This window comes from Sminthopsis crassicaudata, chromosome 4 (genome assembly GCF_048593235.1).
Source record: "Sminthopsis crassicaudata isolate SCR6 chromosome 4, ASM4859323v1, whole genome shotgun sequence".
NCBI lineage: Eukaryota > Metazoa > Chordata > Mammalia > Dasyuromorphia > Dasyuridae > Sminthopsis > Sminthopsis crassicaudata.
This window is the reverse complement of record NC_133620.1, coordinates 365,335,668-365,407,756: the sequence shown is the minus strand read 5'-3', so window position 1 is coordinate 365,407,756 and position 72,089 is coordinate 365,335,668. Positions and strand designations below refer to the sequence as shown.

Sequence of the window (72,089 nt, the reverse complement as noted above, 5' to 3'; positions counted from 1 at the left end):
GTAGAAGCCATACATCTTAACCTCCATCCAGCTTCCCACTATTATTTCCAAAGCAAGCTGCTGAAACAAAATGTGGTTGTGCAGATTGCTGAAAATTAATATGAATAGCTAACATTGCAATTTCAGATTCACAAAGCACTTTGCATACACATTCTATTTGATTCTCATAACTCTATAAGGTAGGCTCTAAAATATTATTCTCTTTTTCTAGACAAGGAAATCGAGTCTCAGAAAGGTTTCCTGGCTTGCCCATGACTATGCTCCTAGTTAAGCGTCAGATACAGGTCTTCCCTGATTCCTAGTCTACTTTTCTTTCTTTGATTCCACCTATCCGTAGAACACCTACTGTGGAAGAAGTACTTGTTTGACCATCAGAAGAGACCTATGGATGAGACTTAGCTTTTTTTTTTTTTTCCTGCTGAAGGCAATTGGGGTTAAGTGACTTGCCCAGGGTCACACAGCTAGGAAATGTTAAGTGTCTGAAGCCACATTTGAACTCAGGTCCTCCTGACTTCAGCTGCCCTGGGACTTAGCTTTTAAGTCTAATTGTGAATATAAGACATTAACCCATGAACATTTCCTTAAGAATGCAAGGCAATGAAAGAATGCCAGAAATGGGCATAGACAATAGGTATCAAGGGGGAAGACAAGGCTTTTGGGGGATCTCACAGGATGGGTAGATTTGGAAGAGGGAGAGATGGGATACCGCATTCCAGTTATGAGACCCAAGAAGAGAGAGGAAAATGTGTGTCTGAGGAAAAATGGGTTTCTTCTATGTTGGTAGGACTAGAAATGTGAGCAGGTCCATAGGACTTAGAGATCATCTAGTTTAACCCTCCATTTTCTAGATGAGAAAACTGAAGTCCAGAGAGGTGACTGACAGGAGATTAGCAACTGGAGGAGTTGGAGCCTATTAAATCATAGACTGTTTGAATTTTGAAACTAGGGGAAAAATATCTTAGAAATCTTTAATCTAATCTCCCCATTTTACAGAGGAGGAAACTGAGATCCTTATAGGAATTGGGTTACCAATGCTCTCCTGATTTCTTAAACTCCCAGATAGATATCAATTTCTTGACCGAAATTCTTGGTTTCCCCAGGAGACAGCCGGTCCAGTGAGATGCCTGAGCTGACATCCATGCACACCCTCTTTCTTCGGGAACACAACCGGTTGGCTGAATTTCTGAAGCGTTTGAATCCCCAGTGGAATGGGGAGAAGCTGTACCAGGAAGCTCGGAAGATTGTTGGGGCTCTTATCCAGGTAGGGATTTCTGGGACCGGCTAGAACCTAAAGGGACCTTGGTTCAAGCTTGAGCAAGCCGCTCCTCAGTGCTTCCCCATTTTACATTAGAAGCCATTCCTTGACAGATTCAGTTCAATATAACTCAACAAACATTTAAGTACCTACTGTATGTAGAACACTACTCTACTTACAGGTGTGGGGAGATGTGTGCTAAACACCTGTGAAGATGAAAGCTGAAGTAGCTAGCATTCCCTTTCTCAAGATGCTGGGTCAAGTACAACCCCAATAAAAATTCATATGTGATTAGTTCTTTAGAAGGGTGCTCAGAAGCTAACTGTACAAATATGTATGCATATATTATATTTAACATACACTTTAACATATTTAATATGTATGGGACTACCTGCCATCTAGGGGAGGGGGTGGGGGGGAAGGAGGGGAAAAGTTGGAACAGAAGGTTTTGCAAAGGTCAGTGCTGAAAAATCACCATGCATATGTTTTGTAAATAAAAAGCTATAATAATAATAATTAAAAAAAAGAAGAGGTGCTCAACATACTACTGGAGGCCTTTAGAGAAGTCAGGGGGATCAAGGAATGTTCCTCAGGATTCTGTTAACATTCTCCCGATTTCTTAAACCCCAAAAGATACTATTGAGAAAGTGCCTGTCCTGACAAGAATTCACTGAAACTCTAAGTCATCAGTATTGAAAAGTTATAAGCACCCTGAAGGACAGGAGATGTTGGAAGGGGAGACTGTAGGAGAAGAGTTGAGAGGGAAATAATTTGTTTATCTTTTAGATCATCACCTACCGAGACTACCTCCCCCTGGTGCTGGGGCCAGCGGCCCTGAAGAAATACCTGCCTACTTATCGGGGCTACAATGAGTCGGTGGATCCACGTATTGCTAATGTCTTCACCAATGCCTTCCGCTATGGCCACACCCTCATCCAGCCCTTTATGTTCCGCCTGAATGATCAGTACCGTCCTGCTGGGCCCAACCCTAGAGTCCCACTTAGTGAAGTCTTCTTTGCCAGCTGGAGGGTCGTGAAGGAAGGTAAGCAAGTTTCCTGGTCCCTCCACTACGGGAGGGAGGGAGGGTAAAGGACAATGGGATTATAAAATCTAGAAGGAAATTTAGAAGCCATTAATCCCATTCTTTCATTTTATGGATGAGGAAAATAAGATCTGGAAAAATTAGATATCCAAGGTGGATCACGTAGGAAATAGGATAGCATTAGGACCCAAGTTGGAAAAGGAAATAATAAGCCACTGAATTATCTTTGCCAAGAAAACCCCAAATAGGGTCATGAAGAGTCAAACATGACTGAAATATTGACCAAGTTTAGTGATTCCTACTGTTGTGCTTTTAAAAAAAAGCACCCGATATTCATTTGATAGGTAGGAGAAAGAGAAAAAAGATTCAGCAGGAATGAGACTGGGTCATATATCACAGATAGACTCAGTTAGATTTTGAGAGAGCCTCCAGCCCAACCTCCTCATTTTTCAGTGGTTGTTGAGCTGTTTCAGACAAGTGTGACTCATTATGACCCCATTTGGGATTTTCTTGGCAGAGACACTGAGAGGGTTTGCCATTTCCTTCTCCAGCTCATTTTTACAGATGAGGAAACTGAGGCAAACTGGGTAAAGTAACTTGCTTAGGGTCACACAGTAAGTGTCTGAGGTGGATTTGAATTTAGGAAGATGAGTCTTTTTGACTGCAGGCATGTGTTCTGTGCACTATGGTACCACTTAGCTGTTCCTGGTTGAACTAGAAGACTTTTAAAGTCCTCTTCAAATCTATGCTATTGTTTCCTAAGCTATGTTCTATAGAGTGCTGATGGTTCATTACGGTATAAATGGGGTTCTAGGAGAACATTTGGATGATGCTGATATTTTCTGCTCTAATAGAGTGTAAAAGGTACAATCTGGCCAATGAGGGTCCAGGTCTAAGGCGTTTTCACAGGCTGCTGTCTTATGCAATTACCCATGTGCATATTTGGTAAGCCTGTTACTGGAAGTGTGTGATAACATAGATTTCAGGGGCCTGCTTTAGAACATATGCCAATATTTTGTGACATGTTCCTGTCTGCTTATTACATGGTGAAGAAGAGTCTTTTGATTGCCTTTTGATTGACTTTTGAGCAGAGGGTTTATTGTTTTCTCTCTCTGGCTGCATCCCTGGAAAAAAGGACAAAATGTTGGAAACCTCCAGGTAGGAAGAGAAGCTCAGCCTTTTATCTCCCTGCCCAGACCACCTGCCTAACTGAAGGTTAACAACATTTCATCTTCCTCACTGAAACATAGCCGGGGAGAAACAACCGTATTTTCTTTTCTTTTCTTTTATATATATATAAATTTTTTATTTATAATTTTTGACAGTATATATGCATGAGTAATTTTTAAAATAACATTATCCCTTGTATTCATTTTTCCAAATTATCCCCTCCCTCCCCTTGATGACAGGCAATCCCATACATTTTATATATGTTACAGTATAACCTAGATACAATCTAGATGTGTAAATCCCATTTTCTTGTTGCACATTAAGTATTAGATTCCGAAGGTATAAGTAACCTGGATAGATAGACAGTAGTGCTAACAATTTACATTCACTTCCCAGTGTTCCTTCTCTAGGTGTAGTTGAAACAATCGTATTTTCAATGAATGACTTGTATATACATAGTTCCAACTCAGCAGCCAATCAGAAGGCTCCTCTTGACCACACAGTAACCAATTACAGAATGTCTGTTCATGCTCTCAAGTGGAGAGCCAAGTTCCCCTATTTTATGTCATTAAGAATTTTCAGAAGCAAATGGGGATGGAGCATGCTCCTGAGAACTGGACCTTCATTGACCAGATCCCCATAATAATATTGAATATGAACTTATGTGCTTATCACAAATACTTAGGATCACAGATTTAGAAAAGACTTAGGTGATGATTTAGTCCAATCTCTTCCAATAGCGGCTCCTTCCCCTTCATTTGTGCTCCTCAGGCAGAGATGGGATGACCATTTGTTAGGGATTTTTGTAGAGGGGTCTCTCAGTCAAGTAGAAGGCTTTGAGATCCCTTCTCCAAGCTTTTAAGTTTCTGTGAAACTGTTAGTAGTAGAGCTAGAATTTAAATCTAGGTCTTCTAGCTCCAAATCTAATGGTCTTTTAAAAACAATATCTTGGAGGCAGCTAGATGCCACAGTGGATAGTGTACTAGCCCTGGAGTCAGGAGGACCTGAGTTAAAATCTGGTCTCAGACACTTAATACTTCCTAGCTGTGTGACCCTGGGCAAGTCACTTAACCCTAGCCAAAAAAAAATAATCCCCAATATCTTGCCTTCTCTCTCTTTTTGAACCACATCATCAATTTCATTTCAACTCCTCTTGAGGGACTCCCTCTACCAATGCAGGTTAACTCCTACTTTTCAACTTTTATTAGTGTTGTTTGTTCAAATAGCCAGTATGTCAGAAGTGAAACATATCCTGATTTCCTGGCTCTGAGACCACTGTGCCATGCTTCTTATTACTTATGAAAATCAATGTGATTTTCTCTATTTTGCTCTGGAGTGTGACCAAATCTATCCAATCCAACCAATACTTATTGAGCATTCATTAATATGCAAGACACTGTGCTATGTACCAGGCATGCAAAGACAAAAGGAAAATCAGTCCTTGTCCTTGAAAAGCTTACATTCTTTTGGGGAAATAAAACATGCAACTAGAAATTAAAATACAAGATAATTTGGTGAGGGAGAAAGCACTAGATGAACAGATCAGTAAAATTAGTTTTTGTTGTTTTTTTCAAAGTAGCCTAGCAAAAGTTTCCTACATGAAACAGTATGTGAACTGAGCATTCCCTTTGAATATCAACATATGTCAAGTCTAAAACTATTCTCTAGTTTAATTAACTTGGAAAACACTATTTATAGACCTTTTTTTTCTAGGGTATCAGTGTGTTTTCATTCAGAAGGGAGCAGTGGATCTGGAGTCTTGGGTTTGAACCTCACTTTGTGTGACTACACACTCTGTGTGACTTTGGGGAAATCACTTAGCTTTTCTCAACTCTAAAATTAGTGAAAGATACTAGAGAATCTCTCAGATCCTTTTAAGGATTCTCTCTATGGTTCCAGTATTTTCCAATAAGCACATATTTATTAAAGATGTTCACTGATTGAAACTGTGTATGTGTTGGGGGGAAGGGGATATGTAGAATGGGAAATTAATTGCTTAAAAATATGAGACATGGTTCTGGTCCTTGGTCAAGGAGCTTAGAATCTAGTTGTTGAGATGGCACAGACCCTGGAAAAGATAGATAGTCAATGCTAAATTATGGTGGAGTCTTGCAAACAGTGAGGGAGTTGAAGGAGTTCAGCAGAGGACATGGTCACTTTGGGCTTGGGTGACATATTAGGAAAAAAAACTGGCGAGGTCCCCTTAGTAACTCCTCTGGAAGTTTTGGTGAATCTGGGATGTAGGGGATGTTAAATCATGATCTCTGTGATATGTTCTTTCACACTAGGAGTTAAGGTTATATCTCGATCTTGCAATTCCCAGGGGGCATTGATCCAATTCTCCGAGGCCTCATGGCCACCCCAGCCAAACTGAACAGACAGAATCAAATTGTGGTGGAAGAAATCCGGGATAAGTTATTTAAACAGGTCATGAGGATTGGCCTGGACTTACCTGCTCTCAACATGCAACGTAGCAGAGACCATGGCCTCCCAGGTGAGAGAACTTGCCCCATATCATTCCTTTAGTTACTATTCCATCTTCATCCCTATCCCTATTCCCATCTCATCCACATTCTTGTCTCCATCTCATTTTCATCTCCAAATTCATTTCTTTCCTCAGATCCATCCCTGTTCTCACATTGATTAAAATCTTCAACCCCACTTCTATCTCCATATCCACCCCTGCCACCAATGGCATCAGGAACACTGCTAATAAAATCTATGAAACGATTAATGTAAATTCAAAGCCCTCTTTTTGCTCCCTGTGGCACACCATCTCCCTCTGCCCTTCAGGTGCCTCCTTCTATCTCTTCCTCTCTCCTTATCAAAACTGGCTCTTGGGAAAGGGTCTAATATTAATCAATTATACCTCAGTCTAAATAAGTTTCTTTTACAGGACTATTTACTTGTTAAGCCTTCCTTAAAGGAATCTCAGACTTTAATCTCTGTTCCCTGGTACTTTAACAAGTACTAGGAATACATTTTGGGAGGCAGAAAAGGCTGAGCCTATTGCTCTTGCAATTACCTCCTACAGGTGATCCAAATGGTAAAGTCAAGTCCAAACTATACCATCTATTAATAGCCAACATTTATATATCACCTTAAAATTTGCGAAGCATTTTGTAACCTTTATCTCATTTTATCTGCAAAACAACTCGGGAGACAGGCACTGTTATTATAGTTGAGAAAACTAAAGCAGGAAGATACTAAGTGCCTAAAGTCACACATAGCTGGTTCACCTGTAATGAGGCCAGAATGGGAGTCACATTCTGAATTCTGGTCCAGATGTCTATCTACCATTTAGTTCTCTAGAAAAGAGAATTTCAGCACTTGTTCAGCCTTGGGTCTTAAGGCACAGACATACAATAATTGTTTTATTGTTTCAGTGATGTATGGCTCTTTGTGACACTATTTGGGCTTTTCTTGGCAAAAAATACTCGAGTGGTTTGCCATTTCCTTCTCTACCTCATTTTACAGATGAGGAAACTGAGACAAACAGGGTTAAGGGATTTGTCCAGAGTCTTACAGCCATTAAATTTCTGAGGCCAGATTTGAACTCAGGAAGATTAGCCCTGATTCCAAGCCCAGTGCTCTATCCCATTTAGCCATCGAGTTGCCCAATGATATGTGAAGGAGGAATGGAGGACCCTCAAATAGAGAGAGTAAGTCACACACATCATGGGTAAGTGTAGTTTAGGCTGTGATGCTAGAGTAAGGATAAATAGTACCCAAGTCCCCTAGCCTTTCCCCTTTCAGAAAGCCCAGGTGGCCCAGGGAGCCACACTAATTCTTCACCTGAGCAGATGCAGTGCCCAGACAAAGAACATCAAGTTCCCCTAAAAGAAAAAGAGCTTACTTCAAATGAAAGTAATCACTAAGGTCAGTCCTGAAAGACAAGAAATCCCCAAGGGGTAGTTTGAGAGGAAAAGAAAAAGGGGCAATCTCTCCAGTTTTCCTCTAGGACTCTGGATTGAATTTAAAGCTAGAAGGTTCTCAGAAGTTTTCCAGACCTACTACAGTTTTGCAAACTGTAGTTTTTTGTTGTCAGTTTTTACAAAATTCTCCACCTCTTCATTTTGCAAAAGAAGAAACCTGGGTGGCCATTCAGTCAATCCTACAGATACAGCATTTAAATCTTAAGTCATCTGACTCCAAGTCCAACATCAGTCTAAGTGTATTTATGTTAAACTCAAGAAAATTTATTATTAATGTTATTGTTTTTACCGATCATTTGAGGCTATCTTCTTTTTTTCTGATTCTATTCCATTCCCTCCACCCGCATCCCCCACCTCTGCTTTTCTGAGTCACCACTCTTCTGATTGGCTTCTTCCGCTTCCTCCAGAATATAGGTTGGGGGGTGTATAAAGATATGCTGTTAGTAGAGAAGACAGGCAGTAGTCATATCAAAACTCTAGATGGTTCTCTTAAAAAGGCCTTTATTCACTAATAGGCCTGTGCTCCCCAAGATGGGCCAAGGAAGCATTCTCTGGCTTAACTGCCACCAATCCATCTTTAGCTCTCTTGAAATATCTGTCCTTTCCCCCTCGAGTCTCCTAGCTCTATTGACCTTATAGAGAGTGAGCTAATGGGGAAAATATTACTATGTAATTAATTAAAGAAGAAATAGTAAACATTAAAGCAAAATCCATTTGGAGTTTGAGAATTTGGTTTCAAATTCTGACTCCTGACATTTCCTTTTTCTATGAATTTGGGCGAGTTATTTCTCTAAATCTCATTTTTCATTTTATATAATGAAATGACTGGATTTGATTATCCAAGTTCCTTTCCAACTCTCCATCCTATGGCCCAAACACTGAGAAGTGTTTCTGAGCATGGAGGATGCCTCTTTCCTCTGTATCTTCATGACAGAGAAAGCTGGGGTAATGAGAACATAACATGTCCTATTTGGTCTTTCTTGATAAGGGGTTAATCTGCTTAGGCACTGGAACAGTTCTCTTCCTAAGAACCTCTGGTAGTCCAAGTAGCTTGGCATGGGAGCCAGAGAGAGGTCGTGGAGTAAAGGAGAGCCAGGTTCCAGTGCTGCCTGGAATTTGTTAATTATGTGACTCTAGGCAACTCATTCTGACCTTCAATTTCCACATCTGAATTAGGATTAAAGAATACCTTTATTCCAATGAAAAGGTTTCACAAACCTGGACGTGCTTTACAAATGTGAGCTATTTAGCCCTTTTCGTAGTGGCAAGGAACTGGAAGCTGTGAGTGGATGTCCATCTATTGGAGAATGGCTGAATAAGTTATGGTATATGAATGTAATGGAATATTATTATTTTTTATATTTTTTACTAATTTTATAATTATAACTTATTTTGACAGTACATATGCATGGGTAATTTTTTACAACATTATCCCTTGCATTCCCTTCTGTTGCAAATTTTCCCCTTCTTCCCTCCACCCCCTCCCCTAGATAGCAAGCATTCCCATACATATTAAATATGTTATAGTATATCCTAGATACAATGTAATGGAATATTATTGTTGTGTAAGAAACAACCAACAGGATGATATCAGAGAAGTCTGGAGAGACCTACATGAACTGATGCTAAGTGAAGTGAATAGAACAAAGAGAATATTATACATAGCAACAAGAAGATTTTGTGATGGTTAATTCTGATGGATGTGACTTGTGATGGTGACATCCATCCTCATCCAGAGAGAGAACTAAAGACTGAATGTGGATCAAAGAATAGTATTCTCACTTTTGTTGTGTTGTTTGCTTGCTCGTTTTTTTCACTAATTTCCCCCCTTTTTCTTGTGCAGCATGATAAATATGGAAATATATTTAGAAGAATGGCAAATTTTAAAAAAATGTGAGCTATCACCACACACTGTTTGGATAGAAAATCCTACTATTTCATTAGCTATCTTTTCCATTGTGTTCTCTGTCCCCTCCCCTTCTCTCCCTATAACAGGGTACAATGCCTGGAGACGATTTTGTGGGCTCCCTCAACCCAAAACAGAAGGTGAGCTTACTACAGTGCTGAAGAACGCTGATCTGGCCAAGAAACTGATGACTCAGTATGGTATTCCAAACAACATTGACATCTGGATGGGGGGCGTGGCAGAACCTCTGGAGCCCAGGGGCAGGGTGGGGCCTCTCCTGGCCTGCCTCATCGGGACCCAGTTCAGAAAACTCCGAGATGGAGACCGGTGAGGAAACTGGATATGTAAGGGGAGACTTTGGTGGTTAGAACCCACGATAGTGCTGGGGCAGAATGGGGTCAAGAGACTTGGGCTTAAAGCTGGGAACTGTCACTGTCTTACAGTGCGATTGTGATCAGGTCACTGAATTCATCTCTCTGATCCTCAGTAACCCTTTCTCTGAAAAATGGGGGAAATCATCCAGGCTCTAACTATTCAGTTTGGTGCTGGGGTTAATGATTTCACAAGGATGGAAAAGTCTTGAGCTCCTTAAAAATTAAAGATTCTGTATTCCTGACTTTTAGAGCCAGACTTTGGTATAGTGCAGAGTGAAGTCCTAGAAAACTGGGTCTGAGGGTCAGCAGGGGTTAATGGATAAGATTTTACCCAAAATCTGCCTCATTAGTTACTAGCTGTGTGATCCTGTACACGTTATTTTACTTGTGGTTTACTGTTTCCTCATCTGTAAAATGAGGAAGTTGGATTTAAAGGTCTTTTAAGGTCCATTCCAGCTCTAAATATATGATCTCGTGACTTGCATATGGGGATCCTGCTGAACTGGGAATGAGGGAAGCTACTTTCCTCTCTGATAAAGAACCTGCTAGGTAGCATGTCTCAGACGGTGGCAAGGAGGATGCTTTCTAGAGACAGACTCATGTATTTTTGATTCTGCTTTGGTCTTTCCCGACTCAGAGATCAGGCTGAGGTCCTGTCTGAACTTGCTCTGACTCATCAGCCTGGTCTACCTAGACCAAACTGTCCCTGTAGGTAGGGGAATGGAGGGCTGAGATAGGGTGAGCCCTTGTTCAGGCCAGAGTGGGGTAAAGACTCTGGTTAGAGTTCCAGGCTCCTTCAGCACTGCGGTGCTTTCATCTTATCCCCGACAGGTTTTATTGGGAGAGTGCCGGGGTGTTCAGCTCACAGCAGCGCCAGGCACTGGCCACCATTAGCCTATCCCGCATCATCTGTGATAACACGGGCATCACCTCGGTGCCTAGGAACATCTTCAAGGCCAATAAATATCCTAAAGATTTTGTCAGCTGCAACATGATTCCTCGGATGAATCTGTCGCCATGGAGAAACAAGGCGGAGTAGTTGGGTAGGTAGATGCATCTGGGAGGAAGGGAGAGTTTAGACTTGGAGGAGATGCTTTCAGTGCCCTCCCAGTGCCCACCTTTTCCTGGAAGATACAAACCTGGTCTGGAAGGATGAAAGTGCTGGTGGCTTCCACATGGAGTTTGCGTGAAGGAACATTAGGGGTTTTAGTATTCTGCAAATAAATATTGTCTTTGCATATATTGGGCTCATCTCTGCCCTTTCCATCCGGCTTCTGTAATTATGGATTTGAAAAACATAACCCATTATCTATTTTGGCTGCTCAGAAACTAAGTTTTAGGTATGATTTTTGTTGTTATTTTTGCTTTATTCAGGTATGGTAGGTTCTGGGCTTTATTCTGACTAGATATGATGGGATAAGTTTCTGAGAGGAGGTGGATGTGCAGGGTCAGGTTTTCAAGTTCACTGGCTGCTTTCTCACCCAAATTTTTTTTTTATTATGAATAGAACAATTGTCAGCCAACACAAACATCTCAATGTACAAAGAATGAAAAAAAGAATACTCTATGAAAAGACATGCTTCTATTAATTAGAGTTTTGTTTTGTTTTTTCAAGTTTTACCCACTTCTCATATTTGTTTTTCTCATAGGAATCCGTCCTGAGTCTCCTCCCATTAGGGAATCAAGAAAATCTAAGAGGGAATCTCCTGACCTTAGCTGAAATTATCAGGCATCAGATCCCTATCAATCTAAGGCTCCAGGACCCAAGACCAGAGAAGAATTTGGCAGTGGCTTCCCTGGCCGTTAGGAAGGGAAGTTATTTTTCTCCTTTGACCTGAATGTCTAGGCTGAAATCGTTCCAGGTTTGCAGCCTGCTCAGGGGGCAATTCTTCCTCTTGAATCAAGAAGCAAGGGTCTCTGTCAGGAATGGGAACCTGGGCCAACTTCTCTCACGACTGAGATACACCATCTGTTTCTGCTGTCAATAAAATACTTCTGAGAGGAGGGCTACTGTGAACTTGTCTGTTAAAGGGGCTACAGGGGATAGGGCTGGAACCTCTGAAAAGAAAGTCCACTGGTTTTAGGAAGACCACAAACGGTCTAGAGGCTTACCCGAAGCATCAGAATGGGATAAGAGTATTGATAGACCCTATGTGGCCAAGAGCAAGAAGGGCTGGCTTGGCAACCTAAATAAGACTGGTTTGTAGAAGCCCTGTGGCCAGTTCAGGCAAAGGGGAAATTCTCTGCCAAGAATTGCTATTATCAAATAGCATGATATAGTAAAGAACATTGGACTAAACATGAGAAAATCTAGCTTCTTCTGACACAGCCTAGCTGTCCTCATTCTGGGAAAGTTACTTTACTTCTCTGTAGGCCACTTTCCTCACCAAATCTCAAATTCTATTATAAAGCAGAAATCAGAAAACCTATCTAGCACTAGTTAGAAAAGTAAATCAGTGGGACAAACTAGGGAACCAGATTTAGAAACAATCAAATACAAGTTTAATAAACTCAGGAACACATCACTGGGAGAATGACCTGCTGAGAAAACAGGTTTGTATAAATTAAATTTAGATAATCATTTTATACCATTTACAACAGTAGGTTCCAAATGGATACATGGCATATATCAATTAAGAAACATTCATTAAGCATTGTGATAGGAGCACCCAAACCTTAACTGCTTCAATACTTTCCATAATACTTAGGCTGTGGCTCAATATGTCTTCTTTTATATGTGCGTGGAGATATCTATCTATCTATCTATCTAATATATATATATATATATATATATATATAATATGGTTTCATTTTTCAAAACTACATAACTGCAAGGACTATCCTTATTATGAACCAAATTTCTAACATATATGCATATTTACATTTATACAAAACAATATTCATAAGAAAGACCTTTATTTCACTGTGGTATCTTTTTTATTTGCAAGCTTATTCCCTGCCCTATAGAATCATAGTCAGCATTTCATACTTAGAATTTTAAGAGGGTAGGGAAAAAGCATTAGGGCTTTTAAAAGGCTTTTGCTTCCTTATTCTAGAGAATAACCTAAAGCCATACTCTTGGTACTTATTGGAAAATTGGCATGTATCTTGTGTTACTTATTTCTTGCTTTTTGTTTTCATCCCTATGACTAGTAAAGAAAGTTTCTCCCATTTTTTCCAATAATTTTATATAAGTTAGGCGTCCACTTGATCCAGTTGGTCACATAGTACTTGAAATCATAGATAAGACAGAACCTTGATGACTCCCTTGTTAGCAAACCCAAGGTAAACCAAGAAGTATTTCACTATTTATTTCCAATCTCTTCCAATTACTGACCATATCTAAAGATCCAAAATTTAGATTTGAAAGTTGATTTAATAGACAACACTTTCTCCACCTATCCTTGAAAAAGAGGAAGCATCTCTAATATATATCAATCTGAGACTTTGCCTATATAAAAAGAGGACTTTGGGAAGACATCTTTTAGAATTGGCATACCACCAGCTCAATTTGAATATGAATTTGGAGGAATGCACATCTTAATCCCATTCCCTTAGGTAGACCCTAGTTGGATACAGAATTGTTTTAATCAAAATTTTTGTACATGTAAATCTTTTATGGAGGCTATTTTCCCTTTCCCTAGTGCAGATCCTGGATTACCATATCATTACTCATTTGAAGTCTTTGCCACCAGAGAAAGGAATTCAAATGGAAGATAAGCTGATTGTCTCACCCTAATTTTTAAGCTCTTTGAATTTAAGAAGCCATTCTTCTTATTGCTAAAATAAGAGTTCCTAATTTCAATGCCTGTGGTATAACAGACACTGCATTATGTTCTAGGGATAAAGAAACAAAGTCAAAATCATTCCTGTAATGGAGGTGCTTACAATCTGGGGAAGAAATCGGTACATAAATAGGTATTTATAAAAATGGTACAAGATCTATAGGGTGGGGACAAAGGAGAAGGCATTAGTGGGTAAGGGACAAGGAAAGGCTTTGTGTAGAAGATGAATTGAACTGAATCTTGTGAGAAATCAGAGACTTCCTTTACTAAAAAAAAATACCAAGCATTGCAGTCACAGAGATGGGAGGTGAAGTGTGCATAAGGAAAAGCAGGAAGAAAAGTTTGATTGGATCATAGTATTTGAGAAGGGAAATAATGTATAAAATCCAGCAAGATAAGTTGGATCTATGATGTGAAGGAATTTAAATGCCAGGCAGGAGTTTACATTTGATCCTAGAGGTAATCCATCCCCAATTAATTGAGTAGGTGAAAAAATAGTAGGGCAAGTAGGTGACATCGCAGTGCATAGAGAGCTAGACCTAGAGTTGGGAAGGCTCTACTTCTTGAGTTCAAATCTGACCATAGACACTTACTAGTTGTGTGTGACTCTGGGCAAGTAACTTTATTCTATTTGCCTCAGTTTCTTCATTTGTTAAATGAGCTGGAGAAGGAAATGACAAATCACTTTAGCATCTCTGCCAAGAAAATCCCAAATGGGTTGAAAAAAAGTCAGACTACTGAAAAATAACTAAACAAAAAGAATAGGGAGAGGTGGAAAATAGTTATGATGGGTTAAAGAAATTTCATAATTCTTGATCTGAGAATTGGAACAATCAGGGGTGGCAGAAAGAGTAAGAATGTGATTATTCCTTGTGTGCAGCTAGTTAGAGTGGAGGAGTAGGTCGTGGGAGTTGAGGAGATTAAGGAACTGTAAAGTTAGGATATTTGAGGAAACAGCAACAGCAAATATAAAAGGTCACATCACAAAAGAATTAGAAGAACATGGAAGGAACTATCTTTCATATCTATGGTTAGGTGAAGAATTCTTAACTAAGCAAGGAGAGAAGAGATCATGTAAAATAAAATAGACAATGTAAATTACATAAAAGCAAAAGACTTGGAGAACATTCAGCAACTGGCAAAAATATTTGTTTCAAATGTCTCTGATAAAAGTTTGGCATCCTAAGGTATCCTCTGATCTACAAGAATGAATGATAAAATTACACACACACACACACACACACACACACACACACACACACACACACACTTTTTTTCTTGGTAGATTTCAGGCAGTAGGTTGCTATATAAGCTTAGGATGTGCCTATAGTGTCAGAGGTAATTGTTGGTCAATTTTGCTTGTTTTTCTTTGTTTCAAGAGAAGGTTCAGTAGTATGGGAAGTATTTTGAGAAATGATTGTGTTGTAAAAAGGAAAAGTATCTTATTTTAAAAAATGACATTTTATTTTTTCCAACTAGATGTAAAAACAATTTTTAGCATTCATTTTTATAAGATTTCAGATTCTGAATTTTTCTTCCTTCTCTTCCTTTCTTCCTCAAATAGTAAACAATTTGATATCAGTCATATTGCACAATCATATAAAACATTTCCATAATAGTCACGATGGTGAGAGAAGAAACAGATCAAAAGAAAAAAAACTGGAAAAAATAAAGTAAGTCTAAAAATATGCTTTGATCTATATTTCAGAGTCCCTCAGTTCTTTATCTGAATATAAGTAGCATTTTCTATCATGAGTCCTTTGTAATTGTTTTAGATCACTGTGTTGCTGAGAAGAGCTAAGTCATTCATAGTTAATGATCACACAATATTGCTGTTACTGTGTATAATATTTTCCTTGTTCTGTTTATTTTCACTTTATAAAAATTCATACAAATCAGAAAAGTACCTTTTAAGGGAGAAACAAAACAAAGGAAAAAACTCAGTCTAGTACAGAGTAAGTACTTAAATGCTTGTTGACTGATTGACAGAATCACAAAACATGGATTTTATTCCTCCCTTTTAAAATTTTTGAACTTAATAGTATTTTAATTTTCTCTAATTACTTCTAAAGATACTTTTCAACATTCATTTTGGTAAGATTTTGAATTTCAAATTTTTTCCTATGAATATTTCCTGGGTTTGTTTTGGCAGGAAGGCTTTCAAATATTTTATATTCTGTACAGTTATTTTAAATGGATTTTTCTCTTTCTACCTCTTGCTGCTGGATTTTGTTGATAATATATAGAAGTGCTAATGATTTATGTAAGTTTTTTTATATCTTGCAACTTTGCTAAAATTGTTAATTGATTCAAATAGTTTTTAGTTGATTCTGTAAAATTCTCAAGTATACTATCATATCATCTGCAAAAAATGATAGCTTTGTTGCCTATTCTAATTCCTTCAATTTCTTCTCTTTTTGCTAAAGCTAACATTTCTAGTACAATTTTGAATAATAGTGGTAATAATGGCATCCTTGTTTCACCCCTGATTTTATTTACATTAAATATAATGCTTGCTGATAATTTTAGATATATGCTGCTTATATTTTTTATTAAAACTTTTTATTTACAAAATATATGCATGGGTAATTTTTCAATATTGACCCTTACAAAAATTTCTGTTCCAGATTTTTCCCTTCTTCTCTTCATTCCTTCCCTTAGATGGCAGGTTGTCCAATACATGTTAAATATGTTAAAATACATGTTAAATCCAATATATGTATACATATTTACACAGTGCTGCACAAGAAAAATTGGATCTAGAAAGAAAAAAACTGAGAAGGAAAACAAAATACAATCAAACATCAACAGAAAACATGAAAATGCTATGTTGTACCCCACATTCAGTTACCATAGGCCTCTCTCTGGATGTATATGGCTTTTTTCATCACTGAACAATTGAAACCGGTTTGAATCATCTCATTGTGGAAGAGAGCCACGTCCATCAAAATTGATTGTCATATAGTCTTGTTGTTGCTGTGTATAGTGATCTTCTGGTTCTGCTCATCTCATCCAGCATCAATTCATGTAAGTCTCTCCAGGACTTTCTGAAATCATCCTGCTCATCGTTTCTTACAGAACAATATTCCATAACATTCATATACCATAATGTATTCAGCCATTCTCTAATTGATGGGCATCCACTCAGTTTCTAGTTTCTAGCCAACTACAAAAAGGGCTGCCACAAACATTTTTGCATATGTGGGTCCCTTTCCCTCCTTTAAGATCTCTTTGGGATATAAGCCCAGTAGTAACACTGCTGGATCAAAAGGTATGCACAGTGAAATGGTCTATAACAGCAAAGTTTGATAACTTTTTGAGTGTAGCTCCAAATTGCTCTCCAGAATGGTTGGATCCATTCACAGTTCCACAACAAAGTATCAGTGCCCCAGTTTTCCTACATCTCCTCCAACATTTGTCATTATCTTTTCTTGTTATCTTAGCCAATCTGAGAAGTGTGTAGTGGTATCTCAGAGTTGTCTTAATTTGCATTTCTCTGATTAATAGTGATTTGGAGCACCTTTTCATATGACTAGAAATAGTTTCAATTTCTTCATCAGGAAATTGTTCATATTCTTTGACTATTTTATCATTGGATAAAATAAATTATAAATTTGAGTCAATTCTCTATATATTTTAGAAATGAGGACTTTATCAGAATCTTTGAATGAAAAAATGTTTTCCCAGTTTATTGTTTCCCTTCTAATCTTGGTCTGCATTAGTTTTGTTTGTACAAAAACTTTTAAACTTAATATAATCAAAATTATCTATTTTGTGATCAATATTGATCTCTAATTCTTCTTTGGTCACAAATTCGTTCCTCCTCCACAAATCTGAGAGGTAAACTATCCTATGTTCTTCTAATTTGTTTATAATATCATTCTTTATGTCTAGGCTATGAATTCATTTTGATCTTAACGTGGTATACGGTGTTAGATGTGGGTCAATGCCTGGTTTCTGCCATACTAGTTTCCAATTTTCCCAGCAGTTTTTGTCAAATAATAAGTACTTTCCCAAAAGCTGGGGTCTTTGGGTTTGTCAAATATAGATTCTTATAGTCATTGGCTATTTTGTCCTGTGAACCTAATCTATTCCACTAATCAACTACTCTGTTTCTTAGTCAGAACCAAATGATTTTGATGATGCTGCTTTATAATATAGTTTTAGATTTGGTACAGCTAGGCCACCTTTGTTTGCCTTTTTTTTTTTTTTTCAGTAATGCCCTTGAAATTCTTGACTTTTTGTTCTTCCAGATGGAATTTTATTGCTTTTTTTTTTTTTTTTTTTTTTTTTTTTTTTTTTTTAGATAAGCAAATAGTTTCTTGGGAGTTTGATTGGTATAGCACTAAATAAATAGATTAGTTTAAGTAGTATATCATCTTTATTACATTCACTCAATCTATCCAAGTGCTGCTTATAATTTTAAAATCTATAATTTAAAAAATAAATAAATAGTTAGCCATTTAGTTTTCATGCTCTCTAGTGTTTTTAATAAGCATGGGTGCTGTATTTTATCAAAAGCCTTTCCTGCACCTATAGACATAATCATATACTTTTTGTTAGTTTTTAATAAGCATGGGTGTTATATTTTATCAAAAGCTTTTTCTGCATCTACATCATGAGATAATCATATGATTTTTGTTACCTTTGTTATTGATATGCTGATAGGTTTTCTAATATTGAAGCACCTCTGCATTCTTAGCATAAATCCCACCTGGCCATAATGAATTATCTTGGTAATAAATTGATGTAATCTCTTTGCTAATATTTTGTTTAATTTTTTTTGCATCAATATTCATTAGAGAAATTGTTTTATAATTTTCTTTCTCTGCTTTAGCTCTTCCTGGTTTAGATATCAACACCTAGTTGTCATAAAAGGAACTTGGAAGGACATCTTTTCCTATTTTTCCAAATAATTTATATAGTATTGGAATTAATTGTTTATTAAATGTTTCGTAGAATTCACTTGTAACATGTGGCCCTGGAGAATTTTTCTTAGGGAGTTCATTGATGGCATGTTCAATTTCTTTTTCTAAAATAGAGTTATTTAAACATTTTATTTCCTTTTCTGTTAGTCTGGACAACATATATTTTCATAAGTATACCTCAATTTCACTCAGATTGTCAAACTAATTGGCATATAATTGGACAAAATAGATCCAAATTATTGCTTTAATTTCTTCTTCATTGGTGATGAATTAATTTTCCATTTTTGATATTGGTGATTTGGTTTTCTTCTTTCTTTTTTTAAAAAATCAAATTGACAAAAGATTTATCTATTTTGTTGTGCTTTTCCCATTAAAACAGCTCTTATTTTTATTTATTAGCTCAATAGTTTTCTTACTTTCAATTTTATAATTCTTCCCTTTGATTTTCGGAATTTATAATTGGGCATTTAATTGAGGATTTTTAATTTATCCTTTTCCTAGACTTTTTGATCTCCCTTTTATACTCATTTTACTCATGTAATCATTTAGAGATATAAATTTCTCCTAAGAACTACCTTGGCTAAATTCCATAGATTATGGCAGTTATCTCATTTTTGTAATTATCTTTGATGAAATGATTGTTTCTATGATTTGTTGTTTGACTTACTCATTCTTTAGGATTAGATTATTTAATTTCCAATTAAATTTTAGACTATATTTCCAAGACCTTTTATTACACATAGTTTTTATTGCATTATGATATTGCATTAGGATATTTTTGCCTTTCTGCATTTTATTGTGAGGTTTTTGTACCCTAATATATGATTAATTTTTGTGTAGGTGCCATATACTCCTGAGTAAAAGGTATTTTCCTTTCTATCAATATTCTATTGATATGCTATCAATTTTCTCGATGACTATTGTATCTAACATTTTTGTAAAATTCTATTCATTTCCTTACTTTTTTTCCTTGTTCATTTTGTAGTTAGATTTATCTAGTTCTGAAAGGAGGAGGTTGCAGTGTCCCATAGATAGGCTTTGTTGTCTATTTCTTCATGTAATTCACTTAACTGTTCCTCTCATAGTTTGTTCACTATACCACTTGATGGATCTATGTTTAATATTGATATTACTGTATTGTCTATGGTACTTTTAGAAAGATGTAGTTTCCTTTCTTATCTCTTTTAATCAGATTTATTTTTGCTTTTGTTTTGTCTGAGATCAGGATTGATACCTTGTTTGTTTTTGTTTGTTTGTTTTTACTTCATCTGAATCATAATATATTTTGCTCCAGCCTTTTACCTTTACTCTGTATGTATTTCTCAGTTTCAAATGTATTTCTTGTAAGCAACATATTGTAGGTTTCTGTTTTTTAATCCACTCTGCTATCTACTTCCATTTTATGGGAGAGTTCATCCCATTCCCATTCACAGTTATGATTATTAAATATTTATTTCCCTCCATCCTATTTTCTCTCCTATTTGTACTTAAAAAAACCTCTTTCACCTGTCTTTCCCCACATCTGTTTTGCGTCTGATCACCCCCTCCCTCAATCTGCTCTTCCTTCTATCACTCCCCCTCACATTTCTTTCCCTTTCTCTTCTTACTTCTCTTTAAGGAAAGATAAAGTTCTTTATCCAACTGAGTATGTATCTTATTCCCTCTCTGAACCAAATCCAATGAGATTGAAGAATGCCTATGCTGTGGTCTTTTGTGCTTTTTCATGTGATATAATTTACCCCATTTTGCCTCCCCTTTTCTCCCAGTACAAACCTTTTTTCATCCCTTAATTTTTTTCTTTGTATCATCACATCAAAGTCAACTTATAGCCACACCCTCTATGTGTACCTCTTCAAACTATCCCAATAAAGATATAATTCTCAAGAGTTACAGATATCATCTTCTCATATAGATATGTAATCTTTGAATAATGTTTTTTTCCTTTCCTCTTTACTTTTTTAGGCTTCTTTTGAATCTTGCATTTGAAGATCAAAATTTTTGTTCAGTTCTGGTCTTTTCATTGGGAAAGTTTGAAAGTCACCTATTTCATTGACTATCCATCTTTGACCCTGAAAGGGTATGCTTAATTTTTCCAAGTAATTGCTTTATGACCATTAACATAAAATCCTTTACTTTCTGGAATATCATATTCCAAATCTTTAAAGTAGAAGCTGCTAAATCCTGTTTTTACTGTGGCTCCTTGGGATTTGAATTATTTCCTTCTGGCTGCCTGCATTATTTTCTCTTTAATTTCATAATTCTGGAATTTCTCTACAATATTCCTTTGAGTTTTCATTTCGGAATCTCAGGAGATGATTGGTAGATTCTTTTAATGACTACTTTATCTTCTGGTTCTGGGATATCAGGGCAATTTTCCTTGATTTCTTGAAATGTGTTGTCTAGGCTCTGTTTTTGATTATGGTTTTCAATAATTCTTAATTCCTTTTTGTGGATCCTTTTTTCCCCTAGGTCAGGATTTTTTCCCTTTTTTCATTCTTTTGATTTTGTTTGACTGATTAGCTTCCACTTGCCCAATTCTAATTTTTAAGGAATTATTTTCTTCAAAAATTATTTTCTATTTTGCCAATTCTATTTTTGAAAGAAATTGTTTTCTTCAGTGAACTCCACTCCCCCCCCCCCACAACAATTTGGCCAATTCTCTTTTTTGAGGAATTGTTTTCTTCAGGCAATTTTAAATATTCCTTTTCTAAGCTATTAACTCCTCCTCCCATAATTCTCTGGAATAACTCTCATTTTCCCCCCAATTTTTCTTCTACCTCTCTTAATTGATTTTTAGAATTCTTTTTGAGCTCTTTGGGTTTGGGACCAATTCATATTTTTATTTAAGGCTTTGCATGTAGCCATTTTGCCATTGCTGTTCTCTTCTGAGTTTGCGTTTTGATCTTTCTTGCCACCATAGTAACTTTCTATGGTCAAAGTTCTTTTGGTTTTTTTCCTTGTTTTTAAAAGTTGAGCTCTTGTCCTAGAGCCCAGAAGCACTATCCCAAATTTCTTATGCTATGAGACGAGGTCTGGCCACTGGTTTTTCATGCTGGGGTCTGAGGTGGTCGTGGCTACAAACTACTGTCACGTGTTGTACCAGGGCTTCAAGCTGGCAATTTCCTTTCTGTTCTGGGGCTAGAAGCCTCATAGCTGTCCTGCTATGTCACTGGCCTGCTGAGCTAGGAACAAGGTACCTCAATTGCTTCTCTGTACTGTGGCTAATCACCTCCCATTGGCTTGTCCACACCACACTTGTGCTGAACCAAGCTCACATTTAACACAAATACAAACAACTAAGTTATCTTAAATTTATTCCTTAGATCTGGGTTTTCTTTTTTTTGGGGGGGTTTCTTAGCAAGGATACTGGAAGAACTTACTACTCCCTTCTCCAGCTCATTTTACAGATGAAAAAACTGAGGCAAGCAGAGTTTGACTTGCCCAGGGTTACCCAGCAACTGTATGAGGCCAAATGCAAACACAGACCCAAAGCTCTATCCACTGTACCATTTTTTTTTGGTGATCCTATATATTATTCTAGAAAGTTGTTCATAGGCTTCACTAGACGGTTAAAGGAGTCTATGCTATCCCAAAGCTTAAGACCCCCGCTATGCTAGGTTAACATCAAGAGCAACTTACCTCCTAAAGTACCACTCTGCCCAATTCTCTCTAGCCAGAGACCCTGAGCCCTCTGCCAGTAGGTAGAGCTCTGGATCAGGAAGACCTGAGTTCAAATTCCATTTGAAACATTCACTATCTAGGTGACTGTGGACAAGTCACTTAAACATCTTTCAGCCTCAGTTTCTTCATCTGTAAAAGGAGGAAATTAATTTTTTATCTGTAGGGTTATTGTGAGGCTCGAATGAGATAACACATACAAAATACATTGTGAAATTCCAAGTAGTATGCAAACACTGGCTATGGTTATAACCTATGTCCCTGGGTTCTTCTTTATAAAAGTAATCTTAATGCCTTTTGTTTGAACACCACTTTTTGTTGTTGTTGTTGTTGTTGTTATTGTTGTTTTAATAATTCTATCTCTTCCCCAAGCTCCTGAGCTGAACTTTCCCTAGTTAATGAGAAAAGAAATTTTAAAAAATATTGTTTTGGACAATATTTGTATGCAGCATTCTTCCCTGGAAATTCTCAGGTTCTTCTGAACACAAAATATTCCTGATCTGTGAGGATTTCACTCTTTATTAAGCTTATTCCAGAGAGTTTTTTCTTGCCTTTGGTTTGGCACTGTTGAAATCAGTTTCAATCAGTACTTTGATCAAGAAATACTTATTGAGCAACCACTATAAAAGGATGAATTTGAACCTCTTTCCTTGCCCTAGAAGAGTGCTTGGTCTTTCCAGGGAGATAAAAAAAATATATATAAAAAGAAAGATGCCCAAGCAAGTAAAGGAAAAGATGACTAAAAAAGAGGCTTTATTCAGTGAAGAGAATCCAGACTACTAACAGTGCAGGGAAAGCTTCATGAAGAAATGGTTGGTTGGAAATAGACTTGGGTTAGCTTGAAGGACAAACAGGATTTTGATAGATAGAAAAGGCAGGAGGAGGCATGGTGCTTGCTCTCAGGCTTGGGGACAGGAAATGTTAGGCACATTCTATCAAAAAGCATCAACAGGTTTAGCTGGATCAGAGGCACCATTTTGGGAATACTGGGAGAAAAGATTGGAAAGGTAGTTTAAGACTAGGGCAGGGCCTCAAATGCCACTCTAAAGGGTCAGATTTTACTTCCTGAAGTAGAGCCATGAAGGGGAGGGCACTTCTTACTGGCACTTGACAAACTTGAGAAGTTTGATGTTTTATTGTTGGTATTGCCTTAGTTTCTCTTAGAGATCCAGGGGGAAAGGTCCAGCTTCTCAATCTTTGAGCAGTTCACAAAGTCTTGAGGATATCTGTTGGCCTTGAATGCATTGATGGGGACTTGTGTGATGTGGGTGTTTTCACAGACAATTAAAGAAAAGGAGATTTTTTTCAGGGCCGCTTGCTGCTGTGGGGTGAACACTCCAGGTTTCTTCCAAAAGAACCTACAGGGGAGGAAAAACAGGTGTCCAAATAGCACTCCCCATGGACCCCAGGACCACCCGGAGAGCCTTTGAACAGCCAGGGATCTTATAATGGCTTAGATAAATTTGTTCCTGAGCAGGAATCCTCTCTATAACACAACTATGCAGGAGTCACTGAACTTTTTCTTTGAAGACCTTCAGAGAGGATGAATTCACTATTTGCCAAGGGAATCAAGTCAATATTTGCTTCTTTGCAACTTCTACCTATTTCTATTAAAAGTAGGGCGATCTCTCTTCCACATAAATAACCTTTGAAAGATTTGAAAGACTTGGATTGTGGTCCACAAGCCTGCCTGTTGTATATAATAATTGACTAAAATTCACTCAACCTCAGAAACGCCCACTAGCCAGTGGACCCATGTGCTTGGTGGGTAATAATTTGGAAGCCAGAAGGCTGCTGCATAAAGAAGAGATGTAAATAATGGGTCTTAAATAAAAGATTATGACAGATTCTTCCTTGACAAGGGGTGCATGTATTGTGTGTGTGAATGTGTATATCTTGAGGATAGGGCAGGGAGGGAGAGAGACAGTCTTTAATTTAGAAACCAGTCTGAGAATATCTTTCCCTTACTAGGTTCTCCCCTTTTTCCATCTTGTGGGGTGCAAAAATGTGTCATCAAGGAAAATAAAAATGAAAGGGAGAGAAGGACTTATAGTCACAGAAGCTGAAGCTGGAAGAAACCTCTGAATTCAAGACCCCATAATTAATAGAAGAGGAAAGTGTGATCTAGTGAAAGAAAGATTTGTCTAATGTGTGAGTTGATTACTAGAACCCAGATCTCAAGACTTTTAGTTCTGTTTTATTTCTGATATTCCATATTTTCCCTTGATAATATCAATATCACTTCTTCCATTCCTTCTATCTAATTTTTTTAGCTTGAGGACACTCACCTGTCTCCATCTCTGATCTTTCTGAATTGCTTCCCCAGGATACAGCTCAAGAGGGGTCCAACTCTGCCCCCTTGCACAAAGGGCTCAGCAATGGCTCCAATCCACACGTCAATGTTGTCTGGGGTCCCATATAGATCCATAAACTTTTGAGCCAGCTTCCTATTGTTCCCCAACACGACACTCAATTCTTCTACTGTCTTAGGCTGTGAGAGGCCACAGAAGCGTCTCCATGAATTGTACCCTGGGGATTGGATTAGGGGGAAGATAGAGAATTTATTAAGTGCCTATTATGTGCCAGGCTCTGTTGTTATTTGTCCTTCATTTTCTTTTTTTTCCCAATAGTATTTTATTTTTCTCCCAATTACATGCAAAGATAGTTTTCAACATTCATTTTGGTAAATTTTTGAGTTTCAAAATTTTTCCTCCCTCTCTCCCTTATCTTCCCCCAAGACTATAAGGTTATACATAAGCATATATACTATACATGTTATACATATACAACAATTTTAAACATTTCCATATCAATCATGCAATAAAAGAAAAACCTGAACTAAAGGAGAAAAAAACACAAGAAAAAAAAAGAAGGTGAGAATAGCATGGTTTGGTCTGCATTCAGTATCCAAAGTTCTCTCTCTGAATGAGGATGGCATTTTCCATCCCAAATCTATTGGAATTATCTTGGATCACTGTATTTCTGAGAAGGGCTAAGTTTGTCCTAATTGATCATCACACAATCTTGCTGAAAGTAATGTTTTAATTATTATTTTTGCTAACTAGCTCCTGTTGTTTCCAGTGATTAAAGCCTTTCAAGCTCAAAACCAAGGGAGTCATTCTAGATTCCTCACTGTTTCTCATCTATAGATACACCATCTGTAGTGAAGGACTATTGATTTTACTTTGCTTCTTTCATAAATGATCCTTTCTCTCTTCTGACAATGCTATCACTCATCTTAGTCCCTCATCATCTCACATCTGGATTACTGCATTATCCTGCTGATGGGTGCCTGACATATAGTAGGTGCTTTATAAATGTTTATTGATTGATTCCAAGTGCTATCAGCACTCTAACTTTGATACTCTGACAAAGAATCTTGAGTTACTTATCCTAATTATTGCTCTGCTCATGTTCCTCACCAAGATGCTATCCAAAATAAGAGTACTTTGTTGTTGGGACATGTCCAATTCTTCATGACTTCGTTTGGTATTTTCTTGGCAGAGATACTGCAGTGGTTTACCATTTTCTTCTTCATCCCATTTTACAGATGAGGAAACTGAGGCAGTTAGGGTTAAGTGACTTACCCAGAGTCACATAGTTAGTAAGTGTCTGAGGCCAGAGCAGCAGAAAAAAAGCTTTTTCTCCCTTCTCATCTTATTCCTGCTTTCCTTTTCTGAGCTCTTCCTCATCCCCCTTAATCATTTTAAATTTGGTTTCCCATTGGTATTCCCAGATAATAATAGTTATTTTTTTCTTGTTATATGCAGTTTATTAAAATATATATATAGACTGTTACAAGAAGCAGTCATGGTGTAGTAAATAGAAAGCTGGCCTCAAAGACAGGAATACCTGAGTTCAAGTTCAATTCTCACACATATTAGCTATGTGGTCTGGAGCACATCACTTAACTCCCAGTGTTTTAATCAATCTTTGACACTCTGGTGAAGAAATTCCCTCTGTTGCTAGTGATTGGTTCATTGTCTGCAACTCAGAAAGTTGACTAATACACTGGGGTTAAGTCCTTTAAGGTCTTAACTGATCCCTGTTTTGATAAAAGTTAGACATTAAAACATATACTGTGTACCAGAAAGGGGTGGAAGAGCATAGGATCTTAGAGCTTAAAGATGCCACAGTCATCTAATCTAATCTGGTCAGCAATATTGTTTTAATAATAACTTCAAAATTGCCTTCTCAATGATGATAATAGAGAGTGGGGAAAGAAGAAGGGAGAAAATCTGGAACTTAAAGTTTTAAAAACAAATGTTAAATTTTTTTATATATGACTGGGGAAAATAAAATATTAAATAGGAGTTAAAAATATAAACAATTTTGAGCAACTAAGTCATTTTGACTATTATAAATATCCAAATTAACTATAAAGGATATATGAAGGACCTATCTGCATCCAAAGAAAAAACTGACATATAGAAGTATTTATAAAATAATTATATGTATATACATATATATGTATATATGTGTGCATATATATATACATGTATGTGTATACACAGATACATATATATGTTTATTTGTGTCTAATGGTAGCCATCTCTGGGGAGAAAGAAAAAAAGGGAAGGGGATAGAAAATTAATAATAACTTGTATATTTAAAAGAAATGGCAATTATGCATAATTAATTCGTGGTTTCATGTTCAATAATTTTTTTTATTGTACTGTGTATTGGAAATACTTATTTTAGTCATAAACTTAAAAAAACACAATGTGAGGGGCAGCTAGGTGGCGCAGTGGATAGAGCGCCAGCCTTGAATTCAGGAGGACCTTAGTTCAAATCTGGTCTCAGACACTTAACACTTCCTAGCTGTGTGACCTTGGGCAAGTCACTTAACCCCAGCCTCAGGGGGGAAAAAAAAAAAGGAAAAAAACACAATGTGACCTCATTTTAAACTGATAGACTAGTCTAGAAATTTGTGAAATGGGGAAAGTGAACTGATCCCCAGTAACCTCCTGTGATTTTAAGATGGCCTGAATTCCCACTGATCTTGGTGTAAGGAATCTTCAGGAATCCTATATAAAAGCAGCGATTGTCTGATTATAGGCTCTACATCCAGCTCTCTCTCACCTGGCAGCCCGTGGTCCCGCCCTCTCTGCAAGTTGATAGAAGCCAAGTCAAACCCATGGATCTTCTGAGTTGGCTGGAAAAGCTTGTCTCGCAATTCACTGCTCATCATTTTGTTTTGCTTCAACATTTTGGAGGGCTTGACCAGCATTCCACGGACAAAGGGATCAATTCCACCTGTAATGATACAGCCAGAAACATGACACTCCCTGAACCCTAAGACACTAGAGGTACAAAGGAAAACAAACCAGAAAAAGTTTGTGGAGAAGGGAAGATCTTCATTATGTTTTGATGATCACACATTATGGAGTGAAAATGTGTATTTTGACCTCTGGTTTTTCTGACCACCAGATAGTTTAAGTTACCTCTTTCTCCATTACTAGCTGTCTTGAGTCATCTCCCAATCATTAGTAACATAGGTAGAAGAAGAACCCTTAACTGTGATCCTGGAGAAACATTTTGGACCTTGGGCAAAAGATTCTAGATATATTATCAGATGCAGAATGGCCTGGTGGAGAACATGCTAGCCTTAGAAATAGGAAGGCCTTGCCCCTAACACTTATTAGCTGTGAGATAATGACTAAGTCACTCTTTGGGCCTCAGTTATCTTGCCTGTAAAATGATAGGATTGGACTAAAGGGCCTTTAAAGTCTCTTGATACTTTACATCTGTGATCTCATGATCCCATGACTTCATCCTGGCAATAAGGGAAGAGGGGTGACTCTTGATAACACAACAAAGATCCAGAGTTCGATCTTAATGTTATTTTCCCAAGCCTTAGAATTATTGTCACAGAATCACTGAATATGAGATCCAAAGAGAGACCTTTTTTGTTGTTATTGTTCAATTGTTTCAGTCATGTCCAACTCTTCATGACCCCTTTAGTTGCCCCCAAGAGGGAACTTAGTCTTCCTCTAATCCAATGCCCTAATTTTACAGAGGAGGAACTTGAAAGAGAAAGTGCCTTTAAAAAGAACAAGGCAAATGCATGATTCATTATTTCCCTAAGGTGATTTGGCCATAAAATTGTAGGACTTTTAACTGATGAAGCTGTAAGTGCTGCTCTAAAGCAATAGATTGTTCCTAGAAGAAAGGAAGATTGGGGAAATTGGGAAGCAAAACAGTAATATCTATATAGTGCTTTAAGATTTACATACATGATCACATTCAATTCCCCACAACAATAGGTGAAGAAACTGAGGCTTAGAGTGCTAAAGGGACTTATTTTATAAAAGCATACAACTTGGAGAAATCTCCAAGGCAGAATTTGAAATCAAGTTTTCTTGCCTCCAGGTCCAGTATTCCATACTATACAAAGCAAACTTGTTAACATAGTGAAAATTGCCTCAAAATTCATTTTTTATGTGTAAATAAGTTCACATTGAATATCACTAGCATGAATTTTTATTATAGAAAGGTGTTATGTCATTTGGATTTTGTGCAATATAGTTTGTGAAGCATTAATGAAGTCATTGCCTGTAGGATCTTCCTATAGTACCAGAGAAATCTGGGACATGTAAATTTTGGAGTAATCAAGTCAGATACCCTTGAATCCTTTAGTGTTGGGAAGTCTGGTAAAAGTTAGAGCAAGTACTAGAAGAAAGCAGTGGAAGTAAAGGGAGTGCTGGAAAGACCTGGTAGACACTTACCATCTTTCACTATCCTCCAGTTATTGAAGAAGAGTGTATTCAGGGGAAGCTTTGCTTCAGAACCCGAGGGTTCATAATGTTCATCCAATCGGTAGATAATAGATGGAACCTCACCATGACCGAATCTAAAGGCTAAGGTGAAGACATTGGCAATGCGGGGATCCTCTGATTCATCATAACCTTGGTACTCTGGAAGCTTCTTCTCCAGCTCCTCTCCCAGCACTAAAGGCAGGTAATGGTCAAAAGTGATGATCTGGGAGAAAAGGGTCAAAGAAAACAGGTGACAAAGGGCTTTAGGTTTTAGAGAAGAAATCTTTGACTAAGCTAATTAAACAGTGTGTCTCTGAACAGAGAGTGTGTGGTTGATGATGATGAATAGAAAATTTCTGGGTTTTTTCTTTATTAAAGCTTTTTATTTTTCAAAACATATGCATGGATAATTCTTCAACAGTAACCCTTACAAAAATCTTATGTTCCAATCCTCCCCCTTCCCTCACAACCTTCCCTAAATGGCAAGTAGTCCAACATATGTTAAATATTTCTGTTTCTTTTTTTAAGACAAGACAAAAGGCTGCATTTTCCATAGGACCATAGAGAAGTAACATATGGAATAGATATTCCTGTTTTTAGGTCCTGCCTCTGTCACATATTAGTTGTATGCTTCTGAGTAGCTCATTTAACCCTTTGTTGCTCTAGCTCATAATTATTAGGGAAGGTGCAGACCTATATTGTTAGGAGGAATTTCCTAAACCAATGAAATCAGTAGTTGTCTCTAACTCTTTTCTATAGTTGGAGAATATTTGAGTTGGATCAGACCTCAGATAGCAATCCAGTTCAACAAGTTGAAAAAGAGTTCCCGCTCTCAAGGAGCTCACATTCCATTTGGTGGGAATGGGCAGTGATAGTAGTTGATATACATTTAAACAGAAAAGTCCATGCACAGTAATTTGAGAAAAGAAAGAACCCTAGTATATAACGAAGGCTTTCAGGAAGATTTAAGGATTCTGATCAATGCATTCACCAACTATGATTTCAGAGGACCAGTAATGAACTGTTACTCACCTCTTAGCAACTAAGGATTTCAGGAGTGTCTTCCAGTTCAAAATGGCATGTTTTTGGGGGGATATTTGTAATGCAACTATTAAACACTCGATTTTGTAGAGGACAAAGCAGAATCAGAGAGGTTAAGATTCTCACAGCTAGGAAGTAGAACTGGGAAAAACTTGAGTGATAGAACACAAAGATGATTCTGGGATGTTAGAAATAGAGTGTTTTATTGGAGTCTAGAAAGTTGAATGGTGAAAGAGGAGATGGGACAGTGGTAAAAGTAGAAATAAAAGGAATAAAGTAGGAGAGGGGAATATAGCAAAGGAAAATGGAGATAAAGAAAAGAGGAAGAAGGGATGCAGTGCTGAACTGAGAAGAGAAGTACATGTCCAGAAAGACTAGAGCAAAGGGGAACATAAACACACTAATGTATGGTCGACAAAATTGTGGATTGGTCCAATCATTCAGGAAAACAATTGGGAACAATGTCTGAAAAGTCAACAAATCATGTGTACTCTTTGACCCAATGATGTCACTAGTAGGTCTGTATTCCAAAGAGCTCAAAGAAAGAAGAAAAAGGACCAATATGTACAAAATTGTTTATAACAACTCTTTTTTGTGATGGTGAAGATCTAGAAAATAAGAGGATGCTTATCAGCTATTGAAAGGAATGGAATTGCTTTTGTGCTCTAAGAACTAGCAAAAGGAATGATTTCAGAGAAACCTGGGAAGGTTTATAAAAACTCTTGCAGAGGAAGTGAGCAGAACCAACAGAAAAATAGATAGGATAACAACAATATTGCAAAGATAAACAACTTTGAAAGACTTAAGAAGCCTGATCAATACAATCACCAACTGTGATTCCAGAGGACCAGTGATGAACCATACTACCCACATTTTGTCAGAGAGACAATGGATTCAACATTCAGAATAAGAATTATATTTACGACATTGACTATATATATTTATTCCAAAATTTTTGTTTTTTCTTTTCCTTTTTCCTCAATGGAAGATGGGGGATAGGAGAAAGAGAAAATAAATGTTTATGATTAAAAGTTAAATAAAATAAAATAATATTTAAAAAGACAGTAGCAGAGCAAATGTGAATATGCCTTCTTTCTTACCTGTGTGACTGCACCCACAATTTTCCGGGCTTCTTGATAGATTTTTTCTCCATCCCAATGAGGGTTGAGTTTCTTCAACTCTCTAGCCAAGCGGTTGTGCTCCCGTACAAAAAGGATATGGAAGATTGTCAGCAAAACATGTTCATTGGCCCGGGAATCACCTAGGGACACCAAATAAGCTTTTGCATTCCTCAGAGCAGTAAATGGTATAGGGAGAAGGGAAACAAAGGGAATCACTTTAGGATCTTGGATCCTCATCACATGTGACTTGCTTCCAGGTCATTTCAGTTCAATTCTATTTGTTTTATAGACTAAGTGTGTGAAACAGTAGGAAATATAAAGACAAAAAACACATTAACCCTTACAAAAACCTTATGTTCCAACCCCCCCTTCCCTTACAACTTCCCCTAAATGGCAAGTAGTCCAACATATGTTAAATATTTGTGTTTCTTTTTTTAAGACAAGACAAATGGCTGCATTTTCCATAGGACCATAGAGAAGTAATAGAATAAGAAAACATGGAATAGATATTCCCGTTTTTAAGTCTTGCCTCTATCAAATATTAGTTGTATACTTCTGAGTAGCTCATTTAACCCTTTGTTGCTCTAGCATCAGTTTCTGCCTTCAAGGAGATTATATTCTACTTAGGTGATGGTAATGGATATATAACATGCACACATAAATAACTACAAAATGAGAGGGAGACACATGCAAAGAAAGACAAAGAGAAAAAGAGGAAAATGAGAGAAAAAGAGGGAAGGAAAAAGGGAGGGAGAGGGAGAGAGACAGAGATAGATATAAAGAGAGAGACAGAGAGGAGAGAGAGAGAAACAGAGCAGAGACAAAGAAAGAGAAGCTGGGAGAGAAGGAGAGAGAAAGGAAGAGAGACAGAGACACAGAGAGAAAAAAAAGAGAGACAGAGACAAAGACAGAGCTAGAGAGAACGGGAGAGGGAGACAGAGAAGGGGGGAAATGGGGCAGAAGAAGAGAGACAGAGACAGAGAGTAAAGGAGAGAGACATATAGAGACAGACAGAAAGACACACATAGCAAGTCAGAGAGAAAGAGAGAGATAGGGGAAAGAGAGACAGACAGAGAGAGACACTTCTAGAGAAAGACAGAAACAGAGATAGAAAGACAGAGAGAAACAGAGAATGAGAAAGGAAGAGAGGAAGCGACAGAGACAGAGAGAAAGAGAGAGAGACACAGAGAAAGGCACACATGCACACAGTCAGAGAAAGAGAGAGAGAAAGGGAGAGTGAGAGAGAGAAAGAAAGAAAGAAAAAGAGAGAGGGGGAGAGAGAAGTAGAGACAGAGAGAGAGAGAGAGAAAAAAAAAACTATGGGAATAAGAAAAAGCCTCTAGTAGGGGTTCACACCTGAATTGTACTTTGAAAGAAGGAAATATGTATTTATTATGTGCCAGGTGCTATTACAAGTATCTCTTTTACCCAACATTTTCTAGTTGAGGAAACGAAGCAGACCAAGATTAAACAATTTGCCCAGGCTCACACAGCTAGTAAGTGTCTGAAGTTGATTCTTCTAGGACAGTAGGGGATTCTAAAAGTCAGAGGTGAAAAGGGGGAGACGATTCCAGATATAGGCACTACTTGTGCAGATATGATTTCTCACATATCTAATGTCTAATAGGCCAGTGTGAGTGGAAAGGAGAGTTACACGAGAGAATATCATGAAATAAGATTATGAAATATAAAGATTGTTAGCAGCCAGATAATGAAGGACTTTACATATCAAGATGTAGTTTTATTTTGTAGGATTTAGTAACTTATTCTAAAGGAAATTCTAAAAGACCATTTTTTGATCAGAGGAGTGATATGATCATATCTGTTTTAGAAATATTGCTTAGGCAGTTGTGAGGCGAGTAGACTGGAAAGGGGAGAAACTAAAAGCATAGGAACCTTTTAAAAGGCTATTACAATGGCCAGAAACTGGAAACTGAGTGGATGCCCATCAATTGGAGAATGGCTGAATAAACTGTGGTATATGAATGTTATGGAATATTATTGTTCTGTAAGAAATGACCAGCAGGATGATTTCAGAAAGGCCTGGAGAGACATGAACTGATGCTGAGTGAAATGAGCAGAACCAGGAGATCATTATATACTTTAACAACAGTACTGTATGAGGATGTATTCTGATGGAAGTGAATATCTTCAACAATGAGATGAACCAAATCAGTTCCAATAGAACAGTAATGAATTGAACCAGCTACACTCAGCGAAAGAATTCTAGGAGATGACTATGAACTACATAGAATTCCCAATCCCTCTGTTTTTGTCCACTTGCATTTTTTATTACCTTCACAGGCTAATTGCACATTATCTCAAAGTCCAATTCTTTTTGTACAGCAAAACAACTATTTGGACATGTATACATATATTGTACTTAATTTATACTTTGACATATTTAACATGCATTGGTTAATCTGCCATCTGGAGGGGGGGGAAGGAGGGGAAAAATTAGAACAAAAGGTTTGGCAATTGTTAATGTTGTAAAATTACCCATGCATATATCTGGTAAATAAAAACTATATATATATATATATATATATATATATATATATATATATATAAAAGGCTACAAGAGTGTAGCTTAGAGGCAATAAAGGTCTGAATTAATTTCTTTCTTATCTCATCTTCTTCTTTTCTAATTCTGGGACATCTTGTGTAGTAGGTATTCCAGATATCCTGCTAGGTAATCCACAGAAAGTCGCTCAGCCTGCCTCAATCAGGCCCTTATCTCATGGACACATCAAAACGCATTTCTGCTTTCTTTAGCTATGAGATCTATATTCTTCTAGAGTCCCTCATTGTGACTCTTCCCCAGTTTTTATCTGGGGCCCTGTGACTCTCAAGACAGGTGTTGACTTTATCTATCACTTATTGATAGCACTGAGAGTTAGTGATGTACATACATAAAGGTAGTGTGATATAATGGTTAGGGTATTAGACCTGGTATCATTAAGACCTCCTTCAGACACTTATTAACTATGAGACCTTAGGCAAAATACTTAATTTCTCTATACTTCAGTTTTCTCATTTGCAAATAGAGGGTTGGATTTAATAGTTCCAATTTCCTTGAAAGATCTGGTTCATAGATAGACCTTAATTTTCCTTCTTGCTCCAGTTCTGTGACTACTCCAAAGGCTAAATGGGCATTTGACCAGTGCCTGTGGGTTAATCTGTCCTATTTCCATTTTCCCTGGATATAAGTGAGAAGGTAACAGTAGGGGGCTTTTCTCCTCCTAAAAAGTGCCTTGTGGCATCATAAGAATTTTCTTGGTCTGTTTTCTGGATGGTAGACTGCCCCATTTCTTGTCCTTGCATTACCCCTTACAATGTCCTCCCCCTCCTTTCTCTTGGCCCTCATTCTCTGCTTCTCAGTAGGTGTAGCAGACCATATGTCCTAGATTTTCCAGGATAGTCCCAATTTCAAGAAAAGAAATACACTTATAGTGGAGTTTTGCAAGAAGTCTCTATCTTTTATCAGATAAGGGGCCCTAATTTTTGGTTTGGAAAATATGGGCACTATATCAACAAGACTTACCAGCCAAGAAGCAAGGGACCCCAGCAGTAACATTGATGAATTTACAGGGACTTGAGTTCTTGTTGTCAAAGGGCAGGAAAGCCAGTCCATTATCAGAGAACTCCTCATTGACTGCCATCAGACCCAGGGGGCTGCTTGTGTTCCGGAGTTTTTCCGCCAGGAGTGGTTCAGGTCCATAGACCATGCTAGCATCCAGGAAGGAAGTCAGGGCATTGATTTGCTCTCGAGTCAGTGATTTGAAGGGATGTGCAGGGCAGACAAAACCAGCCCGAAAGAAGGGCATACAGAGTCCTTGTTTATTCAACTTGGGATCGCCAGGTGGGAACTAATGCAAATAGCAGGAAATACCTCAGCAGCTTTGGCAAGACTGGGCCCACCCCACCCTGTCAGCAGCCCTCATCTCCAGAGTTAGACATGATAAAATCATGTGGATTTTGTATATATTGTATACAAGTTGTATGGTCACCTCCCTCTAAAGAAGGTTCCTTGAGCTTATAGGTCAATTTTGCTTTGTATTCACAGTGCATAGCACAGTACTTGTCATTGATTTATTGACTGATTTAGCTCATTTAGGAATTTTATCTTTAAGATCAAGTTTACTAAAATCTAATGACCACAATTTACACTAGTGGTCCCACATATACAATGGTGAAGTTGGTTGATGTGTTGATTAATTTTTTTTCTGAACTCTTTTTCTTTCTTTTTGTTCTTTATTCTAAAGGATGGCTCTTTGGGAGGTGAGGTCTTGAAACATAAAAGTGACATTAAAACAAAAGATATCTGTAAAATGTTCATAAATTACATCAGTATTCTAAAATCCAGGTATACAAATGCAGGGACAACTGATAATTCCTGTGGCACAGGGATTCCCATTTTTAATGTAAAGGAGTTATTTTTCATAGGGGAAAGGGAAAGTGTGGGTAAATATAAAGAACTTTGGTTTTCAAGGCAAAAGATTCCAAAATTCAAGTATTAGATCTTCTACTTATTAGCTGTGTGACTTTAGACAAATGATCAGTGTGAGATGGGTCACATAGGGTTACCCAACCCTTCCATTAACCTATAAAGTGAGAAGCTTGAACCCAGTGAGTGAATATCAAGCTATTTTTGTGGTTCTGTTATTCTTTCCCTGAACATTTGTGTTCACCGTGGGAGAGAGGTAAGAGGACAGAGGGATTGGACTAAAAGAGAAGCCCTGAAAAGGATGGGGGAATTTGGCAGAAACAAGGAAACAAGGAAAGGGGACACCATTCTCAGCTAAAATGCTTTCCCTGCTAGCAAACTCCACAGAGGTGGGAACTGGCAATCACGGTATTTCAGGATCAAAAGGAATTCAATAGTGCTCTAGTCCAAACTATACCTCCAAAGAAATTCCTATTACAACAACCTAGAGAAAGGGGTCATTCAATCTTTTCTTGAAGATGTCTAATGGAGACTCAGGGATGGGAAGAATATACTACCTCCCTTGCCCCTTTAGGGAGCAGCTTTACTTGTTACCATTTCTTTATATTGAACCTTCTTTTGCTTGATTTGGAGTAGCTAGTGGGTAGAGCACCAGGCCTGAAGTCAGGAAGGCCTGAGTGACCTCAGATATTTATTAAGTACATGAGGAAGTCATTTAACTCAGTGTGCCTCAGTTTCCTCATCAGTAAAATGAACTGGAGAAGGAAATGGCAAATCACTCCAGTGTCTTTGCCAGGAAAACTCAAAATGGAGTCATGAAGAAACAGATATGACTGAATAACAATAACAACAATTTTGCTTCTTTGTAACTTCTATCCATTGCTACACTATCCAAGTTGAACAAGGTTCTTCTTAAAATGACAGTCTTTCAAATAATAAGAGGTAGCATTTAAAAGACACTTTAAAGTTTGCAAAATACTTATGTTACCCTCACAACAGTCTTGGAAGGTAGATGCTATTATTATTCCCATTTTAAAGATAAGGAAACTAAGACAGAGAGAGGGTAAGACCCACAGGTCCCACAAGTAAGTATCTGGGGCACAATCTGAACACAGGCCTCCCTGCTGCTATCTAGTTGCTTTAAATACATGAAGGTAAAGGAGGAAAGGAAAAAAAAAACTAAGATCCTATTATATGCCAGATACTATAAAAATCTAAGCATGTTTTTAAACAAATATTATCTCATAAAAAAATAAAAAAAATATTATCTTGTTTGATCCTCACAACCACCTTGGGAAGTAGGTGCTGTTATGTCCATTTTATAATTGAGGAAAATGAAGCAAATAGGAATGAAGTGTCTTGCCTAGTTAGTAATTGTCTAAGATTGGATTTCAACTCAGGTCTTCTAGACTCCAAACCTAGAATTCTTCCCCATGAAGACAGCCCTTGGTTTCCTTTTGAGTCTGCTCTTCTAGAGTTCCTTCAGCTTATATGGCATAGCCCCACAGCCCTTTTCCATTCTGGTTGCCCAATTCCTAGCACCTTGCTGATGACCAGAGGCTGTGTTGTGGGTAATAACTTAGAATCAGGAAGACTTAGATTCAAGTCCTGCCTTAGATACTAGTGGTGTCTAGTCAAGATCTAATCACATGGCCCTGGTGAATCCCCATTCCCTCATTTAGGAAACAAAGTTAATAATAGCACCTGCTTCACAGAGGCATTATGATACTCAAATGAGAAATACATGTAGATTGGTAAGTTATAAAGGGTTCTATAAATGCAAGTCATCATCATCATCATCATTGTTATTATTATTATATCATCATTTTTATCAGTTTCCTTCCTATACCATAGTGCCTGGTACTCCTGTGGCAAAGTATAGCATTACTACCATTCCTTATTCTTGACATGGCTACAGAATTTGTTACTTTTATTGCATGTTTGTTCCTTCCCCACACCTGCTCTTCTCTTAATAAAGCCCACTAAGACTCTCTAGATGCTTACATGAATAAAATAGAGAAAAAGAAGATAAATGAATTGGGCATGCAATTAAAAAAACTAGGAAAGTAACAAATTAACGCCCCCAATTAAATACCAAATTAGAAATTCTGAAAATCAAAGCAGAGATTAATAGAATTGAAAGTATAAAACCCACTAGGAAAAGCTTAAATTTCTATTTGGATACTGATCTAGTCTTTGTCCATACTCTGCTAACCTAGTACTCTATGTTCCACTTTTCCTGGCTCTGAAACAATATTATCCAAGGTCATTTTATCATAAGAAAGGAAAAGCATTCAAAGTCAAAGCTAAGGGAAGGTAATCCCACAAAAAGCCTACCATGATGGGGAAACAGTTGTCTTCTTGGATGCAGTGTTCGTCACATTGCTCTTTGGTGTGCTCACTAACCATCAGCTCTGTATCTGGAGCAAAGTCCAAGTCATGGTCCACCCACTGTCCCCATTGCATGAGGATCAATGACCAGAATGGATCGGAATCATCATCCTCATTCAAATAGCTGGCTATCTGATTGGACACGTCTCGGACCTAGAAAGAGTTAAGATGGGAGGACATGATAGAAGTGAAGTGAATGAGCTGGTTTGGGGAGGAAGGAAAGGACTGTGGAGTGAGGCTGCTCTGGAACCAGGCATGTGGTGCACGATGTGCCAAAGATATGAACAGCTCTGGGTGAGGGGGGAAGGCTGCAACTGAGGGGGTACTAACTCCTCAGCAAGGCAGATGGACAGAACCTCTAGGAAAACAACATACAATAAATTCAGGGCTCAGGACCAGTGTGAGAGTGATCAGGATAGGAGGGAGAGACAATCTGCCATGTGGAACATAGGGCATTCTAGCTGTACCTTGCTGGGCAGCTTCCTCTACCTGACTTAGTTGGAGAAGAGCTTGCGGTCTTTGCTTCCACCTACTGGAGCTTTAGAAAAATTTACCAAGAATTAAGTTTAAATGGCAATCATTTTCTCCATCTCAACATCCTTTTCCAGCTCTTCCTCATCTATTCAGTTCTATCTCTTTTTCTTTTCTTCTTTCTCCATCTGTGAAAGTGAATTCTCCTCCTTACCAACGGGAGAAGGAAGCCGTTCCTTTTCTTCCCAGGAGTCCACCCGTAAGGCAGAGAAATTCCATCTTCATATTCTGCCGGCAGCCATCGGGCCAATGCTCTATTTGAGGAGCCTAGGGTTGAGTCCTTTCTGAGATGGAGGAAAGAACAGAGTTCTACCTTCATCCAGGTCCTAACAGCCTCAGATAGATCTGTTATGCAGTAGAGGGGGTTGGGGAGGTGGGGGGTGGCAATTTAAGGGGCATTTTAAAAATAGGATCTTGTTAGGAATAGCAATTCACAGTTATATATGGAACTTCTTGTGCCTGAAGCACAAGTTATTGTGGAAAGCAGGTGAAAGTAGTTCATCAGAGAGGATAAAATGGTGTAATGTTTCTGTATGACTAAAGGGCTGGCCTCTACCATGAAAGGAAGAGGCTGAGAGAGAGGGGGTAGCTATAAGGAGGGAGAATTGCTTCAGGAAGAGGATACAGAATATACTGGAGATAGGATAAGGGGCAGCAGAAGAGTTGAGGGCAAGATTCATGGAGCATAAACCAAGAGTAAAAGGAACCTTTGAGTCCACCGAGTTTGAACTCCTCCTTTTATAGTTCCAGAGAAATCAAATAGATTATCCAAGATCACACAAGTGGTAAGTGGTAAAGCAAAGATTCGAATGCATATTGTGGTAAGTGGTAAAGCAAAGATCTGAATTCAGGTTCTTTGTCTCCAAAACTGGCATTCTTTCCACTACACTATGCTGCCTGAACCTGCCAGTTTTCCTGACTGCAGGGAGAAGAAGTGATGTCTGAATTGTGAGCACAAGGGGTGGGCCAGGAAAGGCAGAAAGCGTGGGTCCCTAGATAGTTCTGTAGGTTTCCTCTATATTTTCTGCCCTGGAATACAGCTCTGATGGTCCTACTTAAGTTTTAGCAACGAGAACTCTAACTGAAGAGAACTGTTAACTGTGAGGATAACTCAGAATCCAAGTCCTAACTCTGTTTGCTAGTTGTGTGAAACGGGACCTCTTTTTATCTAAAGAGAAACACCTATTAATTGTCCAGCACATAATATATAATATTGCCTAATATAATAACATCTCACTTTGGAGGAAACAGAATGGTACATAGAGTCATAGTCACTATTACCTGTGTAACTTTACGCAAGTTAATTAAGCTATCAGGATCTTAGCTTTCTCATCAATTAAAAAAAAAAAAAAGAGTTGGATTTTATGACTTCTAAGGCATCTGCCAACTCTAGATATATGAGCCTATGGTTGGCCACAGGTGAATTTTTTTCAGCTGGAGGAACACATGTTGAGTTTCTACAAAGATGTGATGGTGTGGCAATATATTCTGGTAGCAGATGCACCCACAATAAAAGCAGGTTTTTTTTGTTTTGTTTTGTTTTTGTTTTTGTTTTTTGAGGCATTTGGGGTTAAGTTATGCTCAGGATCATACAGCTAGTATCTGAGGATGTATTTGAACTTAGTTCTTCTTGATTCCAAAACCAATGTTCTATCAGTGTCCCTCTACTCTTCCTTCCTTCCTTCCTCCCTTCCTTCCTCCTCTTCTTTCTTTCTTTCTTCTTTCTTTTCTTCTTTCTTCCTTTCTTCCTTTCTTCCTTCCTTCCTTTCTCTTTCTTTCTTTCTTCCTTCCTTCCTTCCTTCCTTCCTTCCTTCCTTCCTTCCTTCCTTCCTTCCTTCCTTCCTTCCTTCCTTCCTTTCTTTCTTTCTTTCTTTCTTTCTTCTTCTTTCTTTCTTTCTTTCTTCTTTCTTTCTTCTTTCTTTCTTTCTTTCTTTCTTTCTTTCCTTTCTTTCTTTCTTTTCTTTCTTCTTTCTTCTTCTCTTTTCTCTTTCTTTCTTTCTTTCTTTTCTTTCTTTCTTTCTTTCTTTCTTTCTTTCTTTCTTTCTTTCTTTCCTTCCTTCCTTCCTTCCTTCCTTCCTTCTTCCTTTCTTTCCTTCCTTCCTTCCTTCCTTCCTTCCTTCCTTCCTTCCTTCCTTCCTTCCTTCCTTCCTTCCTTCCTTTCTTTCTTTCTTTCTTTCTTTCTTTCTTTCTTTCTTTCTTTCTTTCTTTCTTTCTTTCTTTCTTTCTTTCTTTCTTTCTTTCTTTCTTTCTTTTCTTTCTTCTTTCCTTTCCTTCCTTCCTTCTTTTCTTTCTCTTTATTTCTTTCATTCTTTCTTCCATTCTTTCCCTTCCTTTCTTTTTCTTTCTTTATTTCTTTCATTCTTTCTTTCCTTCCTTCCTTCCTTTCTTTCCTTCCTTCCTTCCTCCCTCCCTACTTTTCTCCCTTCTTACTTTCTTTTTTCCCTTCCTTCTTTTTTCTTTTTCTTTCTTTCTTTTTTCCTTTTTTCCTTCCTTCCTTCCTTCCTTCCTTCCTTCCTTCCTTCCTTCCTTCCTTCCTTCCTTCCTTCCTTCCTTCCTTCCTTCCTTCCTTCCTTCCTTCCTTCCTTATTTCTTTCTCTATCTTCCTTTTTTCTTTCCTTCCTTTCTTTTTTCTTGCAATTGAAATTAAGTAACTTGCCTAGGGTCACACTGCTGGCAAATGTCTAAAGATGGATTTGAACTCATAGTAGGGATCTTAATAAATACTTATTAATTTCAAAAAAGTTAGAAATAAACATCATCTCATATATCCTATCCTATCCTACAATTAGATGCAGTGGAAAGATATCTGGTGTCAATAGATCTGAATTTAGAATGATGGCTTGATCTCTCTCTGCCTCAGTTTTTTCATCCATATAGGAGATAATAATGCTTGCATTTAGCCTAGTGTAATAGATAGAAAACTGGCATAAAATCCAGGAAGACTGGGTTCCTGTCTTGTCTCTTATACGTATTGGCTTTGTCAGTGTGGCCAATGTATGAACCCCTCAGTGTCCCAGGAACCTTCCTAAAATGAGTTTTAGAAGTTCAGAGATCATGTGACCTGCACTGATAGAGCTCCCTGGAGCAATAAACTCATAGATTCAGCTGCAGAAATGGTGTCACCTACTTTGGCAAAAAAAAAAAATAATCCATCCTTCCTTCCCCCTAATTGCAAGAGTTGTTATGAGCATCAAATAAGAAAATCTAAATGAAAGTACCATGCCGAACTCAGTTATTATTATCATTGGCACTGGATGGGAAAATGGAGCCTTGAGCATCATTTTCCTTTAAGTTGGGATTATTTTAGAATGGAATTAGGAATGCTTTTGCCATTATGGAGATACTTTGAATAATGCAATTTTGTCATTGGATTGTGAATGACTTTGTAACCTCATTTGGGCTTTCTTGGCAGAGATACTATACTGGCTTGCCATTTCCTTTTCTACTAACTTTGCAGATGAGGAAACTGAGGTAAACTGAGTTAAGTGACTTGTCTAGGGTCATCCAACTAGTAAGTATCTGAGGTCAGATTTCTACTCAGACCTTCCTGACTCCAGACCTGGCACTCTATCCATTGTCATCTAGCTGCCTAGGATAATGCAATAAGAGTTTTCTACCCTAGCAACTCTGGGTGAGAAAAGTGGAAAAAGTCTGGTACCTGGCTGGAAGGTGGAGAGATCATAGAAAGTAAATGGGTTATGAGGAAGGGTAGTATAGGTATCTTTCTGTTTTGGGAAGGAGCACCTTTCCCCTGGATCCCCATTCACCTGTTGTTGCATTCTCCAGTAATGGTCCTATATGTGCTGTTCCAGTCACACTTCATTGGTCGCATCACCGTGTTACAGCCCACCTCCTTAGAAAGCATAACCAGTTCCAGGCTGGGGCCTGTAAATGAAAAAAGCCCTTTCAGAGCTCTGAAATTTTGCCCCTCTTAATATTTTAAGGTTGGATTATTGTATTGTTAGACTATTTTTTCTTTTTTTTATTATAACTTTTTATTTACAAGATATATGCATGGGTAATTTTTCAGCATTGATAATAGCAAAACCTTTTGTTCCAACTTTTCCCTTCCTTCCCCCCCACCCCTTCCCCTAGATGGCAAGTTGACCAATACATGTTAAATATGTTAAAGTATAAATTAAATGTATTGATAGACTATTGTCTACAATTCTGATTGATTATACAGTCTGACTTGGATACTGTGTAAGCTAATAAATGTTTAACAGCCCACAATGTAGGGGAAAAAAGTATATCTGAAATTTGTCTAAGTTCAATCTGTTATTAATGTTTCTCCATCATTTTATTAAATCTAGACAACCAACAAAACAAGAAATCAAGTCCTGATTTATAGCATTCAACTCTCAAGTTGGTTTGAGTTGGCTTTAGCACACTCTCCTGGAAAGGAAACATTCCTGGGACCTGCTGATTTCCTGGAAAGTCTTCTCCATCTTCTTCCACACATATAGGCAGTGGAAAACAAGTGAATTTATTTTATTTTTTTTTTTTTTTTGAGGCTGGGGTTAAGTGACTTGCCCAGGGTCACACAGCTAGGAAGTGTTAAGTGTCCTCCTGATTTCAAGGCTGGTGCTCTATCCACTGCGCCACCTAGCTGCCAGAAGACAAGTGATTTAAGAAGGGCAGGGTTGATGGTTCCAGATAGCTATCTATTCCACATAGACCTTTGTCACAAGCCCCGAAGTTCCATCAACTCTAGATTGATTTGAGTTACCAAGTCACTCTTCCAGACCACCAGGGAAGTTAAGTATACCTCACTGTGAATGAAATAATTTCTTTCTTAACACCTACCTGAGGTTGGCTGTACAGGGGATGAGAGATTGATGATTTGAAGTATGACGGATGGGTAGGAGAATATGGGAAAGGAAGGTCTTGGGTGAATGGCTTTGTAGAGCCACAGAGCAATAGCCTAAGAAATCTAGGCAAGAAGTCAGGAAGCTAGTTCCTTTTCCTTTCTGATATTGTCCAAGTCTTTCCTTGGCATTAACAATGAAGGAGGGCAAGGGAAGTTGGTAATACAGGAGGAATAAGCATGATGTATTGGAAGGAGCATAACTCTGAAATCAGAAGACTTTTGCTTTCTACCTGTATGATCTTAGACAATTTACTCAAAGTTGTTCCTCACTAGGTGCCACAGTAGATAAAGAGCTGGATGTAGGCATATCTGAGCTCAATCTAACCTCAGACACTTTCTAACTGTGTGATTCTGGACAAGTAACTTAACTTCTGTCTGCTTCAGTTTCTTCAGCTGTAAATGGGGATAATAATAGAACCTATTGCTCAGGATTGTTGTGAGTACCAAATGAAAGAATATTTGTAAAATGCTTACTTAGCACAGTGCCAGCAATATAATGGATTTTTAATAAATTCTTGTCCTATATACCCTCCCCTCCTCATCTATAAAATGAAGAAGGTTGGTTTAGTTGGCTTCTGAAACTCTTCTAACTAAAGAGCAATGAATCTAATCTTATGAGGTTGAAACTCTATAAAAATGGCCAACCTGGGTTCTCCCTCACATACCCATGCATTTCTCTTTCAGAATTGCTCAGAAATTTTTTTAAAAATAGAATCCAAGATTTTGAGTGACAGACTATCTTTTATCTACTGGGTATTTTTTCTAAAAATATCCCTAACCTTTCAATTTAGTCATAAAGCAAAAACAAACAAAAAACGAACAAAGTGAAATAAAAACTAAAAAAAAACACCCACCTCTTTTTTCTCCCTCCAATTTGGTCTTTTAAAAAAATTTAAGCATGTATTAAAATCAAACTTTATTTATTTAACAAAGGTCTAATCAAAGCCATGAATTTCTTTTTTTTTCTTTTTCTTTTTTTTTAAATAATAGCTTTTCATTTTCAAAATATATGCAAAGATAGTTTTCAACATTCAACCTTGCAAAATTTTCTCCCTCCCTTCCCCTCACCTCCTCCCATAGATAGTAAACAATTCATATTAAACATGTAAAGCTATGAATTTCTTAACCATTTAAGGTGCCTATGGTGGGAAAAAAATACCACATTTTAAAGTGCAAATGTATAATCAATGCTATCAGTATCTGAAGATCTCAAGGTTTTCTTATAGACTAATACGTCCTGTTTGAAATTTAATTCTTCAGAAAAATTAAATGATTCCTACATTGTATCATTTACCTTCTTTATTCAAAAGACTAGAAAAAGCAGAAAATGAGGAAAGAAAGCACCAACTGTTATTTACAGGCAATGGATTCCCCACAGTTAAAGCAAAGAAATTATCTTCTAATGGCATTTTTATGACATTTTGAAGGGAAAATAGGGTACTTTTCTCTGGGTGAATCATCCTCTCAGATCCTCTTTGGAAAAAAATAAATTTCACTTATTAGGATAAGAAGTAGGCCTATCATTTCACTGGTTTAGAAAACTCCCTTTAGCAATGTAACATGATGTCATAGGGAGGAGTCAGGGACGCTGAAATATTAAATGATTTGGCCACATTCACACATGTAGTATATGTCACAGACCTTCTTGACTGTGAAACCAATTTTCTATCCAAGGTGCCTCTCCCCTCCAACAAAACAATCCAAATTAATCTCTATCAATCTTTATCTCTAGTAGATTGAAATGTCCTCCATAATGGATCCTTCTGCATTAGCAGACATATGGTGTTAAAGGAATCATGTCCCCTGATTGAACCTCAGCTTCCTTCTTACCAGTAAAAAAAAAGGGTAGAGATTGAACTAGATGACTTCTGAGGTCCATTCCATCTGGAGCCCCAGTTATTCTAAGGGTCCATCTGCTTTTAACCTATGGTTCTAAGAAGGTGAAACTGAAATGTGATGTGGAAAAGTATATTTCTATTAATTCATTCAATAAATATTAGTTGAGTGGGTAATATAGGAAGAATACTTTGGGGGGTTTTGTATTTATAAGAAGAGCCCTCCTACCTTTTTTCCTCCCCTTCCCCGGAATCTTGGGACTTTGGGGTTACTTTACCTGTGACATTATTACTGGCCACCAAGTTCATGTGTTCTTTCTTTTCTAGAAGCTGGATGCATCCCTCCCATACCTGGGCCTTGCGCAAGACTTCCCGAGTCTGGCCTGTGGATTGTTTGAAGAATTTGGACAGCTGGAGGGGAGTGGGAATGTGCTCAGGGACCATCTTCACTCTACAAAGAGAAAAGATGATTGACCATCAATTAGGAGGAGAGCCCCAGTGGCATCCTGCCCAAGGGAGCTGGGATTGCTCTACTCATTATCGATAAGGTTATAAGCTGTTGTATGGATGCTTGCTACACAAGATCTGGTTTCCTGTACTCCTGGATCTTTTTTGGGAACTTTACTCCCTTCCTTATAAACTATCAATGTGATCTCGGTGAGCCACGATGAAACGCATCAGTTGGCAGTTTATATCAGAGCGTATTTAAGTAAGCATAGTCAAGAGGACCTGAGTTCAAATTCAGCCTAAGACACCTGACACTTACTAGCTGTGTGAACCTGAGCAAATGACTTAACCCCAATTGAGAAAATAAATGAATGAATGCCCGAAGAAAGAAAGGAAGGAATGAAAAAGGATTGAAGAAAGAAAAGGAAAACAGAAAAGAAGGAAGGAAAGAAGGAACTAAGGAAGGAAGAAAAAGAAACATTTGTTTTAGGTATGTTCTGTGAGATCTTAGGCAAGGAAACATTTCTCTCCAAGCTTTAGTTTCCTCAACTATAATATAAAATTATAGGGATGTATAATTTCTGTCCCCTAATAGAGAGGACATACACAAAGTGTTGTGAAAAAGATACTTTAGTGATCCAACTTATGTTTCTGATTCTAGCATTAGGGAAAAACTAACACTTTATCTTGGAGAGGATACATTTTTGTGTGCATGGCCATTCATAGTAGGTTACTAAATAAATGTTTAGCTTTTAAAGTCTTATACAGTCTGATTCCAACCTATCTTTCTAGACTCAGGGGATATTCCCCATTCTTCACTCTGTAACTCAGTTCATCTGGCCTTCTCTCTTACCTAATGCATGACACTTTACTTCTCATGTTTGGTAATTCCTCATGCCCTTCTTATTTATCTCTACTTCACAGAGTCCTTTTCTTCCTTTTAAAAACCTAGCTGAAGCACCTTTTGCTTTCAGGCAGATCTTCCTCCTCCCATCTGATTTTTACTAATCTGTTGGTTCCTTGTTTTCTAAGCTACCACGTATTCAACCACATTACAGATTTGTTTTTATTCTCTTTACATTTATGCTATTTACATTTATTATATACTCATGTGTTTTTCCTGCTAGAATGTCAACTCCTTGCCAGTAGGAAAGGGATTGTTTTCTCCTTTGTACTTTGTATGAGCACAAAGCCTGGCATCTAGTAGGTGCTTAACAAACACACTCCTTGGTGGATTGCTGAATATATGACATGGGAGGGATACTATTAGAAATCTACAGACTCCTGTTGCCTAAGTTTTAAAAACAGCAGCCAAAACCCTCAGCCAGGAGGACTGACTTATAGTGATTATACTCAAATTCACATCCTGTCTCCCAACCAACAAGTTCTCAAGAATATGTTAATGGCAAAACAATATTGAAACTTCTCTTTAAGGTTCTTTTTGTTGTTGTTTAGTAATTTTTTCAGTCATATCTGATTCTTTGTGACACCTTTGGTAAAGATACTGGAGTGATTTGCCATTTCCTTTTCTTTTTCAGATGAGGAAACTGAGGTCCAAAATCACATAGCTAGTAAGTATCTGAGACCAGATTTGAACTCAGATCTTCTGACTCCTGGCCTGGTATTCAACTGTGCTAAAACTCCAAAATATATAAAAGTGTCTTCCTTCAACACTTAGCCCAAAACCCACTTTTTACAAGATTTTTTTTTGTAGTACCACCCACCCCCTCCAACCAGGATCTTCCTTCTAGGATTACCTGCCATCTATGCTGCATATCCCTATAAGTGCATAGTTGACTTCCCCATTACAATGTGAGTTCCTTAACAGCAAGGACTGTGTTTTTTCTTTTCTTTGTTTGTTAAAAATTAATTCATCTTTTTAAAAATGAAGGTGCTCACTGTGCCTAATGGAGAACCAAACAGTGCTTAACTTTTTACCCAGCAATACTATTATTACGTCTGTATCCCAAAGGAATTATAAAAAAGAGGAAAGGACTTACATGTGCAAAAAATATTTATAGCAGCCCCTTTCCTGGTGACAAAATATTGGAACATGAGGAGATACTCATCAATTGAAGAATAAAGTTATAGTATATGAGTGTAACAGAATATTATTGAACAATAAGAAATGATGAAAAGGAAGATTTCAGAAAAACCTGGAAAGACTTGTACTAGCCGATGAAAAGTGAAATCAGGAAAACTTTTTATACATCATCAGTAACATTATTTGATGACCAGCTTAGCAAGACAATGATCTAAGACAAGTACAAAGGACTCATGAAGGAACATGTTATCCATAATCACATAAAGAACTCATGTACTCTGAATGAAGATTGAAGCATATTTTTTCACTTATTTTATTCTTTCTTGTTTTTTTCTTTTGATTTTTTTTTACAACTGTGACTAATATAGAAATATATTTTATATGTTTATAAATTACATCTTCAGAAGAGGGGAGGGAAAGGAAGGAGAAAGAAAAATTTGGAATTCAAAATCTTATAAACATGAATGCTAAAAGTTTTCATGACTTGTATCTGGGGAAAAAAATTAAATGAAGATCCTCTTCTGCCTCTCTCTTTCCTTTTCCATCCCAACTATCACTTCATAAACTGGGGCAAACGCGTGTATCCCAGAAAAACAAGTACCTGCATTGTTCACATCCAAAAACAACATATCTTAATCTTTACGCTGAATCTATCAATATATTTTTCTCAAGAGGTGGGAAACCTATTCCATCATGAATCCTCTAGAACAGTGGTTGGTCATCATGTCAATGTTCCCAAGTTCCGAGTTCCCAAGACTTCAGAGTTGATTGTTATTGTATAAATTATCCTTCTGGTTTTTCTCACTTCACTTGATATCAGTCCATACAAGTTTTCCTAGATTTTTCTGAAACCATTTTCCCTTTCTTTGTGTCACAAGTGCTTAGAATAGATCCTAGCACATATTAAGTGCTTAATAAATGTTGGCTGATTAACTTTATGACAAGGTTAAGGATAAAGATTTTTTTCTCCTGGCTGGTGAGGTGGTTTTTTTTTGTTTGTTTGTTTGTTTGTTTCTATTTTTTTTTCAGTCTGATCCTACATGAGGAAAGTAAGTTTGAAGTACAATGGTATGGGATGGGAAGTACAACCACTGCCCCTAATCCATCTCATGCTTCTGAACTAGAGGAATCCTTTCTGAAAACTGATGCTTTGCTTATTCTATTTCCTACATTTTCTCTCTTTCCTTTCATTTTCCCCAGATCACATACACCACCTTGTGTTCATCTTTATTCACGCATCTGGAACACTTGATACACAAAAACTGACTTATATGAAATAGGGATAACCTTAAAACCAGGAGTATTTAAGTATGGTATCAATCTAATGTACAGAAGGATTCTGAGAAAGATGTTTTTCTTGGAGAGTTTTAGAAACAGAACAGAAAAACACAATACACTTCTCATAGGTATAATTCTGCCCTAGAGCAGAGGGATGTCAAATATCCCCTTCACATTCAAGGGTGGTCAGGCTGAGCCAGATTAAAATGCAATTGGGAAATATTTGACAAAACAAACAAAAATGCAATAAAACAGAAAACATATTCAAGAACTAAGTCAATATTTGGATGTTTATGTATGGTTTAGTGGCCCCATTTCTATTTGAGCTTGACATCACTGTAAACTGGATGACCTTTCAAGGAACCTGGAAGACTTGCCAGTGTTTGTGATGCTTACTTCTGACAGCCATTCATCCTAGTGAAGGTCCTCATCACCTTTATTTGACTACAATCACAGTCTCCCAGTTAGTCTACTTTCTTTAATGTTGCCCAGTCTAATCCCTTCTGCCCACAACTGTCAAAGTGATTTTCTTTAACTATTATCTTTTTCCTGGCCAGTCAAACACTAATGTGTTCTGATCTGAAATCTGGTTGTGTGCTTCCTACTCAATAAATTACAGTAGCTTCTTATTACCTCCAGGAGCAAATGCAAACTTTTTTTCTCTAGCATTTGAAGCCCCAATCTATCTTTCCGGACTTATTACATGTTGTTCACTTTCATATGGTCCTGTCAAACTAGCCTTCTTACTATTCCTCACGTAACATTGCATCTCCTATGTCTGTATCAATGAATTGGCTGTATCCCACCCCTTTCCCTCTCCCATACCTGGAATTCATTCCTTCATTTCTGCTTCTAGAAATCTCTGGCTTTCTTCAAGACTCAACTCAAGATCAAGCCTTCCCAAACAGCTAGTTTCTCCCCTAATTACTTCCTAAAATTGTGAATATTGGTTTATGTATACGCCAATAGAATGTAAGTTCCTTGAGGGAAAGGTCTATTTCACTTTTAGTTTTGGATTCCTAACTTCTAGAGGTGCATATGGTAGCTATTCTATAAATTTACTGAATATTGAGTATTATACTGCTCTTCAGTGAACAGTCAAGGCTAATATATTCTCTTTATGCTGTCAAATGATGAAGAAGAGTACTTGCTGTCCCCCTCACCCATTCCTGTTCACTTACTTGTTTCGGCCAGCCAGGAAGGCCTTATCAACTTGGCTCTTGGCCTCCTTCACAACTTCATGGATGACTTCTGCCTTGCTGCTATTTTCTTTAGAGGATGTGATAAGGAAAAGAGAGAGAATATTAGTTGTGATTTTATAATCAGCACTTAATTCTATCATTTTTACTTCCACCAGTAAGATTCAGAATTAATCTGAATGAATGAGAATTTATGGGTTTAAAAATAACAGAGGAGCCAGGCAAGAGAACCCAAGGAAGCTGAGGATGGTGGGTTACTTATAACTTTTGAGCTGCAGTTGAGCCAAAGCTGGTTGGGTGTCCACACCAAGACAAATATGGTTATCCCCTTTCCCCCCCCCAGCACAAAACCACCAGATTGCCTAAACCAGCCCAGGAGCTAGTTAAAGCTTTCTTGAAGATCTGTAGTGGGGTCAGGTCCATGAGTTTTTATTTTTATATTTTCAAGCATCAAGTATAATACTTGGTACATTGTAGGCAGATAGTTTTCAACATTCATTTTTATAAAAATTTTTCTCCCTCCCTTACCTCCCTTCTTCCCCAAGATGGCAAGCAAAATGATATAGGTTAAATATGTGGAATTTTAAAAACGTATTTCCATATTTGTCATGCTGCACAAAGAAAAAAACAGATCAAAAGGAAAAAAACCACGAGAAAGAAAAAAAAAGCAACAAACAACAACAAAAAAGGTAAAAATATGCTTTGATTCACATTCAGTCACCATTAGTTCTCTCTCTGGATGCAATTGGCATTTTCCATCCTACATCTATTGGGATTGCCTTGAATCACCATATTGTTGACAACAGCCACGTCCATCACAGTTGATCATCTCTTAATATTATTACTGTGTACAATGTTCAGCTCCCTCCACTCAGCATCAATTCATGTCTTTCCAAGCTTTTCTGAAATCAGCCTGCTCATCATTTCTTATAGAAAAATAATATTCCATTACATTAATATAATATAACTTATTCAGCCATTCCCCAACTAATGGGCATCTACTCAATTTCTAATTTTCTTTCCACTACAACATTTTTGTACATGTGGGTCCTTTCCTCTCTTTATTGATCTCTTTGGAGTATAGATCCAGAGATAAAATGGTGTGCACAGTTTTATAGCCCCTTGGACATAGCTCTAATTTGTTATCTAGATCATTTCATAACTCCACCAAGAAGGGCATGTATATTCTTAAAGAAGATATTTACCATTAGCTGTAGATTCAGTAGGCTGGAGTAAGATCTGTGAAGATTCAATAGATTGGATCAAGTTCAATGATGCCAAGAGTCCAGCAAAAGAAAGAAACAGCTTCATTCCTGAAATGAAAACCCCCACAATTCAACAAGGATTACCATTGCCAACCCTACTTGAGTTCTTCTCAGAAAGGAAAAAGCTCAGAGGAACACTAAAATGACACTTCATCTTCTACCCTGCTTGCTTTCAACTCCATGGAACAAGATGACCCTAAGTCAGATATTCTTGATGACCCATCCTTCTCCCCACTCCTGTTTTCATTATTCCTTTTGTTCCTTTATATTGTAAACGTCTTAAGGGTAGGGACTAACTTTCTTTTTAATAATCTCATCCCTTCACTTAGCATAGTACCTGGTATATAGAAGGTGCGTTATAAATTCTTTTTGGATTTGGGTAATAATAATAATACTTAGTATTTATGAACAGTGTCTCAAAGTATTTAAGTATATTAAAACTTGAGACATCCTATATAGAGTTTTAAAATTTGCAAAAGCACTTTAGAAATATCTTATTCCCATAAGAACCCCAGGAAGTAGGTACTATTACTATCTTCATTTTAAAGATGAAAAAAATTAGGCAAAGGGAGGTTAAATGATTAACCCTGTATTACAAAAACAGGTAAGTTTCTGGGGTTGGATCTGAACTCAGGTTTTCTTGACTGCCAAGTCTATTGCAGTCTCCAGGTACCATCTAGCTATCTAATTTAGATTAGATTTAGAACTGGGTCATCTAGGCCAACCAACTCATTTTACAGATGAAGAAATTGAGGCTCAACACAGTTGTAACAAAGCAGAGATTTGAATCTAGATCCTCTGACTTCAAATACATTGATCTTTACACTAAAAGGGGGTGAAATATTTGGGGACAGTCCAAAAAACTACAATAAATCATCATCTTCATTATTACACCAGTTGGCATTTATCTAATGTTTTAAATTTCACAAAATCCTTTACAGACATTTTTAAATTTTAATCCTCACAACAACCCTATAACGTAAATGCTATTCTTATTTTATAAATGGGGAAACTGAGGCCAGGAGATCAGGAGACATTAATCAATTTGCTCAGGTCATTAAAGTAGCTAGTTTCTAAGAGCTAATTAGAATGCAGATCTTCCTGATTTCAAGTCCATCCTTCTAATCACTATACCACATTTTCTTTCTTTTCTTTTTTCTTTTTCTTTTTCTTTTCTTTTTCTTTCTTTCTTTTTTTTTTTTTTTTTTTTTTTTTTTTTTTTTTTTTTTGAGGCTGGGGTTAAGTGACTTGCTCAGGGTCACACAGCTAGGAAGTGTTAAGTGTCTGAGACCAGATTTGAACTCGGGTCCTCCTATCCACTGAGCATGTAGCTGCCCCTCCACATTTTCTTTCAACAAGTCCCTCCAGTTGTTTTTTTTTTTAATTAACACCAGCTATGTTCTTAGTACCTACTGGAAAGACTTGAAGAGAAGTAAGAGACAGTCCTTCTTCTCAAGAAACTCTTTATCTACTTGTGAGACAGGGCATAGAAAGGGGTAACCAATACTAATGGTATATGGCAAGTGCCAAATGGATCCAGCCTCCATTTCCATGGTGGCTACATCAGCTTGCTCACTCTCCCTACTCTCTCACATGGCTTCCATAAATGTTTATTATTTATTTTTTTCCTCATCATTATCTCTTAATATCAACTTCTATATCCTCCATAAGGTCTTCCCCACTGCATCCTTACCATTCCCTTAGATCGCTTTGTGTCACAGAGTGTGTTATAGCATCTCCCTTCTGACTAGGGCACACACCCCTATGGATTTGCAGAGGTGTTTACTGGCAGAGACAGTAAGGGGTGTTGCTTTTCAGATTACCCTCTTTACTCCAATATGGTACTTGAGCATCTCATTATGTAGTTGTTCTCAGAGAAAGTAATTATTCTCTTTTTTAAATAGCTCTCTTCTCCTTATGCTTCCTATCCATCATGGCTTCCTACCACTGGGTCTTTAGGGGCAAGTATAAGAGTTCCAAAGTCTTTACTCTCTATTGATCAAGAACTTCTATTTCTGAGAAGATTCTGGCAGAGTGTCATGCCTTGAGTTCACATTGGAGTCAGAGAAACTGAATCTGATTTTTTTTCTGCCACCCATTGTAGGACTGGACAAATAACTTACTACTTTTCTGCTTCAGTTTCCTCTTCTGTGAAATGAAGGAACTGACTGCATGACTTTCAAGGCTCCTTTAACTCAATTCCACAAACTAATTAAGCAAACTTTAAAAAATATATATTTCCATATTAGTCATGTTGTGAAAGAAAAATAAGAACAAAAGAGGAAAATCATGAGAAAAAAAAGAGCAAAAAAATAGTGAAAACAGTATGCTTTGATCTGTATTCAGTATCCATACTTCTCTCTCTGGATGCAGATGAAAATTTCTATCCAAAGTCTATTGGAATTGTCTTGGATAACTGTATTGCTGAGAAGAGCTAATTCATCACAGTTGATCATTATACAATCTTGCTGTTAGTGTATAATGTTATGGTTCTGCTTAGTATGAACTTTGTGTAATATTCACCTTTTTGTATATATGATTAATTTATATGTATCTCACCACTAGAGTGGAAACTTATTGAGAGAAGATACTTTCTTATATTTCTTTGTGTCACTCACAGCAATAATTTACCATGTAGTTAGTCAACTTTCCTGGAAGGTCTTGTTGAGAGGTAACAGAGGGTAGTGGCTAGAGAATTGGACTGTGAGTCAGAAAGGCATTTGGGTTCAAGTCCTAGTACCTCAGTCACAAAATGGCTGTGTGACCCTGGGCAAGTAATTTAATTTGCTAGCATCTCATGCATTTCTCTAAGATTTTAAGTTCTGGCAGAGAAGGTCCTGCATTAATAGAGAGAGTTTTCTATATAAAAGAAATCATAGATCAGTCTCTATTGACACCCTTTAAGGCATGAATTTAAGGGATATGAAGATAAAAAAATATCAAATAGTCCCTCAGGGATACTAGGGAACTGGAAGGGAAGGATAATGAAACTCAGCAAGTAAATATAAAGCACAAACAAAATGATAGAAACTATTTGGAAGATGAGGGAGGATCATTAACAACTGGGATAACTAAAATGGCCCCAAAAGGCCAAAGAACAAGATTGTTAGAAAACTACTCAGGGGAGGGCAGATCAGGAAAGGGGATTAAGACCCTAGGAGTGTCTACAGTAGGGTGTTACTATTTGTGGGCACACACAAAATGAATGTTTGGGATATATACTGGTAACTTTGTGGAAGAAGACATAAATCACTTGAACTCTTTGCTCTACCACTTACTACTTGTACAGCTTTAGGCAAATCACTTCTCTTGGCTTCAGTTTTCTCATTTGTAAAATGAAGCAGTAAGACTAGATGACCGTTGAAATAAAAGCTCAGAATTTTTGAGAATGGGGACCTCTCTTTAATGTCCATTTCATGGACTTTCATCTGATAATTGTACTATCCATATGTGCTGTTAGAAGAAATACAATATGGCAAAGAGTTCCTAGAGATTCTTTTTTATTTTTGGATTGGTTCTGTGTTAATTGGTTAGTAATCTAGCAGAATGGTATTCAAATGCCTGGAACTCCCAGTAAGGAAACTCCCTCTAGATCAGCCTAAATCTGCAAATTACTATCTTAGAGAGTTGCCTGAACATCGAAAGGTGAAATAATTTGCTCAGTGTCAAACAGCCAGTATGGCTCAGAGGCAGCCCCAGAATCAAATTGGAGTTTGATTAATAATCATCACCAAATTTTAAAACATGATTTTGACTTTTCTTCTTTGATCCTCTTCCTTGGGGAAATAAAATCAATTCCATCTTCTGCCTTTTGCACACATTGCCAAAGTCCATTTTTGTTTATAATTTTTAGATAGGTAGCTGGAAGATCTGAGTTCAAACAGATACATACTAGCTGTGCATCTCTGAGTGCCTCAATATCTTGATTCCCCTTGAAAGGGGAATAATAATAGCAAAAACTCCTCTCAGTTTTTCCCCTCTCTTGAAACTCCATGAGACTCTCCAATGAATCTGTTACATTAGAGATAGATTTGTTTGTTTGGATTTTTTTTTGGAAAAAAATTAAGCATCTTTGAAGGTATAGGGCAAAGAGAAGACCAACTGGATCCAAGCTTATAATTCTATAAATTAATGAAGACTGTGCAGAGGATAAAATTTAGAGATGCAAGGTCTAAGAACAATGAACCAAAGGTCTTTATAATCCCTTCAATTTGAAGGAGACTTTTCAGCTGTTGTTGTTCAGTCATTTTTTAGTCATGTATGACTCTTTGTGACCTCACTTGGGGTTTTCTTGGCAATGATACTGAAGTGATTCACCATTTCCTTCTCCAGATCATTTTACAGTTGAGGAAACTGAGGCAGGATTAAGTGACTTGCCCAGGGTCATACAGCTAGAAAGTATCTGACTAGATTTGAATTCAGGTGCTCTTGACTCCAGGTCCAGCTTTCTATCCTTTGTGCCATCTAGCTGTCCTATGTTGTTCAGTCATGTCTGACTCTTTGTGACCTTGTATAGAGTTTTCTTGGCAAATATTAAAGTGATTTACCATTTCTTTCTCCAGTGAATTAAGGCAGAGTTTAAGTGACTTGCCCAGCTAGTGAGTGGCTGAGGTTGAATTTGAACTCAGGGCTTCCTGATTCTAGGCCCAGCATTCTCTCCACCAAGTCACCTAGCTGCCTTATCTTATGTAAAGCACTTTGTAAGCATTATATACATATCAGCTATTGCTATAATTATAGGACAGCCAATAGTAGATAGAGCACCAGGCTTGGAGTCAGGAGGACTTATATTCCTGTGTTCACCAGCCTCATTCACTGGTTAGCTGTGTGATCCCAGGCAAGTCACTTAATTCTGCCTGCCTCAGTTTTCTCATCTATAAAATGAACTGGAGAAGGAAATGGCAAGGCACTCCAATATCTCTACCAAGAAAATCCTAAAATGAGGTCACAATGAGTTAGACATTATCCAAAAAATGCAATAATTGCTACATTATTTTATATCCATTGGCCTTTCAGACATTAACTATGCTCCTTTTTTGTTTTAAATATTAAGAGGCCATAACCATTGTGATCAGTATAGCATCACGATATAAGGAAAAGACTTTGGAGTATTAGGATTTGGTTATAAATCTCAGTTTTGCTACCACTATCTGTATAGTTCTGGATAAATCTGTGGGATTCAGTTTCCTCACTTATACAAAGATAGAGTTAGGTTAAATGACCTCTGAAGTCCTTTCCAATGCTATATTTATGATCATTTGCCAAAGCATTTGGGGTGCTTTAGTAGAAAAATGTGGCCTGGGGGATAAGATCATAGCCAGCTTTGGAAGCTTCCACACCAAGATCAGCAACACAACATTTGAGAACAGAAGACGGAGAAATCACCCATTCCCAGGCCATGCCCCAGGATTCAGATGGTTAGTTAAAGGGTCAGATTCCCCAACTTCTTGGAGCAATGACTCAATGGGAAGGAAATCTGATAAATTACAAATGACCAGAGAGGAGTTAAACACAAGAGATCCAGCAGAATCCTTCCCTGATCCCAAACTGAAGGAGATTACTGAAGAATACTGGAATAGGCTGAAAGAAAATACAAACCAAGATCCTCATGGCCTGATCTGTTATGACAGAGGGAAATATGTCTCATACTGGACAAGGAATTCAAGAACAAAAAAAATGAGTATAATAAGAAAGTAAAGTATTTATATAACTCTACCATGCTAGAAATTATTCTCTAGCCTCCTAACAAGGTCTGGGACTTCTAATGGTTTGTTCAAAACAAAACAAAACAAAACAAAACAAAACAAAACAAAACAAAACAAAACAAAACACAATATGATTCAACAGAGCTGAATAGGCCAAATCAATGTGACCCAGTTTGGAACTCAGAACTGGCTGATCACATGCTCGATGGAAACCAGCTATGAACAGAAAGATTCAAACATAGCTCCTGAATGAGACTGCCTGCATTCCCTATGGACAATCAGTCCTGGCATGTATAGCTCTTGCCAGCAGCCATCCACTCAGGAAAAGAAAGAGAAATCCTAACTACCTTGCATTCAGACCCTCAAAAAATAAAACAGCATATGGCCCCTATTTTCTTGGAATCAGGAGAATCACTAACTAGCTGTGCAGTTTTAGGCAAGTTATTACCAAATCACAATTTCATTCATCTATAAATGAAAAATTTAGATTAGATTGTCTCTAAGGTCCCTTCCAATTCTAAAGTACTTTATGAGATAAGTCTCAGGTTTATGAACCCCTACATCACTATTTTCTCTCCTAACCATAGTGGAAAGGAATTCTTATGGTGGTCAGAAAATCTCACCCAAGAAATTGCCAGATCAAGGCAAATCCATCACCTCATTGAGAAACCATAGGGAAATATCATTAGCACCATTGAAGAAACTAGAAGAAATTATCATTTGATAGACTTACTTGCTGGCTGCTGTGGGATCCTCAGGCCACCAGGGTGCTTGCTGTCCTCAAGGAAGCAAGATTTTATACCTTCTGGGGAAAGGGTAGTTGGTCTGACTTGGAGGAGTAGCTCAGGTTCAACAGGAAACACCCATTGACTGGGCAGATGCAAGAGGAAATGTGCCAGATTGTTAGTGATTAGTTGATGCAATATTATTGACTCCGACTGGAGCAATTCGTCATAGTAGCATGTTCAAGGTTAAACACACAGCCTCCCTACTCAAGGAAGGAATGGCTTAATTCAGAGCCTATATGATGCCATTTCCCCCACACACTTTCTCCAAAAAAATGAATTGCTTTACCAGCTATATTATTGTATATTATTTGATGATCATAGTCATTATTTTATCTTCCTTCCTCTCACCTTTTACTTATCTCATTGGCTTTACTCAACATGTTGCACAACCTAACGGATTGTCTTTTTGCCATTGAAATACTGAAACTAGTGAAAGGCAATGGGAAAAACCCCACACTGAAAAACAGGACACTTGGGACAAGCGCCCCTCTTCTGCCACTGACTTGAACAAATCACTTATTTATTCAGAACTTTAGTTTCTTTCTTTTCAAAATGAAAGAGTTCAGTATGATATCATAGCTCAACCAATGGAAGAAATTGTAAAAACAACCTAATAAAACCCTTTCATTTTACCAGATAAAGAAAGTGAGATTTAGATAGGTGAAATAATTTTCATTAGGTAACACAGTAAATATTAGAAGCAGAATTTTAAAACTCAGAGCCTTTGATTTTAGAACCTATGGTCTTTCCATTCTGTTATGGGGTCTGACCTAATTCTAACATCCTATAACTCTATGATTTCTATAGATTGGTCCAATTCAAAATTGAGTTTCTTGGATACTAAATATGGTCGCCATGGGTATGCTGTACCCAGCATCCCAAACATAGTTTTTATGCACCAGCCAGCCTGGCTTAAGCAACTCTATTTTAAAATTGTAATTTTTCCTTTTACTTGAAGTATCTGAGTACCGTTGCTCACTCCCTCTTTTTTCATACAAAATATATACTCCTGTCACTAGGATGATGTTGTTCAGGAATTAAAGTCAGGCTTAACATAAGGAACATTTACATAATCCTTGCAAAATACTTCAGTTCATTTGCCTCAGTTTGTGTCTTATAGCAGGGTAAATCAATCTAGACACTGTGTAAACATCTGATCCTTATAGATATTCTGACTCTTCTCCAAAGTGATGTGTTTCATTTTATTTTATTTTATTTTTTCCCTATCATCAATGCATATAAGACCCATCAATTCTTTAGCGAAGAAGCCTCTTTAAAAAACAGTGTTTTCTAACTTGGTCAGCTATTTTTGAAAGAACAGAAAGTGTGAGCAATCTTGCCTGAGAAATGGAGTTGGTTGGGGTTTTTTGGCCCATAATTTTAAAATTCAAGGTATCAGGGCAGCTATGTGGTGCAGTAGATAAGAGCACCAGCCCTGAAGTCAGGAGGACCTGAGTTCAAATCTGATCTCAGACACTTAACACTTCCTAACTGTGTGACCCTGGGCAAATTAATTAACCCCAATTGCCTTGCAAAAAAAAAATAATAATAACAAAATAAAATTCAAGGTATCAAGTTGCATTATGGATAATGATCAGAAGGTTCTCTCTAGTAATAAAATTATGTTAAGATTCATCTCATAAACTTTTGTATAAAAGAATCCTTACCAATAAGCATTGGATCTTTTTAAGAAGGCAGGGAATGAGTCAAAGGGAATGGAGGAATCTCAGCATCTTTTCATTTTCCTCAGTATTAATTTTTCCATATATCTCTGAATGTGGATACGTGTCCTACTGTAATTTCTCATCCATGGGTTTTATAAATGTATAAGTCTTGGATTTAATCCTATGTGGTTGGAGTGGGTACTTAATGTCCAATGGATTTTGAGGATAGTGGATTGTGGAAGATAGGTGAGAGGCAAGATAGAGGTGGGGAATTAAACTGTTCTGACCACAAGATTTCAATTAGTTCCAAGATAGTTTGGGACAAGTTTATCTTTGAGTTTGAGTATCTTTACTTAATGAGTGAGGGAGAGGGAGCAGGGGATAGCGGTACCTACCAAAAGATGTTCTTGTCTTTTTTATTTTGAGTTCATACAAGGCACATACCTGGAGGCTCTTGTGATAAAGATGTAAATAGCCTATTACTAATATTAAGAATTTCCTGAGCATTTAAATTTATTTACTGACATAGTGCCATTAATTATTTATCATGGGATTAGAGGATCACAGATAGAGAATTGAAGGGACATTAGAAATTATCTGCTCTAACCTCATCATTCAACAAAGGAGGAAACTGTACCCTAGAGAAGTGAAAGAGAGGTCATAGGATCATAGATGTTAGAGACTGAGTCTAATCCTTTTAGTTTACTTATGAGAAGGCTGAGACCTAGAATAAATGATTTGTCCAGAGTTACAAGCAAATAAGTGTCTGAGGTCAAATGAAGAATCTGGGTCTTCCAGATTCCAAGTTCAATGCTCTAACCATCATAGCTATTATTATGTCTTTAATGATTTGTCTAAGATTGACATTTTTGTGGGTATCATAGACCTCTTTGGCAACCAATTAGTGAAGTCAATAGACCCTTCTTCAAAATAAATTTTTTTCATGATTAAAAGAAATGCTAAATTTTAATTAGAGGCTAGTGAAAATATAGATTAATTTTTCCCACCCAAGTTTACAGACCCTCTAAAATCTGTCTAAAGACCTTAGAGGTCCATCTTCCTAAGGATAAGAATCTCTCATCTATGATTATAAATCATCTACACCTGTCAATCACAATTATTTCAGTCAGATTTGCTTAGTATTGATAAATCCTTCTAGTAACAGAATGATGATTCTGATGTATAGGAAACGATGTTGTTTGTCATATGTTTTGTGTGAATATTTTGAAGGTAAGTACCTCTCTAAAAGACCCAAGGGAAGGACCACTTGGAGATGGTCTATGTTTGCAGGATAGTATATGTCACTTTTCATAACCTTACCATATCCTTTGGTTGGGTAGAACCAGTGACTGGTTCAAAGTGTTCTAAGAAGAAGAAAGCATTGAGAGGTTTAAGACAAGGAAAGAAATAGATTTAGGTCATAGCTTGCCCCACCTATTGTAGACACCAAAGAAAGGGAAGCCAGAGACTCTTCCAGTCTGTGGAGATTGGAGGTGAGAAGCAGGTCTTTGGAGAAGTAAGTGTGAACTAGGAAAAGTTCTACACATCAGTAGGATTGATCCATTCTTCCTTGTGTGTGTGTGTGTGTGTGTGTGTGTGTGTGTATTATGTTTATACATATATCTACATACACACATATACATACCTACACACATACATGTATACACATATACACACTCATACTCATCCTATAAATAAATATACACACACTTATACATACACACAAATATGTATATACACATATATCCTAAACTTTACCTTTCTATAATAAATTAGTTAGCTCTATGATTAAATCATTTGCCAAATTTTAGAATTTCTACCTCTAAAACATCTCACTTTTGTTCCTCCTTTTTTCATTCACTTTTGTTTAGGTTTTTGTCTGGACTATTGCAGTGGCTTCCTAATTGGTCTACTTGATGCAAGTCTCTTCCGTTCTTCCTCCACACAACTGCTTTAAGTACAGGTCTGACTACATCAGTCCGCTACTCAACAAACTTCAGTGGTTCCCTCTTGTTTCTATATAATTGCAAATATAAACTCTTGGGAAAAAGAGCTTTTAGAGTTCTTTACAACTTGTGCTAACCTGTCTTTTCAGCTTCATTACTTCTCTTTCTGCTCTATGGTTCAAATTGGCTTTTTCTCTGTTGCTCATTCATGATACTCTACATTCTGACTCAGTGCCTTTTCATTGGCCACCACCCATGTCTGCGTAAATCCCTACATCCTCTTCTCTTCTCATACCTGTTTCCAGAACCTGTGGGGCTAGGGCAGTTGCCATATCCCCTTCTACTAAGAAAATTCCTTTCATTTCTGAATTCACGTCTACGGCCAGGGTTCAATATTAAGGAAGATTCACCTAAAAAACATACATACTCATCCTTATCACATTTTCTAGTTTATCACATTCCACCACAGAGAAAATCACTTAAAGTTTAGATTGAGATCATGCTAGATTCTTTCCCAAATGGAAGAGAAGATAATTTCTCCCAGTGGAATAGAAAGCTATTCAATGTACAATGTAAATAAAGTATAGGACATGAAAGAAATGCTTAAAATAAATTATTCACAACTGCACATTTAAAAAGACATACATGCAGCAGTAACATATAAGTATTATTATACTCTTCTAGTATACTCTATTATACTCTATCTACTCTTCTATAAGTATTATTATACTCAAGTCTAAGTTGGTACATAAAACATCAAAGCATGAAGCATTTTGTGGGATTTCTCAATAGGCATCTCACCTCATCTATAGTTTACACTGTCCAAATAACTCCCTCCCAGTTCTTGTCTTCTGGGAAGATAGTTTAGGGACTGAATTTATCCTTCCAACCATTAGCATCTCTAAGAAATGTAATAGTTGCTAAAGGCTTATCTTGAAGTACAACTGGCACCAAAGATGTCTCAGGAGTCCCCAATCCCTCAAAACCACAAGATTTCCTCTAAGATTGTTCAGTAAATTATACTCAGAAAAGAAAGAGAAAAAGAGGCAAGCAGGAGTCCTTAATCCTGATTCAGGCTTCCCAATGAGCACATGGACTAAACATTTCAGGCAAACTCTGAGTTCAAATCTGGCTTCAGACATTTTATTAACTGTGTGATCTTGAGCAAATCACTTAACCTTATTTGCCACAGTTTCCTCCTCAGAAAAAATGACATGAAGTAAATGACAATTCCAGTATTTCTGTCAAGAAAACCCCAAATAGGATCATAAAGAATCAGACATGACTGAACACAACTAAACAACAAATTTCAAATCTATAATTTTTTCCACTTTACCATCCAAATCCAATGGATTTTTTGTTTGTTTTAATTATTTTTTATTTATTTTTGGTAGTCTGCAGAGCATTTCCATTTGTTGGATTTTTCCTCTTTGACTTCAGATACACTCTTTTATTTTTTTAAAATTATTTTTTTCTCCCATCCTTCTAACTATCCTTCTGTATTCTTTACTGGTGCTGAATCCTTCTTTCAGTTTTCTTGACAGAGATATTCATCCAATTTGTTCTAATTCTTCTGTTCTTTATTTATCCTTTCTATCTGAGCAAACATTCTCTCCCATGACTTCAACTGCCACTTCTAAGTAAATTACTTCTCTATCTCTATCTTCGTCCTGACATCTCTTCCAAGCTCTATACCTACAATCTTCAGTTGTCTAAAAAACATCTCTACCTGGTTGTTCCATTAGCACTTCAAACTCAATACTTCCAAAACCAACCATATTATGTTTATATCTAAACCTTTTCCTCATTCTGACATTGCTATTTATATCAGTCACCACCATTTGTCCATTTCCTTGTGTTTGAGAACTTGGTGTAATCTCTGATTGATTCTTTCTTTTTCTCTTACCTGATATATCGCTAGTTACATAGAACAAGTCTTCTTAATTTTGTCTCACAATTATTCCCTGTATCTCTCCCCTCCTCTCTATTTCTACCTTTATCTCACTGCAAAATCCCTCATTACCATCTCTCTGACTTATGAGTTTTCTAATAGCTCTTCTTTTTTTTTTCTTTCCTTTATTCTTTCCCACCACAAACCAATTTTCAGTCTATTGTTAAACATATAGGTGTGGTTATATGATTGCAGGATTATAGATTTAGAGCTGGAAATGGTCTGAACAATCAATTAAATCAAGTCTCTCATTTTATAGATGAGAAAACTGAGAGCCACGAACCTTAAGTAACTCGAATAAGTTTATCCATTTAATAGAGCTGGGATTCAGAGTCGGGTATTCTGGTTCTAAATTTCTTACTTTTTTATACCAAGTTGCATGTGATTCTGCTTAAAAATCTTCACTGACTGATACCCATCAGTTGGGAAATAGCTAAATAAGTCATAGTATATGAATGTAATGGAACATTATTGTCTTTATAAGAAATGATGAGCAGACTGATTTCACAGAAGCCAGGAGAGACTTAAATGAACTGGTGCTAAGTGAAGTTAACAGAACCAGAGGGATATTGTGCACAGTAATAGCAAGATTACATAATGATCAACTATGATGGACTTTTCAACAATATGGTTATTCAAGGCAATTCAAATAGATTTAGAATGGAAAATGCCATCTATATCCTGAGAGAATCATGGAGATTAAATGTGGACTGAAACAGGATATTTTCGGGGTTTTTTGTTTGTTTTTTTCCTTTTTTTTGTGTTTTTTCCCTTTTGGTCTGATTTTTCTTGCACAGCATGACAGATATAAAAATATGTTTCAAATAATTGCATATATTTAATTTAATTGCTTGCTGTCTTGGGGAGAGGGGAGGTAAGAGAGCGAGGGATAAAAATTTGAAACACAAAGTTTTTCAAAAATGAATGTTGAAAACGATCTTTACATATATTTGTAAAAAATATAGAATAAAGTTTAAATTCCTTTGTCTAAAATTCAAAGTCCTCTATAATTTGGTGCTATCCAAACTTTTCAACTTTACTTTGCATTATTTATTTCTGCCTACACATTACCCCTAGCTAACCTGGATTTCTCTCTGTACCCTGAACATACCTTCAGCTTCCTTATCTACTTCTGTTCCATTGTGCACAGTTCTCCATGTGAAGATTAGATGATCTTTAAAGTCCTTTCTAGCTTTAGTGATCAGTAATTCTATGAATTGAATACCTTGTTTCTTTCTTTTTTTTTTTTTTGCCTTTTGAGTATCTATCCTGTGAAATCTAACTTCTCTAGGAAGCTTTCTTTGATCCAGTTCATCACTAATAATGTTTTCTGTTGGACTTCATATTATACTTTTATAATACTAGCTTCAATAGCTTCCCCTACAAAGGTTATAGGTATTTTTACTTAGACATCTTAAACTAAGTAAAATATCTTACTTAAAGAAAGATACTTTAGCTATCATAAAGAGGCAATGGACTCTTGAGAGTTTGATAGTTTGCTACTCTGGAGGATTGTCTTTTTTTTCCTCTTGTGGCTGAAGGGAGGCTAAGTGAGATTCACAGAGAAAGATCATGAAGAAAACTACTTTCCTTGAAAAAAATTCTTAAGTTTTTATCTGGCAAAGAAACATTAAAAAATTCTTAAAAGACTTTGTCTGCCATCTTTGAAAAGTTGAATGGAGGGACTGGGTTCTAGAAGTGAAGAGAAGTCAAGAGTAGTATTTAATAGCTAATTCTGGCTGTTATCTTTCTCATAGTTAAAATATTGTTAATAATTATTCATCTTTATTTTATTATTTATTACACTGCTAATTAATTGTATAGCTAATAGCTTGCTGTTTACCTAAATCTAGGATATGAGGGGTTTATATGTAGAGAAAGATAATTATTTATGGGAAAGAGAGTTCATCAGTTTATTAAAGAAATCCTATTTGATAAATTGTAGTAACAATAAATTGATTAGTGAGCTTGCAATCAGTAATTAACAGGGAATTTTACAAACATTTGTTAATTACTTCAGAACCTAGAATGATGAAAATCAATAAAGAAAAGAGACTATTACCAGAAAGAGAGAAGAGTTATATCAGTAATCCTAAAACCCTTTCTATATTTTGTTTGGCTTTTCCCTAATTCATTTCAATGAATGTGCTTTCTCATTGATGTGGTCACTTTCTATAAGGATGCAAATTTCAACCTATCAATGCTTTCTCATTTTTTGAGACTTTTGTCTATGTTCTTTTATAAATATTCCATACAAAGTGGCATCTTTGCAGATGCCAGTATAATTGGTACAAAATTGTTGTATCTGTTCTCTCTTTCTCTTCTTTTATCTTTAAAATAATAGCTTTTTATTTTTCAAAATACATGCAAAGGTAGTTTTCAACATCATTCTTGAAAAACTTTATATTCCATATTTTTCTATCTCTCTCCCCTCTAGGCAGCAAATTATCCAATAGAGATTAAACCTGTGCAATTCTTCTAGACATATTTCCACATATAATCATGCTACACAAGAAAAATCAATCAAAAAGGAAAAAATGAGAAAGAAAACAAAATGCAAGCAAACAACAATAAAAAGGTGCAAATGCTGTGTTGTGATCCACACTCAGTCCTCTTTTTGGATGCAAATGATTCTCTCCATAACAAGTGTATTAGAATTGGCCTGAATCCCTCATTGTTAGAAAGAGCCAAGTCTATCAGTTGATCATCATATAATGTTATTGCTGTGTACAATGTTCTTTTGGTTCTTTTTACTTCTTTTCTACTAGTGTTACTACTACTTTATTACTAGCATCAGTTCATGTTAATCTCTCCAGGCCTTTCTAAAATCAAGGTAATCATTTCTTATAGAAAAATAATATTCCAATACATTCATATATCATAACTTATTCAGCCATTCTCCAACTGATGGGCATCCACTCAGTTTCCAGCTCCTTGCCATTACACAAAGGGTTGCTACAAATATTTTTGCACACGTGGGTCCTTTTTCCTTTTTCATGATCTCTTTGGGACACAGAGCCAGTAGAAACACTGCTGGAGCAGTGTTTTATAGCCCTTTGGGCATAGTTTGAAATTGTTCTCCAGAATGGTTGGATCAGTTCACAACTCCACCAACAATGTATCAGTGTCCCAGTTTCCCACATCCCCATTTGTCATTATTTTTTCCTGTCATCTTGGCCTTCTCTGTCTCTCTTTCTCTTCTACCTCTCCACTCCTCGTCTCCAAACCACAAAGAAGAAGGAAAGGGGATAAACACCAACTATTTGCCAGGTATTGTGCTAAATGCTTTACAAATATTATCTCATTTGAGTCTTACAACAATTCTGAGAGGTAGGTGATATTATTATCACCATTTCAGAGTAGAAGAAACTTAAAGGAGGGATAAAATGACTTACCCAAAGTCACACAACTAGTAAGTGTCTGAGGTCAGATTTGAATCCAGGTCTTCCTAATTACAGGCCCAGTGCTTTATCCATCATGACATTCTGCTGCCTCACAATTGCACAAGAGCAATTTTCTAGAGTTTATTTACAAGATTAAAGAGAAAATATAATTTCTAATTTAATAATCCAAATAGAATAATCAAACAGAAAAAAACCCTTCTGAGTTAACTACTTAAATAAAGTTTTAGCTTTCACGGCACTGAAACTTCCAAAGCTGTTTTTTTCTAGATATAGTTTTCAGGCTTCACTTGACCCATCATATTCTCTTGACCAGGTGCAACAGTCTCCTGGTTCCTTGTGGCCCTAGAAAAGAATCCGTTCTTAGATTAGATCACCACCAGACAAATTTGAGTCATTAGCTTTTACAAAGGGATATTTTCTTCAATGCCATAGCAAGAACAGAATTACAAATATTTCTCCTCTAGCACTTGAGAGAACATCTCATACCACCTTAGTTTCTGGAGAGAGTATAATCAAAGTTAAAAGCAATTCCTGCACAGAATTCACCTTATCAGATTCTCTTCCAAATGTGGTGTAACTGTTGGATGGATCTTCAGCTGGGTCATTCATCAGGGCCTCAGCGTTGGTTGCAAAATCAGGTAGGAACTCTAGCTTCCTGATCCTTGCCAGCTTGCCAGAGTGACATTTGAAAACTCACAAGTTCACCGCTGTCTTCAGTGTTGTATTCCCTAAACACAGGATGGTGCAAATGTAAAAAGACAAAGAACAGAGGCTTTCATTCACTCCCAGTCAGATGTTGGTCTTGGAAGGAGAAGGCCCATGGCCTCCCCACTTTCTATCACCAGAAAGCAGCCAGGAAGGAACAGAGGCAGACAAAGAGCCAGAAACTGCTTGACAGGTTGGTGCTTTTTGAATTCTCCTAGTTCTGGCTACATGGCAGTCTTTTCATCAATTGCTTCGCTGTCTGGAATGAGAAACAGGATGTCTGTGTATACTCCAAATCAGGGAGCAAGGCACTGGAATGATCCCTCATCATGCTTTTCTGAAAGCAGGCTTCCCAACCCCTGTCATGTGGGGGCTTGCTTTAATCAAGAATGCTGTGTCTCAGCATCCCAAATTATCCCTCTTTCCCCTACCTCCTAATTACATCTAGCTTGCTCTTACCCAGCCAGTAAGCCTCCTGATAGCATGATAAGCTTTGTAGTTGATTCATCCCCATTCCTATTTAATCACTGATAATATCACTTCTGTCTTCTTTCCTTTCCTTTTTTCTCTTCTCTCCCCTCCTCTCTACTTCTTTCATTCAATCTGATTAATATAAAAATCAAAGAAACAGAGAACAGCTAGAGATAGGAGATTTCTCCTTTTTCAGATACTGTGAGAATCAATTCCTCAATGCCCTCAAAAACATGTTGCTTACAACAAGATTATATCATAATCAATTCTAATGGACACAACCGTTTTCAGAGTGAGGTGATTCAGACCAATTCCAAAAGATTTGTGATGGAGAGAGAGCCATCTGCATCCAGAGAGAGGATGGTGGGAACTGAGTATAGATCAAAACATAATATTTTCACCTTTTTTGTTGTTATTAGCTTGCTTTTTTTCCCCTTACTTTTTTCCTTTTTGATATGATTTTTCTTGTGCAGCATGATAAATATGGAAATATGTAGAGAATAATTGCACATGTTTAACATATATTGGATTACTGTCTAGGGAAGAGGGTGGAGGGAAGAGAGGAAGAAAAATTTGGAATACAAGATTTTGCAAGGATGAATGTTGAAAACTATCTTTGCATATATTTTGAAAATAAGCTATTTTAAAAAAAGAATTAAATCTTGGCAGAATTTTTGAAAAAAAAAAAACCCATCTTGCTTCTACTATAAACTTCCTCAGTATATCCTTGATCTAATAATCACTAATATTTATATAGTACTTACTATGTGCTAAGTGCCGTGTTCTTTTCAATTATTATCTCATTTGATTGTCATAACAACCCTGGGAGGTTTTTTATAGGTGGAGAAACTAAGGATCTAAGGTTAAGTGATTTGCCCATTTGCCTATAGCTAATAAATGTCTGAGGTTGAATTTGAACTCATCTTCCTTACACCAGGTCCAGCATTCTATCCACTTTGTCACCTAACTACCTCTGGGCTAATTCTTTCCATCTTAAGCTGTTCTTTCCATTTTGGTACTCCTGAGTGCTACCTCCATTTCTTCATGGAATATATTAAAAACGTTGATGTTAGAATCCAAATGTGGTAAGTCCATTGACATTGACAGAGAAGAGCTTGTTGTAAAAAAATTTATTTACAGATGCTTTCCTTTTTTGGGGGTGTGTGTGGATCTGTTTGTTGTGCATCCTTTTCCATCCCTGCATAAATTTAGAATGTGGCAAAGAAACACTAGAGTTAGACTCAGAGGACTCAAGTTCAAATTCTGAATCTGCCACTTACTAATTGTGTAATGAGTAATTCATACAATTTTTTTGTCTTTTTTTGCATACTGTCTGATATGCCCTGCCCTCACATCCTCCACTTATTTATTACTTCTACCACTTAGAATCCTTAATTTCCTCCAAAGCTCAGTTCAAGCACTTTTTCCATAAGGCCTTTCTTAGACCTATCAACTGCTAGAGCTTCCACCATACAAATTATCTTGCATTTATTTTGTATATATGCACTTAGCTTCCTATAGATATAAATGTTTCTGATTCATAGTAGTCTGTTAATAAATAATTGTATATCTTTTCCTGGGTCTAATTTTGGTCATCTGTAAAATGATCATTTAGACAAAATGACTTCAACAATCCCTTCATCTCTAAATGTATGATCCTATGATTTTACTTGCTTAAGTCTTTCACTGCTTTCTGCAAAAAATTTTTTTTTATTATTTTTGCTTCAAATAATTTTCTTTCATCCTCCTTTGTAAGACTGTATACATAAGTTAGAATTTTAAATGATATTACCCTTGGCTGTCTAATCTTTGACCCTGGCTTTACTATAATTTATAATATAATATATGTATAATAGAAAGCAAAATGATTTTTGAGGAATGTCAGACTTTTGAAGAGGGATGATATGAGAATTTAACCAAGTCTGAGAGTGGTTGTTTTTAATAAGAAATATCTTTAAAAGAAATATGAAAACAGAATTTTCACCTGGTCAAAAAATAAAGTGATACCCAAAGCATGGCATTAATTTAATTGGTTAACTAATTATTAGAGCTAATTTTTATTTTGGCACTTAAAGTGGGCAATGGTATCTGATTCTTTTGTCCTTTTTAAGCCATAGGAAAAATATCAAGCTTATTTTGCAAAATTTCCAGTTCATTTCAAGGCCTTCTTTACTAGTCCCTTTTCAGGCTTAACCTGCTCATTCCACTTGACCAACTTTTTCTTATTTGCTTAGAACTCATGTCTTCTCAGAATAGCAAACAAACAATTTTTTTGCCCTGAGGATGTGTCTATGACAATATTTACCCCTTTTTCAACTTTGATTAACTTCTTGAGATTCTATAGTGGTTTGTGAGGAGGTACCAGGATGTTCTGCTTTAACAAGTCTTTGACTTGTGAACTTTATGGTTGTAGGTCCCAGAAAACTGATAGAAAGGTGTTAGTAAACAAGTGTCCCAGAAGTCAAGAATGTGCTAAAATTTCCTTTTTTGAGCAAGAAAGATTTGTAGAAGATAAAAGAAAAATGTTGGGATGGTTTAAGGGTAATTCCATCAGAAGCTAATTGAATAGGAGACAGTAAAGTACAGTGATTCCCATTATGAAAAAAGCCTGCATTCAAATCCTATTTCTGACACTACTGGTGAGACTATGGACAAATCATCTATCCTCCACAACACTTAGTTTTCTTATGTAAAGAATGAAAGAATTTGGAACTCAGAATTTTAAAAATGAATATTAAAAAATTTAAAGAAAAAAATTAATGAGAATCTATATACAAAAATTTTTTTAATTTTTTATTTTATTTTTTTATTCATTTTTTCCAAATTATCCCCTCCACTCCCTCCCCCCGATGGCAGGCAATCCCATACATTTTACATGTGTTACACTGTAGCGAGCTGTCGTCTCCAGAAGCTGCCGGATCGCTCTCTGGGAAGAGATCTGCTGTGTCAACTCAAATCTCTTGGACAGATTCTTCTTCCTGTAGTGAACCGTTGTGTCCAGGCAGTTGCTGTTAACTCTTGTCCTTAGAAGTGACTTCCCTTCCTGCAGAGAGCCCCGTCAGGGCTGATGTAATGCAGAGTCTTCTTCTATCTCTGGGTGTCCTCTCTTTTATTCTCCCAGAGAATGGGTGTGGGATAATGCAAGGGCTTCTGGGAAAAACCACTTCAGCCAATGAGCTTGCTCCTTCTATCAAGTCAACCTGAGTTCTCACCTTGTAATTGTCCAACCTGAATTCTCACCTTGTCACTATCCAGACAACCTGAGTTCTCACCTAGTAATCCTAACATTACACTATAACCTAGATACAATATATGTGTGTAAATACCATTTTCTTGTTGCACATTAATTATTAGCTTCCGAAGGTATAAGTAACCTGGGTAGATAGACAGTAGTGCTAACAATTTACATTCGCTTCCCAGTGTTCCTTCTCTGGGTATAGTTATTTCTGTCCATCATTGATCAACTGGGAGTTGGATCTTCTTTATGTTGAAGATTTCCACTTCCATCAGAATACATCCTCATACAGTATTGTTGTTGAAGTGTATAGTGATCTTCTGGTTCTGCTCATCTCTCTCAGCAACAGTTGATTTAAGTCTCTCCAAGCCTCTCTGTATTCCTCCTGCTGGTCATTTCTTACAGAACAATAATATTCCATAACCTTCATATACCACAATTTACCCAACCATTCTCCAACTGATGGACATCCATTCAACTTCCAGTTTCTAGCTACAACAAAAAGAGCTGCCACAAACATTTTGGCACATACAGGTCCCTTTCCACTCTTTAGTATTTCTTTGGGATATAATCCCAATATATAAAAAAAATTATAGCAGAATTTTTATAGTGCCAAAGAATTAGAAACTGAGGGAATAGCCATCGATTGGGGAATGGTGGAACAAATTATGTTATATGTTATATGATGAAGTGCTATTTGCTGCAAGAAATTATGAAATAAATAATTTCAGAAAATCTGGGAAGACTTTTTTAAACTGATGTGAAGTGAAGTGAGCAGAACTAGAACAGTTTATACATTAATAACAATATTGTAAAGACAATAAATTTTAAAAGATTTAGTAACTCTGATTAACATACATTCACCACTGTTCTAAAGGATTTATGATGAAACATACCATCTACCTCCAGATAGAGAACTG

At 37.0% G+C, this 72,089-nt stretch overlaps 2 protein-coding genes across 4 annotated transcripts in view; one reads left to right on the top strand and one right to left on the bottom strand.

The window, feature by feature from the left end:
• LOC141539312 (myeloperoxidase-like) overlaps positions 1–11,686 on the top strand; it is a 17,271-nt gene extending 5,585 nt beyond the window's left edge. For all 3 annotated transcript variants that reach the window (XM_074261900.1, XM_074261898.1, XM_074261899.1), the window contains 6 exons: positions 1,101–1,261; positions 2,042–2,297; positions 5,791–5,961; positions 9,398–9,635; positions 10,514–10,725; positions 11,332–11,686. In XM_074261900.1, the coding sequence (XP_074118001.1) occupies positions 1,101–1,261; positions 2,042–2,297; positions 5,791–5,961; positions 9,398–9,635; positions 10,514–10,721 (1,034 nt within the window). In that variant the 3' untranslated portion in view covers positions 10,722–10,725; positions 11,332–11,686. The remainder of the gene's footprint in view (positions 1–1,100; positions 1,262–2,041; positions 2,298–5,790; positions 5,962–9,397; positions 9,636–10,513; positions 10,726–11,331) is intronic.
• Positions 11,687–22,797: 11,111 nt separating this feature from the next.
• On the bottom strand, positions 22,798–67,489 carry LPO (lactoperoxidase). Its single transcript, XM_074261895.1, has 15 exons — positions 67,305–67,489; positions 66,750–66,871; positions 57,739–57,875; positions 51,241–51,348; positions 50,018–50,105; positions 45,346–45,518; positions 42,130–42,247; positions 38,517–38,646; positions 37,778–37,984; positions 34,538–34,862; positions 30,973–31,133; positions 28,802–29,054; positions 27,156–27,329; positions 24,362–24,602; positions 22,798–23,431 (listed from the first exon to the last, which is right to left on the bottom strand). The coding sequence occupies exons 4-15, from the start codon at positions 51,344–51,346 to the stop codon at positions 23,224–23,226; spliced, it is 2,184 nt and encodes a 727-aa protein (XP_074117996.1). The 5' UTR covers positions 51,347–51,348; positions 57,739–57,875; positions 66,750–66,871; positions 67,305–67,489; the 3' UTR covers positions 22,798–23,223.
• Between the last annotated feature and the right edge of the window lie 4,600 nt (positions 67,490–72,089).

Excerpts from the sequence above, each read along its gene's own strand:
- LPO (XM_074261895.1), bottom strand. The coding sequence starts at position 51,346 with ATGAAGCTGTTTCTTTCTTTTGCTGGACTCTTGGCATCATTGAACTTG. Across the intron at positions 42,248-45,345 it reads GGCCAGTAATAATGTCACAG|GCCCCAGCCTGGAACTGGTT; the intron begins GTAAAGTAACCC and ends TTTCATTTACAG. Across the intron at positions 27,330-28,801 it reads CTGGAGGATAGTGAAAGATG|GTGGAATTGATCCCTTTGTC; the intron begins GTAAGTGTCTAC and ends GTATCATTACAG.